At 41.2% G+C, this 72,089-nt stretch overlaps 1 protein-coding gene and 1 pseudogene across 1 annotated transcript; one reads left to right on the forward strand and one right to left on the reverse strand.

Annotated features, from left to right (window-relative positions):
* Positions 1–1,252: 1,252 nt before the first annotated feature.
* Positions 1,253–1,424, forward strand: LOC132228816 (U2 spliceosomal RNA; annotated as a pseudogene).
* Positions 1,425–35,354: 33,930 nt separating this feature from the next.
* On the reverse strand, positions 35,355–37,756 carry LOC132228250 (dymeclin-like). Its single transcript, XM_059684343.1, is given in 3 exon segments — positions 35,355–36,754; positions 36,757–37,439; positions 37,442–37,756. Coding segments are annotated over 3 exon segments (2,001 nt in total). The 5' UTR covers positions 37,584–37,756; the 3' UTR covers positions 35,355–35,578.
* Between the last annotated feature and the right edge of the window lie 34,333 nt (positions 37,757–72,089).

Raw genomic sequence — 72,089 nt, forward strand, 5'->3', positions numbered from 1 at the left:
CTTGGACTGTTTCTAAATCTTAGCTATTGAAAATTGAGCTGCTATGAACATAGGGGTGCATATATACTTTCTGATTAGTGTTTTGGGTTTCTTGGGATATATTCCTAGATGTGGGATTACTAAGTCAAGTGGGAGTTTCATTTTTAATTTTTTGAGGAAACTCCATACTGTTTTGCATAATGGCTGCACAAGTATGCACTCCCACCAGTAGTGTAATAGGGTTCCCATTTCTCGACAACCTCACCAACACTTGTTGTTTGTTGGTTTGTTGATGATAGCCATTCTGACAGGTGAGAGGTGATATCTCATTGTCATTTTGATTACCATCTCTCAGATGATTATTGACTTTGAGCATTTTTTTATATGTTTCTTGGCTTTCTGTATGTCCACTTAGGAGAAATGACTATTTAGGTCCTTTGTCCATTTTTTAATTGGATTATTAATCTTCCTTTTATTAAGTTGTATAAGTTCCCTATATATTTGGGAGATTAATCCCTTATTGGATATATCATTGGCAAATATGTTTGCCCATGTAGGGGGATCTCTTGTCATTTTCTTGCTGTTTTCTTTTGCAGTGCAGAAGCTTTTCATTTTTATGTAGTCCCATTTGTTTATTTCCCCCTTAGTTTCCATTGTCCTAGAAGATTTATTGGTAAAGATATTGCTATAAGATATGTCTGATACTTTGTCGCCTATGGATTCTTCAAAGATTTTTATGGTTACCCGTCTTAGGTTTAAGTCTTTTATCTATTTCTAGTTTATTTTTTGCATATGGTGTAAGTTGGTGATTTGTTTCATTTTTTTTGCATGTATTTGTCCAATTTTTCCAACACCATTTATTGAAAAGACTGTCTTGACTCCATTGTATGCTCTCACCTTCTTTGTTAAATATTAATTGAGCATAATGGCTTGGGTTGCCGAAACCGGTTTGGCTCAGTGGATAGAGCGTCAGCTTGCGAACTGAAAGGTCCCAGGTTCGATTCCGGTCAAGGGCATGTACCTGGGTTGCGGGCACATCCCCGTTAGGAGACGTGCAGGAGGCAGCTGATCGATGTTTCTCTCTCATCAATGTTTCTAACCCTCTATCTCTCTCCCTTCCTCTCTGTAAAAAATCAATAAAATATATATATAAAAAAAATAATGGCTTGGGTTGATTTCTGGATTCTGTTCTTTTCCATTAATCTACATGCCTGTTCTTGTGCCAGTACCAGGGTGTTTTGAATGTAGTGGCTTTGTAGTATCAACCTGATATATCGCTTCTCGGCCTTTTGGCTAAGATCAAGTGTAGTATCAACCTGATATCTGGTATTGTGATCTCTTCACCTTTGCTCTTTTTTCTCAAAATTGCTGCACCTATTGGGGTCTTTTTTGATTCAATATACATTTTTGGGGAATTTGTTCTAGGTCTATGAAATATGCCATTGGTATTTTAGTAGGTATTGCTTTGGGTAGTATGGACATTTTAATGATGTTGAATCTACTAATCCATGAACATGGTATGTTCTCCCACGTGTGCATATCTTCCTCTATCTCATTTTTCAACTTTTTGTATTTTTCAGAGTATAGGTCTTTTACCTCCTTGGTTAAATATATGCCTAAGTATCTTAATTTCGTTGTTGCAATGGTAAATGGGATTTTTATTTTAGTTTCTCCTTCTGAAAGTTCAATATTGGTGTATAAAGATGCCTTAGATTGCTGGGTGTTAATTTTATTTCCAGCTGTGTTGCTGAATTCATTTATTAAATCCAGTAGTTTTTGATGAAGACTTTTCTATGTATAATATTATGTCATCTACAAATAATAATAGTTTTACTTCCTCCATTCTGATTTGGATGCCTTTCATCTCTTCTTCTTGTCTGATTGCTGTGGCTAGGACTTCCAGAACTATGTTGAATAAGAGTAGTGAAAGCGGACATCCTTGTCTTGTTCCTGTTCTTAAAGGAAATGCTTTCAGTTTTTGCACATTGAGTATGATGTTGGATGTATGTTTATCATATAAATCTTTTATTATGTTGAAGTATGATCCTTTTATTCCCACTTTGCTGAGAGTTTTTATCAAAAAAGGGTGTTGTATTTTGCATCAATTGATAGGATCATGTGATTTTTGCCTTGCAATCTGTTAATGTGCAGTATCACACTTATTGATTTGCGGATGTTGTACCAGTCTTGCATCCCCTGAATAAATTACACTTGTTCATGGTGTATAATCTTTTTAATGTATTGCTGTATCTGATTTGCTAAAATTTTGTTGAGGATTTTACTATCTGTGTTCACTAGGGATATTGGCCTATAATTCTCTTTCTTTGAACTGTCTTTATTTGGTTTTGGCATTTGGGGTAATGCTGGCCTCATAGAAAGTGCTTGGAAGCGATCCTTCCTCTTGAAATTTTTGGAATAGTTTAAGGTATTAGTTCTTGTTTGAATATTTGGTAAAACTTCCATGTGAAGCTGTCGGGACCAGGCTTTTGTTTGCTGGAAGATATTTTATTACTGCTTCAATTTCATCAGTACGTATAGACCTGAATAGAGGTTTTTTTTATTGCTTCTGATTGAGTTTTGGAAGGTTGTATTTTTCTTGGAATATGTGCACTTCTTCAAGGTTTTCCAGATTGTTGGAATAGAGTTGTTCATGGTATTTTTTTTTTGATCCTTTGTATTTCTGTGGGTCAGTTTTTACTTCACCTCTTGTTTCTTATTTTGTTTATTTGGGTCCTCTGTCTTTGTTTCTTGGTGAGTCTCAATAGGGTTCATCAATCTTGTTGAACCTGTCGAAGAACCAGCTCTTGGTTTTATCAATTTTTGTATTGTTTTTAATCTCTATATCATTTATTTCTGCTTTGATCTTTATTATTTCCTTCCTTCTATTTACTCTAGGTACTTCTTGCTTCTCTCTTTCTAGTTCTTTAAGTTGTAGGGTTTTAGATAACTTAATACAAGTTGTTCTGGTTTTCCAAGGTAGGTCTTTGGTGCTATTAACTTCCCTCTTAGGATTGTTTTCACTGTGTCCCATAGGTTTTGGATTATTGTGTGTTCATTTTCATTGTTTCCAGGATGTTTTTCATTTCTTCTTTGATCTCCTTGCTAACCAATTCATTGTTTAATAGCATGCTATTTAGTCTCCATGTGTTTCATTGTTTTTTATTGTTTTTAGTATAATTGATTTCTAATATTATGCCATTGTGATCTGAGAAGATGCTTGATATGATTTCTACCTTCTTGAATTTGTAGAGACTTAGCCTGTGGTCTATCTTTGAAAATGTCCCATGTGAACTTGAGAAGAATGTGTATTCCATAGCTTTGGGGTGAAATGTTCTGAAGTTCCATCTAATCTAGTGAATTGTTTAGTATTTTTCTTTTCCTTGTTGATTTTTTGTCTAGCAAATGTGTCCAGTGATATCAGTGGGGTAATAAAGACCCCTAATATGATTGTATTGCTGTTGATCTTTCCCTTTTTATCTTCCAGAAGTTTTTTTTATTTTTATTTGGATGTTCCTTTATTGGTGCATATATGTTTATCAGAGTTACTTCCTCTTATTGTATCGATCCCTTTAGTATTGTGAAGTGACCTACATTATCTCTTGCTATAGTCTTCACTTTGAGGTATATTTTATCAGATATAAGTATTGCTACCCCAACTTTTTTTTTCATTTCCTTTTTCCTGAAGAATTTTTTCCCATCCCTTCACTTTCAGTCTGTGTGAGTCCTTTGTTCTGAAGTGGGTCTCTTATAGACAGCATATATATATGGTTCATATTTTCTTATCTATTCAGCTACACTATGTCTTTTTATTGGAGCACTTAATACATTTACATTTAAGGTTATTATCAATAAGTACTTGTTTGTTGCCATTTTCATTCATTGTGCCCATGTTTCTCCCTTTCTATTTGTTCTTTTTACAACAGTCCCTTTAGGATTTCTTGCATTGCTAGTTTAGTGGTAATAAATTCCTTTAGCCTTTTTTGTCTGTGAAGCTCCTGATTTCACCTTCAATTTTGAATGATAGCCTTGCTTGATAGAGTAGTCTTGGATTCAGTCCTTTGCTTTTTGTTATTTTGTATACTTCATACTACTTCCTTCTGGCCTGATGTGTTTCTGTTGAGAAATCAGCTGATGGTCTAATGGGAGCTCCCTTGTAGGTAACTTTGTGTCTTTCTCTTGCAGCCTTTAAGATTCTTTTTTGTCTTTAACATTTGCCATTTTAATTATGATGTGTCTTAGTGTGGATCTTTTTGGGTTCATCTTGTTTGGGACTCTCTGTGCTTCCTGGACTTGTGTGACTTTTTCTTCCCAAAGTCTGGGAGGTTTTCTGTCATTATTTCTTCAAACAGGTTTTCTATACTAGCTTAGCTTACTCTCCTTCTGGCACTGCTATTATGCAACTGTTGCTTCGTTTCATGTTGTCCCAAAGTTCCCTTAAACTCTCCTCCTCATTTTTAATTTTTTTTTGAATTGTTGCTCCAATTGGGTGTCTACTAACTCACGGATTCTATCTTCAGCTATTTCAAGTCTACTGTTGAAACCTTCCAGGGTATTCTTTATTGCAGCTATACCATTCTTCATTTCCTCTTGATTATTATCTATGTTGGTGTATTTCTCATTTAGCTCCTTATAATTCTCATTGAGTTGCTTGTAATTCTCAGTCAGATGTTTTAGCATCCTGATAACCATTGCTTTGAATTCTTTATTCTAAAAAATTATTGCCTCCATTTCATTTAGTGCCTTTTTGTTGAATTCTCCTTTTCTTTCCTTTGGGGTTTTTTCTTTGTCTTCCCATTTTTGCTGTCCCTTTTGTACTTGTTCCTATATCTTAGATCACCTACATTTTTTGCAGCGGGGGGGGGGGTCCTATATAGTAGATGTTTTGTGGGACCCAGTGGTGTAGTCTCTCACATCTCCTGAGCTGAGTGTTCTAGAAAGCCCCCTACTTGAGTTATTTAGGTTCTTCTAATGTAGTTGGGTCTTGAATGTCATTGACCCATTAGCGGATCAAGTCTCCTTACAGGTTGTGACATACCCCCAACCGCATCTTGCAAGCTGCTCTAGATGTCCTTGGGGTCCCAGCTCCCATGGAAAGGGTCACCTGTGAGGTCTTATTGGCATGTGACTCACTGCAGGTCCAGGAGCCCATGGCAGCCTAGTTATTTTTTTACCACACCCCAAATTGGGGACTCCTTTTGTGTTAGATTGCTGGCCACACATTTTTCTGACAGAACCAAATGTTACAAAACTAAAATTTGCTGTAAAAAACCTACGTGATAAATAGAGTTGTAAGATTTGGAGGGTGATGTGGTTGTAGGGATAAGCACCAATCTAAAATGATGCAAGTATGTATTTTCCTCTTTTAGCTACTCTAAAATGCAAGTTGTTCTTAATCTTGGAAAAGTTGCCTACTTGAAGGATACAGTGATAACAAAATAAATTTTGATCTGTTTTTCCCTTCTAAGCTCTAGGTTAGCCAAACTAAACCCACTCTGAGACTTCTTGAAAATTCATATTGTTTTATGATTTTATTATGGTCATAAACATACTAAAATTAAATTCAGAATGACAGCATTAGCTACTAAGCTGGTGACAGTCTAAATTTGCTGACACTTACTGTTTTCAAAAGCCAGACAAGGATTATTCCTGCATATCCTAAATGCATTCTTAAATGAAGTTTCTTAGGTTTTTTTCCTACTTTCTAGGTAGAATTGGCAAAACAGGCTTCTTACATTTCATTGTTTGTATGGGGCACCATGCATCTTACAGGTTTTGGTAAGTGCTTCTTGGCTATGTCATTTTAAGATACAAATTGTCTATAATACTGATCAGTAGAAGAATACACTGTCAAAGAACAATGAAAGCAATCCGTTTTTTATTCATGGGATTACTTAGATAATTAAGTTATTATGTCATCCTGGATGCTTTTACCTGTGTTCTGAGTTTTTGTGTATCATTTTCCCTCATTTATTTTCTATTTGCTTAATTTTTTAATTATTTTTTTTCAAGTATTACATATGTATCCTTTCTCCCCCATTGACTTCTCCCTAGCCACTCCCACCCCTGAGCATATGTCCTCACTCCCTTAGTATTCGTGACCATTGGTTATGCTTATATGCATGCATAAAAGTCCTTTGGTTGATCTCTTAGCCCCACCCTCCCTGCCTTCCCTCTGAGGTTTGATGGTCTGTTTGATACTTCTCTGTCTCTGGATCTATTTTTGTTCATCAGTTTATGTCGTTCATTATATTCCACATATGAGTGAGATCATGTGGTATTTTTCTTTCATTGACTGGCTTATTTCGTTTAGCATAATGCTCTCCTTGTCCATCCATGCCTTTGCAAATGGTAAGAGTTCTTTCTTTTTTGCATCAGCATAGTATTCCATTGTGTAGATGTACCACAGTTTTCTAATCCACTCATCTGTTGATGGGCCCTTAGGCTGTTTCCAAATCTTACCTATGGTAAATTGTGCTGCTATGAACATAGGGGTGCATACATCCTTTCTGATTTAGTGTTTCTGATTTCTTGAGATATAGTCCTAGAAGTGGGATTATTGGGTCACATTGCATTTCCATTTTTAATTTTTTGAGGAAACTACATGCTATTTTCCCCAGTGGCAGTACCAGTCTGCATACTCACCAGCAATGCATGAAGGTTCCTTTTTCTCCACAGCCTCACCAGTACTTGTTGTTTGCTGATTTGTTGATGATAGCCATTCTCACAGGCGTGAGATGATACCTCAGTGACATTTTGGTTTGCATTTCTTGGATGATTAGTGACTTTGAACATGTTTTCATATGTCTCTTCACCTTCTGTATGTCCAGTTTGCAAATATGTCTCTTTATGTCCTTTGCCCATTTTTTATTGGATTGTTTATCTTCCTTTTGTTAAGATGTATGAGTTCCTATAAATTTTGGATATTAGCTCCTTATTGGATATAACATTGGTAAATATGTTTTCCCATGCAGTGGGATTTCTTGTTGTTTTGTTCATGGTTTCTTTTGCTCTGAAGAATCTTTTTATTTTGATGTAGTCCCGTTTATTTTCTCCTTAGTTTCCACTGTCTTAGGAGCTGTATCAGTAAAGATATTGCTATGACAAATGTCTGATATTTTGCTGCCTATGAATTCTTTTAAGACTTCTATGGTTTTCCATCTTATGTTTAAGTCCTTTATCCATTTTGAGTTTATTTTGTGTATGGTGTAAGTTGTTGCTCTAGTTTCATATATTTGCATATATCTGTCCAATTTTCCCAGCACCATTTATTGACGAGATTGCCTTGACTCCACTGTATGCTCTTGCCTCCTTTGACAAATATTAATTGAGCAAAATGGCTTGAGTCTATTTCTGGGTTCTCTGTTCTGTTCCATTGGTCTATATTTCTGTTCTTGTGCCATGCCAGGATGTTTTGACAACAGTGGCTTTGTAGTATAGCTTGATATCAGGTATTGTGATCCCTCCAACTTTGTTCTTCTTTCCCAGGATTTCTACAGCTATTCAGGATCTTTTTTGATTTCATATGAATTTTTGGAGAGGTTTTTCTAGGTCTGTGAAATATGCCATTGGTATTTTAATGGAGATTGTATTGACTCTATAGATCGCTTTGGGTAGTATCAACATTTTAATGATGTTGATTCTACCAATCCATGAACATGGTATATTCTTCGATTTGTTTATGTCTTCCTCTATCTCTTTTTCCAATGTCCTGTAATCTTCTGAGTACAGGTCTTTTACCTCCTTAGTTAAGTTTATACCTAGGTATCTTAATTTTTTGTTGCAATAGCAAATGGGCTTATTTTTTTACTTTTCTTTCTGTGAGTTCATTATTGGTGTATTTAAAAAAAGCCATAGATTTCTGGGTGTTCATTTTATATCCTGCTACATTGCCAACTCATTTTATTAAATCTAGTAGTTTTTGATGGAGTCTTTGGGGTTTTCTAAGTACAATATAGTGTCCTCTGTGAATAATGACTGCTTTACTTCTGCTTTTCCCATTTGGATGCCTTTTTATTTCTTATTCTTGTCTAATCATTATGCTATCACTTCCAGTACTATGCTGAATAGGAGTGGTGAAAGTGGATATTACTGTCTTGTTCCTGTTCTTAGGGAAAATGGTTTTAGTTTTTGCCTATTGAGTATGATGTTGGCTCTATGTTTGTTATATAAGGCTTTTATTCTGTTGAGTTACGATCCCTCTATTCCCTCTTTGTTGAGAGTTTTTTATCAAGAAATGGTGTTGGGTTTTGTCAAATGCCTTTTCTGCATCAATTGCTGTGATTCTGTGTTTTTTATCTTTCAATTTGTTTATGTGATGTATCACATTTATTGATTTGCAGATATTGTACCATCCTTGCTCCCCAGAATAAATCCTACATGATCATGGTGTATGATCTTTCTAATGTAATGTTGAATTGTATTTGCTAGAATTTTGTTGAGGATTTTAACTTCTATGTTCATCAGTAATATTCACCTGTAATTCTCTTTCTTTGTAGTGTCTTTATCTGGTTTTGGGAATAGGGTAATGCTGGCTTCATAGATAGAGCTTGGAAGTGGTCCTTCCTCTTGAATTATTTGGAATAGTCTGAGGAGGATTGGTTTTAGTTCTACTTTGATTATTTGGTAAAACTCTCCTATGAAACTGTCTGGACCAGGGCTCTTGTGTGCTGGAAGTTTTTTGATGACTGCTTCAATTTCCTCCTTAGTTATTGGCCCATTCAGATTTTTTTTATTATTTTTCCTGAGTGAGTTTTGGAAGGTTGTGCTTTTCTAGGAATATGTCCATTTCTTCTAGGTTGACAAGTATAGTGGAATAGAGCTGTTCATAGTATTTTTTAACAATCCTTTGTGTGTCTGTGGGGTCAGTTGTTACTTCATGTCTTTCATTTCTGATTCTGCTTATTTGGGTTTTCTCTCTGCTTCTTGGTAAGCCTGGCTTGAGGTTCATCAATCTTGTTTATCATTTCAAAGAATTAGCTATTGGTTTCATTGATCTTTTATATATAGTTTTTGTTGTTGTTGTTGTTTTTGTTTTGGTTTTTTGTTTTGTTTGGTTTGGTTTGGTTTGGTTTGGTCTTTATGTCATTTATTTCCCCTCTGATCTTTATTATTTCCTTCCTTCTGCTCACTCTGGGATTTTCTTGTTGCTCTCTCTCTTTCTCTAATTCTTTAAGTTCTAGGATTAGATAATTTATCACAATTCTTTTCTTTTGCGGGGGAGTGGCCTCCTATGATATGAAATTTCCTCTCTGGACTGCTTTCACTGTGTCTCAAAGATTTTGGATCATTGTGTTTTCATTGTCATTTGTTTCCAGGATGTGTTTTATTTCTTCTTTGATCTCTTTGGTAACCCGCTCATTGTTTAATAGTGTGCTATTCAGCCTCCAAGTGTTTGAATTTTTGTGATTGTTTTTACTGTAGTTGATTTCTAATATTATGCCATTGTGATCTGAGAAGATGCTTGATATGATTTTAATCTTCTTGAATTTGAAGAGACTTTGCCTGTGTTCCAATATGTACTCTATTTTTGAAAGTGTTCCATGTCCACTTGAGAAGAATGTATATTCCGTAGTTTTGGGATGAAATGTTCTGAATATGTCAATAAGTCCATCTGATCTACTAAGTCGTTTAGGATTTCTGTTTCTTTGTTGATTTTTTTGTCTAGAGGATTTATTCAGTGATATTTATGGAGTATTAAAGTCCACTAATATGATTGTATTGATGTCAATCTCTTCCTTGATATCCTCCAGAAGTTTTATAAATATTTGGGTGCTTCTGTATTAGGTGCATATATGTTTACCAGAGTAATATCCTCTTGTTGTATCAATACCTTTATTATGATGAAGTGGTCCTCTTTGTCTCTTATTATGGCCTTCACTTTGAGGTCTATTTTGTCAGATATAAGTATTGCTACCCAGCTTTTTTAATTTCTATTTGCTTGAAAAATATTTTTCCATCTCTACATTTTCAGTCTCTGTGAGTCACTTGTTCTGAGGTGGGTCTCTTGTATACAGAATATATGTGGCTCATGTTTTCTTATCCATTCAGCCACTGGACATCTTTTGATTGGTGCATTTAATTCATTATGTGTAAGGTTATTATTGATAGGTACTTGTTTTTTGCCATTTTTATTCTTTGTGCCTATGTTCCTTCTTGCCTTTCTATTTCTTCTTTTTACAACATTCCCTATAGCATTTCTTTCATTGCTTGTTTGATGGTAATAAACTCCCTTAACCTTTTTTTGTCTGCAAAACTCCTGATTTCCCCATCAAGTATCCTATATAATAAAGAGGTAATATGCAAATTGACCGTCACTCCAAAACACAAGATGGTCGCCCCCATGTGTCAAAGATGGCTGCCTCCATGTGGTCAAAGATGGCCACCCTCATGTGGCCACAGATGGCCTGCAGGGGAGGGCAGTTGGGGGTGACCAGACTTGCTGGGGAGGGAGGGAAGTTGGGGGAAACCAGGCCTACAGGAGAGGGCAGTTAGGGGTGACTGGGCAGGCATGGAAGGGAAGTTAGGGGTGACCAGGTTGGCAGGGGAGGGCAGTTAGGGGTGACCAGGCTGGCACAGGAGGCAGTTGGGGATGACTGGGCCTACAGGGGAGGGAATTTGGGGTGGGGGGACCAGCCCTGCAGGGGAAGTCAGTTGTGGGGACCAGACTTGGATATGGGGGGCAATTGGGGGGACCAGGCCTGCAGGGGAGGGCAGTTGGGGGTGACCAGGTTGGCAGGGGAGGAAAGTTAGGGATGACCAGGCCTGCAGGGGAGGGCAGTTGGGGGGACCAGCCTGCAGGGGAGAACAGTTGGGCGCGACCAGGCCTGCAGGGGTGGGCAGTTGGGGGCAATCGGGCTGGCAGTGGAGCAGTTAGGCATTGATCAGGCTGGCAGGGGAGTGGTTAGGGGGTGATCAGGCTGTCAGGCAGAAGTGGTTAGGGGCAATCAGGCAGGGAGGTAGGCGAGCAGTTGGGAGCCAGCAGTCCTGGATTGAGAAGGATGTCCCAGATTGGAGAGGGTTCAGGCTGGGCTGAGGGACACACCCACCCCCACCCCCCCCCAACCCCCCCATGCATGAATTTTGTGCACCGGGCCTCTAGTAAATGATATCCTTCCTAACAGTATTTAGTCTTTGATTCAGTCCCTTGTTTTGCATCACTTTGTATACTTCATTTTATTCCCATCTGGCCTGATGTTTTTCTGTTGAGAAATCATTTGATAATCTAATGGGAGATCCCTTGTAGGTAACTCTCTGTCTCTCTCTTGCAGCCTTGAAGATTCTCTCTTTGTGGTTAACGTTTTCCATTGTAATTATGACACGTGTTGGTGTGGGTCTTTTTTGTTCATCTTTTTTGGGGCTCTCTGTGCCTGTGTGACTTTTTTCTTGCCCAAATATGGGACATTTTCTGTCATTATTTTTTTAAATAGGTTTTCTAATTCTTGCTCTCTTCTTATCCTTTTGGCACCCCTATTATATGAATGTTACTTTGTTTCATGTTGTCCCAAAGCTTTCTTAGGCTCTCTGTGTGTATTCTAATTTTTTTCTCCAATTGCTGTTCAAATTGGGTTTTGTTTCTCTGCCCTGTCTTCTAACTCGCTAATTACATCCTTTGCTTCTTCTAGTCTACTGTTTAAACCTTCCAATGTGTTTTTATTATAGCTATATAATTCTTCATTTCCTCTTGGTACTTACATAAGTTGTTGATTTGCTCATCCATCCAGTTTAGGAACACTATGACCCTTACTGTGAATTCTTTTTCTGACATATTGCATGCCTCCGTGACATCTAGGTCCTTTTCTGGCAATTCCTCCTTTTCTTTCCTTTTGGGGTTGTTTCTTTGTCTCCCAATTTTTGCTCTCACCAAAGGGTGTGGATGCCGAATCTCACCAAGACTGTGGATGAAGTGAGGGCTTGGTGGGAGGGTCACACACTCTAAGCCTCACCAAAGGGTCCAGTTGCTGAGTTGTGTGGGACCTGTGACTGAAGCAGAGGGTTTGCAGGAGGGAAGCATGCTCTGGGTCTCACAGGAGCCTGCAGCCTGAGTGGCTGGAGTCCTGGAGTCTGTGAGTCTGCAGATGAGGTAGCAGGTCTTTGGCCAGAATGGCTGTAGGGTCCAGGATGGTGTCTGAGGCCATTATGGGTGGTGGTGAGACTGGGATCCTAGTCACAGAAGTTCTCTTCTTCTAGATGGCATGCTTTCTGTGCCAGAGCCAGCCACCATGGTAGTGCTTGCTACAGTAGCAGGGCCTCCCCTTCTAGGAGAGCCCAGTCTTCCAGCTCCTGAGATTCCTGCAGGATCTGTCACACACACACACACACACACACACACACACACACACACACACATCACACACATCCACACACTCCCCTTTTGCTCCCTCCCTCCTTCACACTCTCTCCCTCACTGCTGTCCTGCCAGCCACCATCTTGATCCCCCCCACCCAGGGGTTTATATTTTTTCTAAGATCCTAGGTTAGAAGGCATAATGTGAAAGAAAATATACAAATGAAGGTCTGTTATAGGTTCACTCAGCGAGATAGACCACCGACAGGATTTAAATTTAAGAGCCTTTATTAAGCTGGCCAGCTGACTACAGTTACAGCACCCTGCCGAAGCAGAGGCTGAACTGCAGCACAGACTACAGGAGTTACATTTTATTATTAAATTTTGTGGAGGCCCAGAGACAAATGTGTCTTTCAAATTCTGGGCCCCCCAATTTGGAGGAAACTCTCTTTATTTATACTTTTTCCAGTCTTTTGTCTCCCAAATTTGGAATGAGACTTCAGGGCCTTCTGAGAAAGAAGGCCTGCATGCTGGGAAGGGGCCATGAGACCATATCTCAAGGCCTGGCCTGATGTCAGTACCTTCCTATCTGTGTGTTTTAGGAACAGACAGCACAGCATGACCCGTCTGGCCAAAGTGCCAGATATGCAGCCCAGCACAGGTCTTGGAGGGTTTTAGGGATGGAAACAACTTTTTAAAGATGGAGGTTACAGAAGACTTTATAAGAGAATTAAGGCAAGGAAGAAAAAGATGTGGGCTGATTGTGTACTCTGAAGTTATAAGTCAGTGCTTGATATAACTTGGAATTTAATAAACTGACAGAATAACCAGCATAATACCTTCTAGGAAGATATTTCAAGCCAAGTTTAAGCACACATAATACTACACACCTCATAAAACTGCTTTAGGTATTAGGCATTAGTTAATAGAACATGTTTCCTGATATCAACCAGCTTAAAAATAGCACTCTTTTTGGGTGCATAATCTGAAAATTATTGAAATTATAATAAAACCCCCACAAAAATCCTTCACATAACATGTGTACATCATCATTACATTGACTAAGAAAATCTGCAAAGCACCTGTGTTGGGTGCCACATCTTTCATTAAGATTAATATTTTTAGACATTTCAAAGGGTCATAAAATCCAATCTGTGTTTTAAATTATGATTGAACTCAGCTGAAATAGATGCCTTCCAAATGAGGTATGTGTAGAACTTTCTTTATATACTTAGAGACTCATTAGCTTACTAAATAGAACACAATGACCAATGAAAATAAAGGCTTTGTGCAAGTTTTTCTAAGGATTTACATTTTCATATTTAAAAGGTTTTCTAGTTACAATTTCATAGATATCTAAACCTCCCTCAAGGCTAGGGGATGCAGATCTGTTGAAGAAAAGTGACCACTATAATGCATAGTGACCTCAAGCACTGGTAGGAGTAGAGAGGATACAGGTTGAGGACAAACTGTTCAAAAGATTACTAAACCACCTATATAAATTACTAAATTAGAGTTACAGTGCTGCAGTCCAGAACAGAAGACTGAGCAAAAGGTTGAGAATCTAAAAGATCAGAAATAGAAGAGAAGGCACGGTCAATTTGAGTAATACAATGTTAAGTCTGTGAACTGGGCCAATGAGTCAGAAGTTAATTCTACTGGATATCTATCACTTCTTCTTGGATTTGTCTGATTTAAAGACATGAAATAGGGTCAGGGGAGGAGGGCAATGGGTGGGGGGGATAAAGACACATATGTAATACCTTAATCAATAAAGAAAAAATAAAATAAAAAATAAAGACATGCTATAAAGACCAGAGAAATCACTGGTGTTAAGAAAAGCTGGACAGTTGCCCAGCTTGTCTATGGTCAAACTAACACCAGACCAGAAAGTTTTAATTAATTTAAAATTTTCCATTATCTGACTCTGTAGTCCCCACACTTACCTTTTAATTACTTTAACTTAATTGTCTATGCATTTATCACTTTTGGGGGGAATCTAACTCTCTACCTGGCCTTTGTTTGTTAACCCATTCATTTTTCTTTTTTTCTTCTTTTTTTTTATTGCTTAAAGTATTACAAAGGGTATTACATATGTATCCATTTTATCCCCCCGCCCTAGACAGTCCCCTAGCCTCCCCTATCACCCAGTGTCTTATGTCCATTGGTTATGCTTATATGCATGCATACAAGTCCTTTAGTTGATCTCTTACCCCCCTACCTCCTGCCCCCCAACCCTCCCCGGCCTTCCTGCTGCAGTTTGACAATCTGTTTGAGGCAGCTCTGCCTCTGTATCTATTATTGTTCAAAAATTTATAATGGTCTCTATTGTCCATGAATGAGTGAGATCATGTGGTATTTTTCTTTTATTGACTGGCTTATTTCACTTAGCATAATGCTCTCCAGTTCCATCCATGACGTTGCAAATGGTAAGAGTTCCTTCCTTTTTAGAGCAGCATAGTATTCCATCGTGTAGATGTACCACAGTTTTCTAATCCATTCATCTACTGATGGGCACTTAGGCTGTTTCCAGATCTTAGCTATGGTGAATTGTGCTGCTATGAACATAGGGGTGCATATATCCTTTCTGATTGGTGTTTCTGGTTTCTTGGGATATATTCCTAGAAGTGGGATCACAGGGTCAAATGGGAGTTCCATTTTCAGTTTTTTAAGGAAACTCCATACTGTCTTCCATAGTGGCTGCACCAGTCTGCATTCCCACCAGCAGTGCACGAGTGTTCCTTTTTCTCCACATCCTCTCCAGCACTTGTCGTTTGTTGATTTGTTGATGATAGCCAGTCTGACAGGTGTGAGGTGGTACCTCATTGCTGTTTTGATTTGCATCTCTCGGATGATTAGTGACTTTGAGCATGTGTTCATATGTCTCTTGGCTTTCTGAATGTCCTCTTTTGAAAGGTGTCTATTTAGGTCCTTTGCCCATGTTTTGATTGGATTGTTTATCTTCCTTTTGTTAAGTTGTATGAGTTCCCGATAAATTTTGGAGATTAGGCCCTTATCAGATATGTCATTGGCAAATATGTTTTCCCACACAGTGGGTTTTCTCGTTGTTTTGTTGATGGTTTCTTTGGCTGTGCAGAAGCATTTTATTTTGATGTAGTCCCATTTGTTCATTTTCTCTTTAGTTTCAAGTGCCCTAGGAGCTGTATCAGTGAAGAAATTGCTTCGGCATATGTCTGAGATTTTGTTGCCTTTGGATTCTTCTAGAATTTTTATTCATTTTTCTTTAACCAGCTCAAACAGTAATTCTTTTTAACTGGCTTAGATAACTTGAGTAATCCTAGGTATTCCCATAAAATTTTATGTCAGTATGTCTCAAATTTCTGGTTCCATCAGAATCACTTTAAAAACATTAAATATGGAGTTCTCAGGCTCCCACCCATACTGAACAAAGCAGAATATCTGGATGCAGGACCACAAATTACATTTGTAGCAATTGCTCAGGTGATTCTTATGTACGTAAATGATTCTTATGTAATTATCTCTATGTATATCTGCCTCTATTTCAATTGAACATGCCTTTAGGGAAGAGTCAATGCTTTGGTCATCTTTGAATCCCTGGAATCTATTTCAAAGTCTGGAACATGGTACACACTATATAGATGTTTAGCACTCAGTGATGTTTAGCACTCAATGCTGGCCACCACTTCCTGCCTGGACACCCCTCCACACCGAATCAAGCTTTGACACCCTACTTTCTGTGTAGCCAGGAACTCCTTCCAATCAATGAAACTCTCCATCATTTGACATTTTTTTAATTAAATCTTTATTGTTCAGATTATTACATTTGTTCCACTTTTTTCCCCCCATAACTCCCCTCCATCCAGTTCCCATCCCATCCCCCTCCCTCACTCCCCACCCACTGTCCTCATCCATAGGTGCAAGATTTTTGTCCAGTCTCTTCCCGCATCCCCCACACCCCTTTCCCCCCAAGAATAGTCAGTCCACTCACTTTCTATGCCCTTGATTCTATTATATTCACCACTTCTTTCTGTTCATCAGATTATTCACTTGATTTTCAGATTCACTTGTTGATAGATGTGTATTTGTTGTTCAAAATTTGTATCTTTACCTTTTTCTTCTTCTTCCTCTTCTTAAAGGATATCTTTCAGCATTTCATATAATACTGGTTTGGTGCTGATGAACTCTTTTAGCTTTTTCTTATCTCTGAAGCTCTTTACCTGACCTTCAATTCTGAATGATAGCTTTGCTGGGTAAAGTAATATTTGGTTGTAGGTCCTTGCTATTCATCATTTTGAATATTTCTTGCCACTCTCTTCTGGCCTGCAAAGTTTCTGTTGAGAAATCAGCTGACAGTTGTATGGGTACTCCCTTGTAGGTAAATGACTGTTTTTCTCTTGCTGCTTTTAAGATTCTCTCTTTGTCTTTTGCTCTTGGCATTTTAATGATGATGTGTCTTGGTGTGGTCCTCTTTGGATTCCTTTTGTTTGGGGTTCTCTGCACTTTCTGGACTTGTAAGTCTATTTCTTTGACCAGGTAGGGGAAGTTTTCTGTCATTATTTCTTCAAATAGGTTTTCAATATCTTGCTCTCTCTCTTCTTCTGGCACCCCTATAATTCGGATTGCCGGGGTCCAACCCCAGCAGGTCCAGGGGTTCCCCATAGGTGTGGATGGAGTCGGCGAAGAAGGAATGACACAGAGACAGCGTTCAGTTGATCAGCAGCCTAGCCAGGATCTCTAGCCAGGATCTCCAGCCAAGTTCTGGTCTGGATCTCCAGCGAAGTTCTGCTTAGGATCTCCAGCCAGGTTCTGTGTCCATGTTGTCTTGCTAGGTTCTCCAGCCAGGTTCTCCAGGTTCTCCAGCCAGGTTCTGTAGCCATGTTCCCTCGTTCGGTTCTCCAGCCAGGTTCTGTCCAGGTTCTCCAGCCAGGTTCAGTCACCAGGTTCTAGTCAGGTTCTCTTGCCAATTTCTGTAGTCAGGTTCAGTCCAAGATCTTTTGCCGTGTTCTCTCGCTAGGTTCTGTTTCTAGGTTCTGTTGCCAGTTTCTGTCCAGGATCTTTTGCCATGTTCTGTCTCTAGGTTCTGTGTAGGTTCTGGTCTAGGTTCTGTGCCTCTTGGTTCTGTCTTCTAAGTTCTGTCTCTTTCTGTCTTGTTACATCTGTATTTATACCAGTTGATTCAATCCTATCAATCTCTATTCCAAAGGTTAGGGCGTTTCTTATCTCCATTCCAGGGAGTGAAGATTATGTAGCTTAAGCATGATTGTTCGTAGTTAAAGTGATTAATTACCCGCCTGGCACTTAGTTAAGAGGGTTTATTCCCTCCCTAACTTCAGTGGAAAATCCCTACCTGGGGAAACAACCTTTCTCAGAGACCTTGGTTAAAACACATAGTGCCAAGAAGGTGAGCAAACATTTTAAGAACAGTATGCCATATATGCCAGGTCCCTTGAAACAGCAAGCATGGACCGGCTCCCAGCATCGGATGTTGGTACACTTAAAACTGTCCCAGAGGCTCCTTACGCTATCTTCCTATTTTTGGATTCTTTTTTCATTTTGCTTTTCTGGTTGGGTGTTTTTTGCTTCTTCGCATTTCAAATCTTTGACTTGATTCTTGCGCTCCTCTGGTCTGCTGTTGGGAGTCTGTATAATATACTTTATTTCAGTCAGTGTATGCTTAATTTCCAGTTGGTTCTTTAACACAACATTGAGGGTCTCATTAGATTTCCTGTAGATCTCATTAAGTTTATTGGCAGTTTTTAGAAATTTATTGAAAGACCTTAAAAGTGTGGTTTTGAATTCTATAGCCAGTAGTTTGTTTTCCTCCATTTCTGTCATTTGTGTCCTTTTTCTTTGTCTCCACATTTTTTATGCTTCCCTGTGTAGATAAAGTGGTTTTCTTTGCTAAGTGTCCTCTAGGGCCCAGTGGTTCAGCCTCCCCAATTACCTGAGGAGGACACTCTTGGTGCACCCCCTTGTGGTCTTTGTGCACAGTCTTGTTGTAGTTAAGCCTTGATTGTTGCAGGTATCACTGGGAGGAATTGGCCTCCAGGCCAATTGGCTGTGAGAATCAGCTGTGTCTGCTGTGGGAGAACTTCTGTGCTGGAGAAACCCCTTTGGGGCTAGACTTGCTTCAATGGGGCTTTGGTGCTCACTGAGTCTTCCCCCTGAGTGTGTCCTTTATGTTTCCATGGAGCTGCAAACTGGATGGTCCCACTCTGACCACTGGGGACACTGGCTCCTGGATCTCTAGGTAGGTGCTAATCTAGCCTTTGCCTGAGGCTATCCAGCAAAAGCCTCCCTTCAGGGCTTGGGCGGGGTGGGTCCCACGGGATCAACAGGGCGGGGCTAGCAGTTATGGCTGCTCTCAGTCTTGCCCTCAGAGGCTTTGCTTCTCTAAGTCCCAGTAATCGCTGCAAGCCCCTTGGAGAGAAAGCTGCCCTCGAGTTCCGACCCCTGGCAGACAGTCCGGCTTTTCCCATATGAGTCTGGGTCCCTAGAGACTCGCCCGGAACTGGAGCTCAGAGCCTGAGACTCCCTCCCAATTGAAAATGACCACCGCACCCTCAGCCGCCAGCCCGCTCCGCACGCACCTCCGCACCTTAGTATTTTACTTCCACACTGGGCCTCCTCTGAGTCTCGGTATGCTTTTCTCTCTCCTTCTAGTTGTAGAATTTCCTCTCAGCCAGCCTTCCTGTGGTTCTGGGTGATGTCCGTTCCGTCTTTTAGTTGTATTTTTGAAGTGGTTGTGCGAGGCAGCAATCTCCGGTGTTTACCTATGCCGCCATCTTAGTTTACTCCCATCATTTGACATTTTATTATATTTCTTTATTCATTTTAAAATATTGCTGGTAACTATGTTTCTATTTTTACCCTGTTTATATAGAACACTTCTTATCAAATCATTAAGAATGTTTTATAAATATAAACTTAAATGACATTACTTTCATATAACATTATTTGTTCACAATTACATGTTACTACCTTAGACTCCTAAAAAGGGAGGCACTAGTCAAAAATAGTACCAACAATTTTAAGGTTCTTGATAAACATTTCAGAAAGGTTATTCATTCAAATATTCTAATATAATTTATAAATATAATGACATGATAATGAAAAATATTTTCAGATTTAAAAAGAATTAAACACATAGATTGTAAAGTTTGTTTACAAAAATAAACAAATAGCCCTGACTGGTTTGGCTCAGTTGATAGAGTGTCGGCCTGCAGACTGAAGGGTCCCCGGTTCGAATCTGGTCAAGGGCATGTACCTTGGTTGCAGGCACACTCCCAGTAGGAGGTGTGCAGGAGGCAGCTCATCGATGTTTCTCTCTCATCGATGTTTCTAACTCTCTATCCCTCTCCCTTCCTCTCTGTAAAAAAATCAATAAAATATATATTTTAAAAATTTGAAAAAATAAACAAATAGCCAGAAATTTTCTGAAAAAGAAAAGCAATGGATTGGTGTAGGGGAATTACTCTCTCTTTTTTTAAAAAAAAAAGTTATCTTTATTGTTGAAAGTATTACAGATGTCCCACTTTTTCCCCATTGACCCTCTATTTCCCACTCCTGTCCCCTCCCCAGGCCTTCACTGCATTATTGTCTGTCCATGGGTTATGCATATACTAGTGGCCTGGTGCACAAAATTCGTGCACATTAAAAGGGAATTAATTAAAGGAAATATTTTAATATTGCTATTTTGTTTCCATCTCTCCATCCAGTCTCTCCCAGTCTCTGTCTCTCCTTGTTTTTCTCAGCAGTCCTCCAGACCTCCTGCCTCCCTCTCTTCCTCTTCCTCTTTCCTGGCTGGGAGGGGGCGGGGCCAGTGGAGGCAGCTCCACCTTCTGCCTGCCCTGGGGCCTCATTCTGAGAGAGGCTCTGAGAGCTAGCTGGGAGGGAGGTAAAGTAAGGGAGAAATTGCTGTGAGCTGGTGGGCACTGTGTGTGTCTGTGCGTGTGCAGTTGTGAGTGAGTGTGAGTGCCAGGCACTGTCTCTCCTGGTGCCCCTGCAGAGAGGCCTGTGCCGCGGGAGTTGTGGCGACCCGGGACTCACTGCCACTGAGGGACTTGGGACATCTTGGGGAGGCAGTTTGAAGATATTGGGAGTCTCCAGAGGGAGGGCACCCTTCTCCATCCCTGCCTGTGGCTTTGGCTTCCCTGCTCATTTCTGAGCACCACACATGAGTTGGGGAGGGGTTGGTGAAACATTTCAGTTCCTGTCCTCCACAGGCCTCCCTTCCATCCAGGCCTCTTCAGGCCCAGTCTGTTTTGTTTCCATCTCTCCATCCCAGTCTCTCTAGTCTCTGTCTCTCTTTGTGTTTCTCAGCAGTTCTCCAGGCCTCCTTGCCTCCCTCTCTCCCTCCTAGATAAGGGATATCTGATGAATGCCTCTTTGTGTGCGACTACAAAAAAGGATCTGCCAGACCTAGTCACACTTACCAGCAAGATCTAGGGCAAGAAAACCTGTTAGTATGTGCCCACTAACAGAACTGACCTACTGGACTGTGCCCACTTACCACCGTGTTCTTACCAGGCACCCATCCTGCTCCAGGTGTGGGGAAGCCTGTACTAACCCGTGTCCCTGATTGAAAGTGTCTGAGATGATTCTAATGTTTTTGAAGTGGGAAAGCCTGTACTAAGCCATATACCTGATTGAAAGTGTCTGAGATGGTTCTAATGTGTTTGGAAGTTTAAAAGGAAGTGACTCTAGGCCGGGGGCTGGGAGAGTTCAGCCAGTACCCAAAACTCTGGGGTGGCCACCACCCAGAGCTCCAGGGAGAATACAAACAGCTCCAGCCTTAATCCTATGTACTCCCTCGCTATCAAAAGATCTATCTTCTTCATTCTGGTCTCCCTAGTCTTTCAGCAATGAGGGACTTATATTTCCATTCCCCCCTACTTTAGTTAAGGCTACAATTTTACATCCACTGGTAAGGTAACCTTCTAGATAATACAGGTGTCTAGTATATTATTTACCTGGGAACATGGAGGGGCACTGCAAGTAGTGCTGGAGGGCTTATTTTAGTCTCTTTTGTTCCCCCGCCCCACCCCCGCCTTTCCAGTTCTCTGCTCTACTTGCTTTTCTCATGAAAGAAAAAGCCCTCAACTCCAGGGCCTATATGCACTCCTGCATATGGGAAGGTGTAAGTATCAGAAGCATGCTATGCCTCTCGAGCAGGGGTACTTTATTCTAGGTTTTCCTATAATTCTGGTAATGACTAAGACTTGCGCCGATTCCTACAAATCTGTCTAGTTTCTTAAAATTCAAACCCTGGGAAGTTTGTTAAACTAATTTGACCAAAAGATTATATATAAAACACACAATTTTCCTTTTGACAGACTGGAAAAGGACTAAACAGATCCCACATTAAAGGGGGTGACATTTTTTTTCAGAGCCAAAAAATCCTTGTTCTCTGTTAGAGGGATGATGAGGCCTGGGCATGGAAGGAGATGGCAATGGTATTTAGAGGTGATATTCCCTGTGTGTGAGTAGGGTTTATAACCTGGTGGAGACAAACTGAACAACAAGAATTATGACAAGTGGTCCTGTGAAAGGAAAAGTGTTTTAGTGTTCAATGATTCCAAGGATAAGGATGGGAGAAAAGCAAGTATTAGTTTGGAGAGTTGTAGATCAACATCCAAGAAAACTAGACAAACTTAGGATTCAGTTCAATTCATAGGTGTAAGATAAAACTTCTAAACAATTAATTGGAATCAACTCACTATTGTGTACTATAGAGTCTGTTAAAACATGATTTTTCTCCCTAAAATTACCCTTATTTTTATTATTAAAGACCAAATTATTTATTGTATTAAGTCTAGTTTTAATTTGGCCTGAAGGTTTGCATGAATACAAGAACAGTAATTGACTGTATAGGCTCTTTTAAAATCTGTTTTAGTGGATTCTCATAATAGAGCTTTAATGATCCCCTCAGGGCAAAGAAGTCAGCTTCCTAGCTGCGATCAGGCTTTCCTTTAATACCTGAAGATTTGGGATGCATTCCTCAAGTTGAGGTCCTCACAGATGTCTTGAGGTTCTTTTTTGTGCCATCTCTCAGGAAAGTAACCTTCTTTTCTTACCTGGAAAGACTGCCATGAACTATGTGACCAAGCGAGGTATGAGGCTGTTCTCCAAAGTGCTCACATTGGCTTTAAGTCTTCTGGTGACACCCGGAGTTCAGGCATGTCTCTCTCAGATATGACACCCCAGCAAAATTCTTGGTTAATAAAGCTATTATTGGAAACTGGTCTTATTGAACTCATGCAAACAAATGCATTGCTATGACTTATTTATTGTGGATTGCCAAAATCCAGAGGGATTAAGTAGGGAGAAAAAATATATATTTTACTAAATTGCCTTGTTTCCCTGTACTTGAAAAACAAAGTTCAAAAATTAGGAATACTTTTACCAAAAGTCATTAAACTGAAGTTTGTCTTCTCACACAACTGAATTTATATGAGAGACTTTGACTGTATTGTGAAAAACCAATCAACTAAGGCAATCAAAGTATGTATCTCCATTGAAAAGTCAAAGCAAGTAAAACTATACATCTGGCTCATGAAGTATAGATGGGCCTCCAGCCAATCCGAAAAGCAGGCTGGGTCGGGGACTAAGGCATTATACAACCTCCTAAAATTGCTCTGTTGAATACTCTGGTACATATCAATTCTTAAGATTCCCTCTTATTTTGTTGTAGTCTTTTCAGAAATCATGAGACACCTGGCAACTTGACCTTGACAAGCCTTGAGACTACCAGCCTCTCTGCCTAGGGAGTAAAAGAGCTTTTTTCCCTTTTGCCTTCCCCCCTCCCGCTCTGTTGGGAGGTTTTTATTTTTAACCACTTGTTCTCTGTCCTTGGCTGAGGGAAATAATGGTTTGTTACTTACAAATTGGCTGCAAATTGCCCACATAGTTTGGCTTTATTTTAATTTCCTTTAACATTTTTCCTTATAAACCTTTTTACAATTTTTAGAAATAATTAGTTTTTAAAATGCATCTCTATGTACCATGTTTTCATTACCAAAATTACATAATTTCCAATTAATAATTTCTAGAAGTCTCATCAAACCTCAATAACCAAGAAAGCAAATAACCAGCATTTCTTAGATTGACCTTTATGAACCTATTTTAAACATACTTAGTTTCAAAGCACATTCTCAACAAAGCAAAAGACATTATAACAGCTCTAAATCCACTTTACAGACTTTTAGCAATAAAGATAAAAGCAGGCGATCTAGCAATCAAAACTGAAATGAGTTAATTTGATTTGCACACATGGCTAAGTATTTCCTAGAAACTTGTGCCTTTAAAGATGGCCAGACTAGAATTTTGAAACAAGTACTTGTATTTCAAAGGTCCTAAGAACCAAAGGGAGCACTGTAGAAAGTGCTGAAGGGCCTTAAGCATTGTTGTAAATTCAAACCCTGCAGTCCTCCTCCATTCTGTCTGGTGATCTAATGCCCTAATGTGTGGAAAATGCCCTGACCTACCTCTCCATCCTACTTTAAATGCTCACCAGCACATGGTGTTTTGTGAACACCAGGTCAAGCTGTGCCCCTCAGGCAAGGGCATTCCCTCCTTGGATCAAATAACATTCTATTGAAGGCCCAAATCCCTTCTTATCCCCACAAGGCCATTGCAAGGAGCTGGAAGAAATCAGGTCTGTGCGGGTCAGGTCCAAGGAGGCATTGAGGAGATGAAGGAATCCTCCATTCACACATGGCTGGATCTATCTGTAGTAGTGGACATCAAGAATGACAGATTGAGAAAGTAGGAGGAGAGAAACCAAGATGGCGACATAGGTTAACGGCGGAGTTTACTGCCTCAAACAACCACTTCAAAAATACAACTAAAAGACGGAATGGACATCACCCAGAACCACAGGAAGGCTTGCTGAGTGGAAGTTCTACAACTAGGAGGAAAGAGAACAGCATACCGAGACTCAGAGGAGGCACAGTGCTGAAGTCAAATACTAAGGTGCGGAGTGCATGCGGAGCGGCTGGGGGCTGAGGGTGTGGTTGTCTGTTTCAATGGGGAGGGAGTCTCAGACTCTGAGCTCCAGATCCAGGAGAGTCTCTAGGGACCCAGACTCAAACAGGAGAAGTGGGACTGTCTGGCTTCGGTCGGAACTTGAAGGCAGCTTTCTCTCCAAGGTTTGCAGCGGTTGCTGGGACTCTGAGAGGCAGAATCCCTGGGGACAGGACTGAGAGCAGCCATAACTGCTCACTCCGCCTGCCCTGTAGATCTCCTGGGACCCGCCCCGCCCAAGCCCTGCACACAGGCATTTGCCGGATAGCCTAAGGCAAAGGCTAGATTAGCACCTTCCTAGAGGACAGAAGTTCTCACACTGCAGACACAGCTGATTCTTACAGCCACTTGGCCTGAAGGCAAATCCTCCCTAGTATTACCTACAACAATCAAGGCTTAACTACAACAAGACTTTGCATAAAGACCACTAGGGTTGCACCAAAAAAAACCACAGAAAAATGCGGAGACAAAGAAACAGGACACAAATGTCAGAAATGGAAGATATAGAACTCATAACCACACTTTTAAGGTCTTTCAATAATTTTCTAGAAACTGCCGATAAATGTAGTGAGATCCTCAAGAAATCTAATGAGACCCTCAATGTTGTGATAAAGAACCAACTAGAAATTAAGCATACACTGACTGAAATAAAGTATATTATACAGACTCCCAACAGCAGACCAGAGGAGCACAAGAATCAAGTCAATGATTTGAAATGCGAGGAAGCAAAAAACACCCAACCAGAAAAGCAAAATGAAAAAAGAATCCAAAAATACGAAGATAGCGTAAGGAGCCTCTGGGACAACTTCAACCATACCAACATCAGAATTATAGGGGTGCCAGAGGATGAGAGAGAGCAAGATATTGAAAACCAATTTGAAGAAATAATGACAGAAAACTTCCCCCACCTGGTGAAAGAAATAGACTTACAGGTCCAAGAAGCGCAGAGAACCCCAAACAAAAGGAATCCAAATAGGACCACACCAAGACACATCACAATTAAAATGCCAAGAGCAAAAGACAAAGAGAGAATCTTAAAAGCAGCAAGAGAAAGAAACTCAGTTACCTACAAGGGAATACCCATACGACTGTCAGCTGATTTCTCAACAGAAACTTTGCAGGTCAGAAGGGAGTGGCAAGAAATATTCAAAGTGATGAATAGCAAGAACCTACAACCAAGATTACTTTATCCAGCAAAGCTATCATTCAGAATTGAAGGTCAGATAAAGAGCTTCACAGATTAAAAAAAAGCTAAAGGAGTCCATCACCACCAAACCAGTATTATATGAAATGCTGAAAGGTATCCTTTAAGAAAAGGAAGAAGAAGAAAATGGTAAAGATACAAATTATGACCAACAAATATGCATCTATCAACAAGTGAATCTAAGAATCAAGTGAATAAATAATCTGATGAACAGAATGAACTGGTGATTATAAGAGAATCAGGGACATAGAAAGGGAATGGGGGGGAAGGGGTGTGGGAGAGGCGGGAAGAGACTGGACAAAAATCTTGCACCTATGGATGAGGACAGTAGGTGGGGAGTGAGGGCGGAGGGTGGGGCGGGAACCGGGTGGAGGGGAGTTATGGGGGGGAAAAAAGAGGGACAAATGTAATAATCTGAACAATAAAGATTTAATTAAAAAAAAATAAGAATGACAGATCAACCAGCCTGGGCCAGGATCTGAAGAATTTAGCATTCCCTCACCCCCAACCTTGGGCAGGAGGAGGAAAAAGGCATGAAAGTTTGAGCAGATCTTTAGCAATAGAAATCCTAACAAGGGAACAGGCCAGGGTTGGGCTGTAAGTAGTGGGTCCAAGTATGCTATTTATGAAGGGAACTCACAGAGGCAGTGAAACCTCTGGTCATTTCCTCCTTTTATGTGTCTCAGTTTCTTTCTCCAGCTGTCTAAAACAACCATGAGGACTTGGAGCACTGAGTGACCAGCTCTTTTGTGCACTCCCTGGACAGGTCAGGATTTAATCACGGTTGTATTCTCTAGTCCCTATGAGGCCCCTGCACGTCTTAGGGTTTAACCCCAGACATCTCTGGGAGGTCATTACTCATAAGAACATTTGAGATTCTCAAACCAGAGGGTGGAATTTGCCTCTTTGATCTTCGGAGCCTGCATAAGGATCCAAGCACTCATTTAGTCATTGGTCAGACTTGGTCTTGCAACTGGCGGGAAGCCTACTGCTTTCTAATCCGGTCCAATAGCCAGTTCATCCTTCCATGGGAGCCTTTTTATGTGGCAGCCACCCTAATGGTTTTTAACTGGCTAACCCAAGCCTGATTTTAAATGGCCCAAAAGCCTTAGACTGCATTTGGAAATTGAAAAAGAAAAGTTCCCCTTGGAGACAGCAACCTGATTTTGTGGCTGACAGACATCCAACAAGGCTTCCAAAACAACAAAGGAAACATCAAAAGAAGTGATAGGGTCAATAGGCTCACCATTTGATGGGGAGAGATTGATTCTCAGACTGAGCCATCAAAGGTAATAACTGAACCATGAGCCCAGGTTTTTCCCCAGGGTCGTGTCCCATGACACCAAAGAATGAGTTCCTTGGACCAGAAGATTTAAGCAAAAGTGTGGAAAATTTATTACAAGCAGATTCAGACTCCCCACACAGGGAGTGGGGCCCAATAATGGGCTGCCTGTGAAGCCTTGTACTCTAGGGGTATATATTTGCTACAAGTCTGCTCTATGTCTATCCATGTTGTCACCTAATTGATTTCCCCAAGTGTTTTTACCCAGCAACAGACCTGAACTTTCCCTGTTTCTATGTATTCTTTCTTTGTTCCTATGCTGAAATTTATCTGTTTCTATGCTGAACTTTCTCTGTTTCTATGTGTTTATACACCTTGTTGCTGCAGGCCCTCCCTTGTTTTCTCATGCCTCCCATTTTGAGTCCAGAAACATTTTATTATTTCTGCATGGTTGGTTCCTGTGATTAGGATTGCTCAAACTGCCATGTCTGCCCCTGCCTATGTTCCGCCCATCTTTGTTTTACACTGGACCCCTGCCCTATATGCCTGCATTTCAAGTTAATCTTATCACCATTATTTAATAAACCAGTTTCTTAACTAAGGGCATTTAGGTAGTGTCTAATTCTTTATTATTAAAAACTAGAAGCCCAGTGCACGAATTCGTGCACGGGTGGAGTCTGGCCTGCCTGCCTCAATGGATGCCGATTGGGGCCAGGCCAGCAGTGGGGAGGAGCCGTGGGAGGTTGGCCAGCCAATCCGGCCCCTGATTGGGCAGGTTGGCTGACTGCAGTGGGTGTTATAGCAACTGGTTGTTCTGGTGGTTCTGGGGTTCCAGTCGCTGGTTTTTTATATATATAGACTAGTGGCCCGGTGCACGAAATTCGTGCATGGGTGGGGGGGAGGTTCCCTCAGCCCAGCCTGCACCCTCTCTAATCGGGGAACCCTTGGGGGATGTCCGACTGCTGGTTTGGGCCGGATCCCTGGGATCCCCCTAACTGGCAGCTGGACATCCCTCTTGAAATCTGGGACCACTGGCTCCTAACTGCTCACCTGCCTGCCGACCTGATCTACCTAACTGCTCTCCCCTGCCAGCCTGATTGTCCTAGCTGCTCTCCCCTGCCGGATTGATCCCCCTAACCACCTCTGCCTTGGCCCCACCACCATGGCTTTGTCCAAAAGGACATCCAGAAAGTTGTCTGGAAGTTTTTGTTCTAATTAGCACATTACCCTTTTATTAGTATAGATTGATTTCAGAGAGAGAGGGAGATAGAAACATCAATGATGAGAGAGAATCATTGACTGACTGCCTCCTTCACACCCCACATTGGGGATCAAACACATAACTCAGGCATGTGCCCTGACCAGGAATTGAACTCTGGGCCCTTCAGTCCTCAGGCAGAGGCTCTATCCATTGAGCAACACTGGCCATGGATATACTTTCCCTTTCCACTAGGTCGTGTTCTGTTTGCTGGAGCTGAAACACTGAAGCTGTCTCACTGGGGCAGAGTGGAGTGCAGTGGGTTGGAGTAGGTGAAGCCCCCTGAAAGCTGGAGAGGGGCCTTGTTTAACAGCTGGACTGTTTCATGGCTGTGCTGCCTCGCAGTTGAATGGTCACACTGTTGGGCTGTGCTACTGTCAGTGGGAGTTTACACAACTGAACTGTCTGCACAGATAGCTTCCTCCTCACCATACCCCCAAGCTGGGGGTTCCTCTTAGGGTTGAAGTGACACTGACCACCCTTGGTTGATAGCCCAATTGGCCACTTTGGAAAGAAGTGGGGAATCCTGATTTTACGTGAATGCTCCAATTTCTTAAGTTGGCAACTAATGCGAACTTCAGATGTTTGGGCCAAACCAGAAAGGTAGTCAGGTCTGGTGTCCAGGCCACTGGGCGGCACTGGGCTCAGCACAGCTATAAAGGGACCCTAGGCGTCTGGGCAGGTGAAGGGGTTGGGGGTACGCTTGGGTAATTCCGATGTCACCCCACTTGGTTTTTTGGGTTTTTTCCCCCACAGATCACAATTTATTATAATCTGTTGGCAGCACAGATAGATATTAGTTACCAGAACTATGTCTTCATAGAAGTGGACAGTATGTAGCCATTCTATGGGGAACTGTGTGCACTTAAGCATCAGCATCATCTTTCAGTTTCTTTTTGTTGTTGTTGTTAATGAAAATAAGCTTTATTACATCAAGTAATAAATACATACAAAGATGCAAACACTATTACTCACTGTCTTCCAGATGTTTGGATCCACTGATGGGAAAGGTGGAACTGAAATGTACATACATCCTTAGGGGAAATTTCAGGGGTCCTTGTCAGGCAAGGTTCAATAAATTGCTCTTTCTTCTGTATTTATAACTTGTGCATTTTAAAGATTGACTGCCGGGGTCCAACCCCAGCGGGTCCAGGGGTCCCCAAAGGTGTGGACGGAGTCGGCGAAGAAGGAATGACATGGAGACAGCGTTCAGTTGATCAGCAGCCTAGCCAGGATCTCCAGCCCGGATCTCCAGAGAGGTTCTGCTTCGGATCTCCAGCGAGGTTCTGTAGCCATGGTCCCTCGCTAGGTTCTCCAGCCAGGTTCTGTCCAGGCTCTCCAGTCAGGTTCAGTGTCCAGGTTCCAGTCAGGTTCTCCTGCCAATCTCTGTAGTCAAGTTCAGTCCAGGATCCCTTGCCATGTTCTCCCGCTAGGCTCTGTCTCTAGGCTCCGAGGCCAGTCCCGGTCCAGGATCCTCTGGCATGCTCTCGCCAGCGAAGTTCTTCTGTCTCTAGGCTCCGTGTAGGTTCTGTCTTCTGAATTCTGTCTCCTGAGTTCTGAGTGTTTCTGTCTTGTTACAACTGTATTTATACCAGTTGATTCAATCCTATCAATCTCTATTACAAAGGTTAGGGCGTTTCTTATCTCCATTCCAGGGAGAAAAGATTATGTAGTTTAAGCATGATTATTCGTAGTTAAAGGGATTAATTACCCGCCTGGCACTTAGTTGAGGGGTTTTATTCCCTCCCTAACTTCAGGGGAAAATCCCTACCTGGGGATTCAACCTTTCTCTGAGAGGTGACCTTGGTTAAAACACAGCGCCAAGAAGGTGAGTAAACATATTAAGAACTGTATGCCATATATGCCAGGTCCCTTGAAACAGCAAGGATGGACCGGCTCCCGGCAATTGACTTCAAAGTACTAATAGTCATGCAAATGCTTAAGCAAAAAAAAAAAGTTACATTGAAAAGAATTTATACTGTGTGGTGAATGGGCACTGGCTACTAAAGCGCTGCCTCAGGACTCACTGAAACAAACCCTCAGAGTTGGATCAGCTCAGAAGAGAAACATAAAGAACCATGTGAGTAACAGAAATGTATCCAGAAGAGAAACACATATCTGGGAGGACAACTACAGTTTGCTGTGATAGGTAACTGACATGCATTATGTAAATCAATGATTAAAAAAAACACACAAAATGCCCTGGGTAGTTCCTAACTAATATGTAAATCTAATAACTGCAAAAATCTCTTCTCCATCTCAGCGAGGGGAGGTTCAGAGCCTGATGAACCACGGGAGGGGCACGGGGAGGAGAAACCAAGCTGTTACCATTTTGAAACCAAGTTTCATCTGAAGGGGATGCAAGCATGAGCTTCTTAGAAAAAGAGGGAAAGCCTTTCACACTGACTTAGGGGCTAGTAGGACCTGGTGTTCTGCTCCATCTTGTCCAAGCACTCCCGAACCAGTCCTGTCGTGTGGATGATGCCTCCTTTCAGTCTCTCCATCGCGCTCTTGCTGCCCGCTTATGTGAGTCAGATCTCCTTCCCTAGTTCTTCGATGATGACCAGCGGCTCAGCATATTTGCTCTGGGGCACCTGGCTTTTCTCTGTTCCCTGCGTGTTAGAGATGGTGGTCCTAGTCACTCAGAGGCCTTGATGGAGGTGGCGGCCATGTACATGGTCAAGTTCGGTTTGTAAGACATCCCCCCCGTCCTCCCCCCCCTCACTGCGGGGCGCAGGCCCCATGAGACGGCATCGGCAGCGGTGGCGGCTGAGGCCAGGTGGTGGCAAGGTGGGCCTGGGGTCTGTGTGCCTGTCTGTGCGCCTGCCCAGCTCCCGCACACTTTTTGTTGTTGACAGCTCCGGCGCACTGACAAATATGGCTGTCCCCTCACCCTGACACTGCCGCAGTATCATGATCTTTCAGTTTCTTGATGTTCTGCTTGTGCTGCTCAATTTCTTTCTGCAGATGCTCAATCTCCTTTTTATGATGAATGATCTCTTCTTCATGTTGTTTCTTCAAGGCTTTCAGCTGTTCTTTAATCCGCTCTGGGAAGTATCCTTCCTCTTCAGCCTTCTCTTTTTTTGTGAAGGTCCCCATGGCTTCCCTGATTGAGCCTGCCTTGGAGCTGAAATTATCTGACCATTGCAGCCAAAGCCTCTGGCTTGCATGGCCCTCACCCCCCACACTTCAAGCCACAGATGTGCCACTGACACAGAGACTGCCCTGGTTGTCAGTGCCGCGCAGTTCTGGACCACCCCACTTAGTTTTAAATGCAAATCTTCCTTGGACAGGCCTTGAAGGTCTTTTTTCCACAGCAATCACGGGGTAGCAAGCCAGCCAGCACCCACGGGGTCAGGGGTGCTGGCTGGCCTACACCGCGGCTCTCTCTGCCTCCGATCACCATGGCGATCACAGGGAAGCAGGCCAGCCGGCACCAGGGCTCTCTCTGCCCCCGATCATCATGGCGATCACTGGGTAGCAGGCCAGCTGGCACCCACAGCCCCGGGGAGTCCAGGGGTGCCTGCTGGCCTGTGCCAGGACTCTCTCTGCCTCAGATCACCATGGTGATCATGGGGAAGCAGGCCAGCTGCCACCGGGGCTCTCTCTGCCTCCAATCCACAATGCAATCACTGATCACCGGCCGCCTTTGCCCGCCCCCCACCTCTTGCCTGCTGCCTGGGTTTCTGATCCCTTTCGCCTCCCAGCATTGCAGCTATGTATGCAAATTAACCGCCATCTTGGCTGGCAGTTAATTTGCATTTCGCCCTGATTAGCCAATGGGAAGTGTAGCGGAGGTACGGCTAATTACCATGTTTCTCTATTATTAGATAGGATGCTTCAGTACAATCTTATGTATATGTATATGTATGCATGTAAACATGATACATATATAATATTGCACATATGTGAATATGTTCTAGAAATGGACATTTTCAGCCCATTTGAAAATTTTCTCTCATTTAGCACTTCAATGTCAATAATGTTCCTCATTTAGATTCATATATAATGATGCATTAATTCTTTGAAAATTCTTCCAAGGTTCTAGTTTTTTAAAGATAGTACAAAGTTACAATAAAGACTAAAAGAAGTCTGTTTCGGTGTCTTTTTAACACCCTTTGTATTTCTGTGGTGTCATTTGTGACTTCACCTCTTTCATTTCTGATTTTGTTTATTTGGGTCCTCTCTCTTTGTTTCTTGATGAGCCTGATTAGAGATTCATCAATCTTGTTTATCCTTTTAAAGAGCCAGCTCTTGATTCTATTGATCTTTTGTATTGTTTTTCTGTGGGGATTCTTGGGGTGGGTTTTTTTTTGGTGTTTTGTTTTGTTTGTTTGTTTGTTTGGTTTGGTTTGTCTCTATGTCATTTATTTCTGCTCTGCTCATTATTATACCCTTCATTCTACTTACCCTGGGCTTTTCTTGTTGCTCTCTTTCTAGTTCTTTAAGTTGTAGGGCTAGATAACTTATTGCCAGTTTTTCTTGTTTTTTTTGAAGTAGGCCTGTAGTGCTAGTGTGAACTTCCCTCTCAGGGGTGCTTTCATTGTGTTCCACACATTTTGTTTTTTTTGTTTTTTTAATTAAATCTTTATTGTTCAGATTATTACATTTGTTCTTTTCCCCCCCACATAACTCCCCTCCTCCCAGCTCCCGCCCCACCCTCCCCCCTCACTCCCCACCCACTGTCCTCATCCATAGGTGCACGATTTTTGTCAAGTCTCTTTCCGCATCTCCCACACCCCTTTCCCCCCCAAGAATAGTCAGTCCAGTCCATTCCCTTTCTATGTCCCTGATTCTATTATGATCACCAGATTATTTGTTCACTTGATTCTTAGATTCACTTGTTGATAGATGCATATTTGTTGTTCATAATTTGTATCTTTACCTTTTTTTTCTTCTTCCTCTTCTTAAAGGATACCTTTCAGCATTTCATATAATACTGGTTTGGTGGTGATGAACTCCTTTAGCTTTTCCTTATCTGTGAAGCTTTTTATCTGACCTTCCGTTCTGAATGATAGCTTTGCTGGATAAAGTAATCTTGGTTGTAGGTTCTTGCTATTCATCACTTTGAATATTTCTTGCCATTCCCTTCTGGCCTGCAAAGTTTCTGTTGAGAAATCAGCTGACAGTCATATGGGTATTCCCTTGTAGGTAACTGGGTTTCTTTCTCTTGCTGCTTTTAAGATTCTCTCTTTGTCTTTTGCTCTTGGCATTTTAATGATGATGTGTCTTGGTGTGGTCCTCTTTGGATTCCTTTTGTTTGGGGTTCTCTGCGTTTCCTGGACCTGTAGGTCTATTTCTTTGACCAGGTAGGGGAAGTTTTCTGTCATTATTTCTTCAAATAGGTTTTCAATATCTTGCTCTCTCTCATCCTCTGGCACCCCTATAATTCTGATGTTGGTATGGTTGAAGTTGTCCCAGAGGCTCCTTACGCTATCTTGGTATTTTTGGATTCTTTTTTCATTTTGCTTTTCCAGTTGGGTGTTTTTTGTTTCTTCGCATTTCGAATCTTTGACTTGATTCTTGCGCTCCTCTGGTCTGCTGTTGGGTGTCTGTATAATATTCTTTATTTCAGTCAGTGTATGCTTAATTTCTAGTTGGTTCTTTATCACAACATCGAGGGTCTCATTAGATTTCTTGAGGATCTCACTACATTTATCGGCGGTCTCACCAGTCTTTTCGAGGGCCTTACTAAGTTTATCGCAGCTTCTAGACAGTTCTTAAGAGACCTTAAAAGTGTGGTTCTGAACTCAATATCCTCCATTGACAGTTTTGTCCTGTCTCTTTGTCTCCGCATTTTTTATGCTTTCTTGGTACACCCCCTAGTGGTCTTTGTGCGCAGTCTTGTTGCCTTTAAGCCTTGATTGATGTTGGCAATAGTGGGGGTGATTTGACCTCCAGGCTAACTGGCTATGAGAGTCCGCTGTGTCTGCAGTGGGAGGGCTTCTGTGCTGGATCTCTAGGGCAGTGCTAATCTAGCCTTTGCCTGAGGCTATCCGGCAAATAGCTCTGCGCAGGGCTTGGGCGGGGCGGGTCCCCGGGGATCTACAGGGCGGGCGGAGCGAGCAGTTATGGCTGCTCTCAGTTCCTTCCCCAGGGGCTCTGCCTCTCAGAGTCCCAGCAATGGCTGCAAACCTCAGAGAGAAAGCTGCCTTTGAGTTCCGACCGAAACCACACAGTCCCGCTTCTCCCGTTTGAGTCTTGGTCCCCAGAGACTCACCTGGATCTGGAGCTCAGAGTCTGAAACTCCCTCCCGATTGAAAACAACAACCGCGCCCTCCGCCGCCAGCCCACTCCGTGCGCGCACTCTGCACCTGAGTATTTCACTTCAGCGCTGCGCCTCCTCTGAGTCTGGGTATGATATTCTCTTTCCTCCTAGTTGTAGAATTTCCACTCAGCCAGCCTTCCTGTGGTTCTGGATGATGTCCGTTCTGTCCTTTAGTTATATCTCTGAAGTGGTTGCTCCAGGGCAGCAATCTCCAGCGTTAACCTATGCCGCCATCTTGGTTTCTCCGTGTTCCACACATTTTGAATTGTTGTGTTTTCATTTTTATTTGTTTCCAGAATGTTCTTTATTTCTTCTTTGATCTATTTGATAACCCGTTCATTGTTTAATAGCATGCTATTTAGCCTCCATGTGTTTGATTGTTTTTATTGTAGTGGATTTCTAATTTTATGCCATTGTGATCTGAAAAGGTGATTTCTACCTTCTTGAATTTGTAGAGACTTAGTCTGTGTCCTACCATGTGGTCTGTCTTTGAAAATGTCCCATGTGAACTTGAGAAGAATGTGTATTCTGTAGCTTTGGGGTGAAATGTTCTGAAGATGTCAATTAATTCTATTGGCCCTGACTGGTTTGGCTCAGTGTTTAGAGCATTGGCCTGCAGACTGAAGGGTCCCAGGTTGGATTCCACTCAAGGGCATGTACCTTGGTTGTGGGCACATCTCCAGTAGGCAGTGTGCAGGAGGCAGTTTATTGATGTTTCTCTCTCATCGATGTTTCTAGCTCTTTATCCCTCTCCCTTCCTCTCTGTAAAAAACCAATAAAATACATTTTTTTAAAAATTAATTCTATCAGATCTAGTGGGTTGTTTAGGATTGCTGTTTCTTTGCTGATTTTTTGTCTAGAGGATTTATCCAGTGGTGTCAATGAGGTATTAAAGTCCACTGCTATGATTGTATTGCTGTTGATCTCTTCCTTGATACCTTCCAGAAGTTTTTTTATGTATTTGTGTGCTCCTGTATTTGGTGCATATATGTTTACCAGAGTTATATCTTCTTGTTTAATTGCTCCCTTTAGTATTATGAAGTGGCCTTCCTTATCTTTTTTTTTTTCATTGACAGCAGGTTGGATATTTATTATTGTTGTGCCCCTCCCCCTGCTTTTGTACTATAATCGAAGCCGAGTGATCTATTAACAACTGGCACCAATGCTCCACATCTGAGTGTGCAAGGGAAACACGCCTGTTTCCTGATCCTAACAGAAGACACCAGGCCATCTCCCTGGTCTGTTCGCCAGAAAGAAAAAACGAGAAGGTGCTTGGTGGCAGGGTGGGTGGGGCTGACCTCAGTCGGAGTCCATCGTGAACAGCTGGATGTCCTGAGGGCTCCAGTACAGGCTGGGGGCAGAGTTGTACACCAGGGACCAGACATAGGGGATGAAGAACTCTTCGGGCTGCTCCTCTTCCACATACTTGAATTTCAATTCCTGAAACTTCTTCAGCCTGTCTTTCAAAAGAGCAACAATTCCCTGCTTGATGATTTCCAGGACCCATTCCACCGAGAGCTCAGCTCCAGCCTGTAGCAACCTGGAGCTGAAGAAGGTGATCACCAGATCAATATTTTGCATTATATCCTGAAATGAAGGATGAATTCGGAATTGCTCAAAGAGATCTCGTTTGTAAAGCAGTGCATACACCAGGTTTGGGTTGTGATGAAGAGAAGTTGCCAGGCAGGAATTGATGACCTCTAACATCATTTGAATCACTTCCTCGATGACATTTAGGTCTTGTGCATAATCTGGTAGAGGAACATCATTGGAACTTAGCGAACCACTCAAGGACTGTGTAGCTTGTTCCAGAACTTTGTTGTGTTTTTTAGACAGCAGGGAAAACAAACTGATGATCCTCTGGGCAGCATACTGATGGAGAGAACAGAACTGGGCTGACATATTTGCTAAAGCTGCCAAACAATTTGTGTGAAGGTATTTGTCTCCTGTCCTTGTCATGTTGTACTGAATGGTTCTTATTACGACCAGTATTAGGAGACTCCCCAGTGAAATTTCTGTTAAAACCTGTACTGAATACCAAGTAATATTTTTTAATATCACTTCGTGAATGGACCTATTGAAGCCATCATCTTCTGTAAGGATCAACAATATTATAAGTGCCATATACACGTGGTGTGAGTTTCTTTCTTCAACATGATACAGAATCTCAAGAAATGGTAAAACAAGAGTTTCCATATCTGTGTGAGCCAACATGTACATTCTAATATTACTACTCTGATGAAGCAATGTATACAATAGGAGAGTTGCCTGATCAGACATCTGCTGCTCGCAGAGAGTCGTGTACAAACTGTTAAAATTAATCTGGAAAGCATGTGGAATTGACGAGGGGAAAGGACTGTTATCTTGTGTGTTCTTGAAGGATATGATGGCCTGTCTGTAGGGGTTTGGGGCTTCTGCAGCATCTGTCAGGTTGGCCAGCACCAGCAGGAGCAGGAGACTCTGGTTGGCCAGAGGGAAGAAAGTGCCGCCGTGTTGGCCGCTTTGCTTCCCATGCCACCCAGGGTGAAGACAGTCCAGAGTCCAGTTGCTACACCTGATGCAAGTCCATACAGCAGTCCTCCCCCATCTGACTGCTGAGGGAAAACATGGGTGCCTGGAGGAGGTGGCTTTTCTTGTCTGATGAAGTTATACAATAAAGTTTTCACAAGTTTGCTGGTGTATGGAAGACATCGACCTCGCATCAAATACTTGTGACTAATGCTGTGTCGCAAAACTTCCTTGTGATATAGTTGGCAGGAAAGGAAAACAACCACTGTTTATAAAGCTTCCACTGATATTTCATATGTAAGGTCTATGAGTGGAATAACAGTGATTAACTGCATCAAACAGCAGACTAATTCTTCCAAAAGATCTTCTGAGTCAGAACTGTAACTGCCAGATTTTTCTTCATAACTAAAATGAAGTTGTCATTCCTCTTCTGACATCTCACAGATGAACACTTTCAGCAAATAACAAATAATAAACAAAGCATTGTCTGTCTGCCAAATGAAGATGTGATTCCGACATTCTGCTGAAAGTTTTAGTTCTTTGGTTCTAGAAAGGAAGACCTTAATCAATGCACCAAGGTTTCCTGTTCGAGGATTGTTTTCAACTAAAGACCTGCAGACTGAAATAGTTGCCTCCTCCAAGAGCTTCAATCAGTACTGCTGGTTGGTGCAGGGAAAGAAAATGAGAGAAGCTGATTCCAGAACGGGTCATTCTCAGAGACAGATTCTGTGCCTGATAACTTTTTTAAGTACTCATTTTTAAGAAGATCACCAATTCTGCTGCTGTTTGATCCCATCTTCTAATCTGGTAGACAACTTGTCCTTAAACCTTCATTTCCACAAGACAACCTGTCTCAGCCGGCAGGGAGATCTGCTTCCAGGTCAGGGACAAGAGAGTGGCAGAGGCTCAGGCCTCCATATTTCCACATCTCTGAAACTCCGGCTCCAGCTCAGCTACCGCCCCGGCCGCGTCAGTCCCTTATCTCTTTTTATGGCCTTCACATTGAGGTCTATTTTGTCAGATATAAGTATTGCAACCACATCTTTTATTTTATTTTATTTTATTTTTGCCTGAAAATATTTTTCCAACCCTTCACTTTCAGTCTGTGTGAGTCCTTTTTTCTGAGGTTGGTCTCTTGTAGACATCATATATATGGGTCATGTTTTCTTATCCATTCAGCTACCCTGTCTTTTTATTGGAGCACTTAATCCATTTAGGTTTAAGGTTATTATTGATAGGTACTTGTTTTTCGCCATTTTTATTCTTTATGACTGTGCTCCTTCTTCCCATTTTATTTCATCTTTTTACAGCAGTTCCTTTAGCATGACTTGCATTACTGGCTTGGTGGAAATAAACTCCCTTAGCTTTTTTTTACTGTGAATTTTCTGGTTTCACCTTCAATTTTGAATGATAACCTTGCTGGATAGAGTATTCTTGGATTCAATCCCTTGCTTTACATCACTTTGTATACTTCATTCCATCCCCTTTTGGCCTGATGTGTTTCTGTAGAAAAATAGGTTGATAGTCTCAGGGGTCCTCAAACTTTTTAAACAGGGGGCCAGTTCACTGTCCCTCAGACTGTTGGAGGGCCGGACTATAGTTTAAAAAATAACTATGAACAAATTCCTATGCACACTGCACATACCTTATTTTGAAGTAAAACAACAAAATGGGAACAAATACAATATTAGTATTTCCATGTGGCCCAATGGCCGTAGTTTGAGGACCCCTGGTCTAATGGGAGATCCCTTCTAGGTAACATTCTGTCCCTCTCTGGCAGCCTTTTTTTTAAAAAAATTAAATCTTTATTGTTCAGATTATTACAGTTGTTCCTCTTTTTTCCCCCCATAGCTCCCCTCCACCCCACACTGTCCTCATCCATAGGTGTACGATTTTTGTCCAGTCTCTTCCCACACCCTCCACACCTCTTCCCCCCCCCCCCGAGAATAGTCAGTCCACTCCCTTTCTATGCCCCTGATTCTATTATATTAACCAGTTTATTCTGTTCATCAGATTATTTATTCACTTGATTTTTAGATTCACTTGTTGATAGATGTGTATTTGTTGTTCATAATTGGTATCTTTACATTTTGCTTCTTCTTCCTCTTCTTAAAGGATACCGTTCAGCATTCTATCAAATAAAAGAGAAACATGGTAATTAGCTGTACCTCCGCTACCCTTCCCATTGGCTAATCAGGGCGATATGCAAATTAACTGCCAGCCAAGATGGCGGCCGGCAGCCAGGCAGCTTGATGAGAACATGAGGCTTGCTTGCTTCAGTGACGGAGGACTCCAACGTTCCCCGCCTGCCACTGCCGGCCTCTGAGCTTGCAGTTTGAAACATTGTTACAAATATAGAAGCTAAACAAAACCCCAGAAACCTGCTTCTCAGCCAGCCGGGATCTCAGAGTTGGAGTTGAAACAGTGTTTCAATTATAGAACCCAAACAAACCAGATACCTGCTTTCAGCAGCCAAGCCTCAAAGCTAAAGCTAGCCCAGAATTTAAAAAAAAAAGGAGCGGTTGGGAGCTTCAGTCACCCATCAGCCTGAAAACAGCCCTCAGCCCCTCACCCAGACTGGCCAGGCACCCCAGTGGAAACCCCTACCCTGATCCAGGACACCCTTCATGGCAAACCAGCCAGCCCCCACCTGTGTACCAGGCCTCTATCCTATATAGTAAAAGGGTAATATGCCTCCCAGCACCAGGATCAGCGGAGCTGCGAGGCCTCCTGGCACCGGATCAGCATGACAGGGGGCAGCGTCCAAACCCCCTGATCGCCCTGCGGCTCTGTGTGTGACAGGGGGCAGGGCCACAACTTCCCTATCCGCCCTGCTCTGTTCATGACAGGGGAAGGCGCCCCAACCCCCTGATCAGCCCTGCTCTGTGCCTGATAGAGGGGAGCTCCCCAACGCCCTGATCACCCTGTGGCTCTGTGTGTGACAGGGTGCGGCGCCCCAACCCCCCCCCCACCACCACAGGCCCCACTCTGTGTGTGATGGGGTAGAGCCATAACCTCCCCATTTGCCCTGCCCTGAGTGTGACAGTGGCGGCGCCCCAACCCCCTGATCGGCCCTGCTCTGTGGTGATAGAGGGCGGTGTCCTAACCCCTCCCCCCACGGGCCATGCTCTGTGTGTGACAGGGTAGAGCCATAACCTCCCCATTGGCCCTGCCCTGAGTGTGACAGGGGGCGGTGCCCCAACTCCCCTATTGGCCCTACTCTGTGAGTGACCGGGGGGAGCTCCCCAACCCCCTGATGGGCCCTGCTCTGTGCGTGACAGGGAACGGAGCCCCAACCCCCCAATTGTCCCTACCCTGAGCATGACTGAAGGTGGCATCCCAACCTCCCGATCGACCCTGATCTGTGCATGACAGGGGGCGGTGCCCCAAATCCTCAATGAGCCCTGCTCTGAGCCCGACCAGGGGCTGCACCTAGGAATTGGGCCTGCCCTCTGCCACCCGGGAGCAGGCCTAAGCCAGCAGGTCGTTATCTCCCACGGGGTCAGACAATGAGAGGGCACAGGCCAGGCTGAGGAACCCCCCTCACCCAACCAAGTGCACAAATTTTTGTGCACCGGGCCTCTAGTTTCATATAATACTGGTTTGGTGGTGATGAACTCCTTTAGCTTTTCCTTATCTGTGAAGCTCTTTATCTGACCTTCAATTCTGACTGATAGCTTTGCTGGGTAATCTTGGTTGTAGGTCCTTGCTATTCATCACTTTGAATATTTCTTGCCACTCCCTTTTTGGCCTACATAGTTTCAGTTTAGAAATCAGCTGACAGTCGTATGGGTATTCCCTTGTAGGTAACTGACTGTTTTTCTCTTGCTGCGTTTATGATTCTCTCTTTGTCTTTTGCTCTTGGCATTTTAATTATGATGTATCTTGGTGTGGTCCTCTTTGGATTCCTTTTGTTCAGGGTTCTCTGTGCTTCCTGAACTTGTAAGTCTATTTCTTTCACCAGGTGGGGGAAGTTTTCTGTCATTATTTCTTCAAATAGGTTTTCAATATCTTGCACTCTCTCTTCTTCTGGCACCCCTATAATTCAGATGTTGGTACACATGAAGTTGTCCCAGAGGCTCCTTACGCTATCTTCATATTTTTGGATTCTTTCTTCTTTTTGTTTTTCTGGTTGGGTGTTTTTTGCTTCATCGTATTTCAAATCTTTGACTTGATTCTTGCAATCCTCTAGTCTGCTGTGGGAACTCTGTATAATATTCTTTATTTCAGTCAGTTTATGTTTAATTTCTAGTTGGTCCTTTTGATATCCTTGAGGTCTCACTAGATTTATGAAGGGTCTCACTAAACATATCGGCGGTTTCTAGAAAATTCTTGAAAATCCTTATAACCGTGGTTTTGAACTCTATATCCAGTAAATTGCTTTCCACCATTTCTGTCATTTGTGACCTGTTTCTTTATCTCCACATTTTTTTTATGCTTCCCTGTGTTGATAGAGTGGCTTTGTGTGCTAGGTGTCCTCTAAGGCCCAGTGGCTCAGCCTCCCCAATTACCTGAGGTGGACACTCTTGGTGCACCTCTTTGTGGGCTTTGTGCACAGTCTTGTTGTAGTTAAGCCTTGGTTGTTGTAGGTATCACTGGGAGGAATTGACCTCCAGGCCAATTGGCTGTGAGAATCAACTGTGTCTATAATGGGAGAACTTCTGTGCTGGAGACACCCTTCTTGGGCAAGACTTGTTTTAGTGGGGCTTTGGTGCTCACTGAGTCTGCCCCCTGAGTGTGTCCCTTATGGATCTGAGGAGTTGTAATCTGGGCGGTCCCACTCTGACCACTGGGTACACTGGCTCTTGGATCTCTAAGGAAGTGCTAATTTCGCTTCTTCCTGAGGCTACCCAGCAGGAGCTATGGAGAGATCTGAAGATTCCTCTTCTTTGTTTGGGGTTTGGAGGTGCCCAGATGAGGCCCAGCTGTGAAGCAATGCAAGCTGCTGTGGGGCCTTGGGCTTTCTTTTGGAAGTCCTGGGTCTCTCTGATCCAGCTGCAGTTTGTTAGGTAATTTTCAGATTGCAAAGGGCCAGGCCTTTCATATGCAAAAGCCTCTACGCACAGCTTTGGTGGGGTGGAGTCTCAGGGGATCAACAGGGTAGATCAAGCAGCTATGGCTGCTCCTCAGTCCTACCCTAAGAGGCCCCGAGTCTCAGTGTCCCGGTAATTGCTGCAAGCACTTCTAAGAGAAAGCCACCCTTGAGTTCCGACCGATGCCAGACAGTCCAGTTTCTCCCCATATGAGTCTGGGTCCCCAGAGACTTGCCTGGTACTGGAGTTCAGAGCAGTCTGGAGCTTGAGACTCCCTCCGGATTGGAAAAGACACCCGTGTCCTCAGTTGCCAGCCCTTTCCTCTTGCGCCTCCATACCTCTGCACTTTATTTCCACACATCCTCTAAGTCTCAGTGTGCTTTTCTCTTTCCTTCTAGCTGTAGAATTTCCACTCAGCCAGCCTTCCTGTGGTTCTGGATGATGTCCATTTTGTTTTTTAGTTGTATTTTTGAAGTTGTTGTGCGAGGCAGCAATTTCCAGTGTTTACCTATGCCGCCATCTAGGTTTCTCCTCTCTGGCAGCCTTTAAGATTCTTACTTTGATGTTTTCCAATTGAGTTACTGCCGGGAGCCGGTCCATCCTTGCTGTTTCAAGGGACCTGGCATATATGGCATACTGTTCTTAATATGTTTGCTCCCCTTCTTGGCACTATGTGTTTTAACCAAGGTCACCTCTCGGAGAAAGGTTGTTTCCCCAGGTAGGGATTTTCCACTGAAGTTAGGGAGGGAATAAAACCTCTTAACTAAGTGCCAGGCGGGTAATTAATCACTTTAACTACGAACAATCATGCTTAAGCTACATAATCTTTACTCCCTGGAATGGAGATAAGAAACGCCCTAACCTTTGGAATAGAGATTGATAGGATTGAATCAACTGGTATAAATACAGATGTAACAAGACAACAGGACACAGAACTTAGTTGAAGATCCAGAAGACAGAACCTACACAGAACGTTCTCTAGAGACAGAAGAACTTCGCTGGAGAGAACATGGCAAAAGATCCTGGACAGAAACTGGCCTCAGAACCTAGAGACAGATCCTGGACTGAACCTGACTACAGAAATTGGCAAGAGAACCTGACTAGAACCTGGTGACTGAACCTGGCTGGAGAACCTGGACAGAACCTGGCTGGAGAACCTAGCGAGGGAACATGGCTACAGAACCTGGCTGGAGAACCTGGAGAACCTAGCAAGAGAACATGGACACAGAACCTGGCTGGAGATCCTAAGCAGAACTTGGCTGGAGATCCTGGCTAGGCTGCTGATCAACTGAACACTGTCTCGGTGTCATTCCTTCTTCGCCGACTCCGTCCACACCTTTGGGGACCCCTGGACCCGCTGGGGCTGGACCCCGGCAAGTTACAATGTGTCTTGGTGTTGGTCTCTTTGGGTTCATCTTGCTTGGGACTGTGTGTGCTTCTTGAACTTGTGTGAGTTTTTTCTTCCCCTGTCAGGGAAATTTTCTCTCATTATTTCTTCAAACAGGTTTTCTATTCCTTGTTCAGCTTCCTCTCCTTCTGGCACCCCTATTTTGCAGATGTTGTTTCGTTTCATTTTGTCCCATAGCTCCCTTAGACTCTCCTCTTGCTTTTTACTTTTTTCCCCCAGTTGCTGCTCTGCTTGGATGTATTTTCTACTTTGTCTTCTAACTCACTTATTTGGTCCTCAGCCTCTTCTAATCTACTGTTGAAACCTTCCATTGTGTTCTTCATTGCAGCTATGTCATTCTTCATTTCCTCTTGATTTTTGCATATGTTGGTGAATTTCTCATCCAGCCTTTTAAGCATCTGTATAACCATTACTCTGAATTGTTTCTCTGACAAATTGCTTGCCTCCGTTTCATTTATTTTATTTTCTGTCTATTTCTCCTTTTCTTTCCTTTGGAATTTGTTTCTTTGTTTCCCCATTTTTTCTGTCACTTTGTATTTATTTCTATGTACCGTGAGTTGCATAGGAAGGATCCTGGCCCTGGACAACCTGTTTGAGATCCAAGAAGTTGAAGCCCCTAGCAGTCCAATGGTTCAGGACTCCTTACCCCAGAGGTTGGGTCTTCCTTGAGTCTCATGCCTGTGTCTCTGCTCTGAGTTGTATTCCTTTCCCCCTCAGATCTGGTTCCTCAATTGTCCGCTACAGGTCCTCAGGGTTGGTGGGGCATGTGCACACTTCTTCTGATATGTGACTCCAGCATGGGTCCGGCTGCACAGGGGCTGGGTGTGCAGAGGTCCCTGAAGGTCTGATTTCAGGTGCGCAGGGACCTGGTATGCTAGGCCCGGTCACATGGGTTCCAGGTGTGGTCCTGGTGAGCTGGGTTCTGGCATGTGGATTGTTTTTGCACAGGGTGCTGGCTTGACAACTGGGCATGCCTCATCCCAGCACGTGGCATCCCTGATTCTCCAAGTCCCAATGCATGGAGTCCTGAAGTTCAGGGACCAGTTGCAAGGGCGGGAAGGTACAACATGGGAGGTCTCTCTAGCCTGCAGTCACTACTGGGAGCTGGCAGTGAGGGAGGGCGCCACTTACTGCAGGGGTGGCAGGCAAACGGCTCTCTCCGCCAGTTCAGTGTGGTGTCTGAGGACAGTGTGGTTGTTGGTGTGGCTGTGCTCCTGGCCTCCATTGCTCCCCCTTCAAGATGACAAGGTCTCCGTGCCAAAGTTGCACTGGTATGGGAGTGCCCACCACAGTAGCAGGGGCTCCCCTTCCAGGAGAGCCCTATCCACCAGTCTCCAAGACTCCTGAAAGATCTAATTGTCCCTCACTCACCCACACACACACACCACACACCTCTACACACTCCCCTCTCACTCTTTTACTCACTCTCACTCTCTTCCTCACTGCCATCCTGCTGGCCATCAGATTGTGATCCTCTGTTTGTTTGCTTTTTGTTTATTGTTTTTAATAAACAAAATGCAAGTTCATTGAAAAGAGGCCACATGCTAACTTGACTAACTCCGGGAAGGCCTATGTGGCAGTTTTGCAAACTCAGAGACCTAAAGTAACCACAAAGGTTGGTCTAAAATTAAAACATTTTAATTAAAAAGCAGTTTATGGTGGGTAGTCACACCCTACACCTGACAAAGTTCAATATTTACCTTAACTGAGCCTATTGTCTTTTTGCATCTACAATAACATATCATTGGATTGTCAAAGCAATTTTCCTTTTTTCCAAACCCCTCAAAGCACAGGCACCACTCTACAGAGACCACAAATTCCTTCATTATTATTGAGTTAATTCTTGACTGTTAATTATTTTGCACCCATCTAAGTAAAAGAAGTATGTGTCTATCATTTTACTTTGTATCCAATCCCTGAGGTTGCCCCTGCTTTTCTCTTTCCTGCCTCTTTAATCCATCACCAATGGAATTAATGTAACCCACTTACATTTCTCCTTATGATTGTAATGTATAAAACATGGGGGGTGGGGGACAAAAACGCCATTCGCTAGAGATTCTTTTTCCTGGCAATTTTTGACAGTTTGGCTCAAATAAACTCACAAAAATTCTTTACAGGTTTGAATGTGTTTGTTTTTGTTTTTTTTTACATTAACAGTTTCAAAATGAGAGAACAGATGCAGAACAATGGCAGAAAATGTTCTTTCGTGAAGAAAGAAAAACTCAGCACATTGCAATGAGGTACTACTCTGCTGCCACTTTTTACTACTACCCTAAAAAGCCTAATTTCAGTGGTTTCTTTCAATGTCTTTGCCCACATGTCAGAGCATAAATGTACAGGGCACTGCAAAATAAGAAAACCAGCAGCCTTTTTGTCAGAAGAGGCTCATTTAGTTTGGAGCAGAGTGTGGAAAAACCTTACATTCAGTGGTGTTGTCAATAAAATTACTGGTTTACTTCAACCAAGCATTAAGGAAGAGGACTTAAATCCTTCAACAAAATTTAATCATGGCCAAGATTTTTTTTCAATTGAAGTAATTGATTCTGGGTAATGTTACATAAACTGCAGTTAAATCCCTTAATGACAGCATTATTTATTTAAAACAGATTTTCATTGTTTATTTTGCATGCTATTTAAATATTTCCAAAAGAAGATTGTGTTCACGCCAAATAGCCACTATGATGACAATAGTCCATCCAATGCTATGGCCAAAAAATATTTTTTGTTTTAATTAGAAAGATCTTGTGCCTCAAAAGGCCACTTTTAATAAAATATCTCCATTTCTTGGGAAAAGGTAATAAGAAGTCCAGAAAATTAATTCCAAAAAAAAACATATGAGACAAAAACCCATACCATTTGATGATTATTTTTGAATTGCCAGGACCAGAGATGGACTTACTGAGAGGTGAATAAAGCCTCACATGCAGGACCTCTATGAATGCTGGGAGTGGCCAGGGGTTAGCTCTTTCTCTCACCTCAGGTTGTTTCAATCCAAAAATTTGGGAACAGAACTTGTTATGTGAGAGAATAAGGAAGAATAGGAATACCAACCCTAAGTTGTACTCCTCTCTCCTACCCCTCTGCCATTGCTCCCCAAATTCAATGCTATTGTCTCATTAGCAGTACAGTGCTCAGTTCCTATCCCATCTCCTTATCATGATGCAAATTCCCATGATAATATTGAAGAAGGGAAAGATATTTAAAATGATATAGATTTTTATGCTAGAGCTTGTCTCACTTCTTCTGAGTAAATGCTCAGAACCAATTCAGTCTAGTTTTCCTCGGTATTTTAGTTAAATCTTACTTCAATATTTTGGTTAAATATTACTTCAATTTTTTGTTTATCCAGAGTTTTATCAGGACTAGCATGTGGAATCCTACTTATACTTAAAAGATTGCATGAAAAAGAAAATAGCTTTAAAAAAAAAAAAGACATTTCGAGACACAGCTGATTCTAACAGCCAGTTGGCCTGGAGGTCAAATCCCCCTAGTATTAACTACAACAATCAAGGCTTAACTACAACAAGACTGCACACAAAGACCACTAGGAGGTGCACCAAGAAAGCATAAAAAATGCGGAGACAAAGAAAAAGGACAAAACTGTAAATGGAGGATGTTGAGTTCAGAACCACACTTTTGGGGTCTCTCAGGAACTGTCTAGAAGCCGCCGATAAAGTTATTGAGATCCTCAAGAAATCTAATGAGACCCTCGATGTTGTGATAAAGAACCAACTAGAAATTAAGCACACACTGACTGAAATAAAGAATATTATACAGACTCCCAACAGCAGACCAGAGGAGCGCAAGAATCAAGGCAAAGATTTGAAATGCGAAGAAGCAAAAAACACCCAACCAGAAAAGCAAAATGAAAAAAGAATCCAAAAATACGAAGATAGTGTAAGGAGCCTCTAGGACAGCTTCAAGCGTACCAACATCAGAATTATAGGGGTGCCAGAAGATGAGAGAGAGCAAGATATTGAAAACCTATTTGAAGAAATAATGACAGAAAACTTCTCCCACCTGGTGAAAGAAATAGACTTACAGGTCCAGGAAGCGCAGAGAACCCCAAACAAAATGAATCCAAAGAGGACCACACCAAGACACATCATAATTAAAATGCCAAGAGCAAAAGACAAAGAGAGAATCTTAAAAGCAGCAAGAGAAAGAAACTCAGTTACCTACAAGGGAATACCCATACGACTGTCAGCTGATTTCTCAGCAGAAACTTTGCAGGCCAGAAGGGAGTGGCAAGAAATATTCAAAGTGATGAATGCCAGGAACCTACAACCAAGATTACTTTATCCAGCAAAGCTGTCATTCAGAATTGAAGGTCAGATGGAGAGCTTCACAGATAGGGAAAAGCTGAAGGAGTTCGTCACCACCAAACCAGTATTGTATGAAATGCTGAAAGGTATCCTTTAAGAATTGGAAGAAGAAGAAAAAGGTAAAGATACTAATTATGAACAACAAATATGCATCTATCAACGAGTGAATCTAGGAATCAAGTGAATAAATAATCTGATGAACAGAATGAACTGGTGATTATAATAGAATCAGGGACATAGAAAGGGAATGGACTGACTATTCTTGGGGGGCGGGGAAAGGGGTGTGGGAGATGCGGGAAGAGACTGGACAAGGGTTGTGCACCTGGGGATGAGGACAGTGGGGGGGGGGGTTAAGGGCAGAGGGTGGGGTGGGAACTGGGTGGAGGGGAACTATGGGGGGCGGAAGAGGAACAAATGTAATAATCTGAACAATAAAGACTTAATAAAAAAAGACATTTCAACTTAACTATCAGGGTGGAAAATCTTTTACTAAACTCAATAAAGAAATAACCATAGAGGCAGACACAGCTGACTCTCATAACCAGTTGGCCTGGAGGTCAAATCACCCCCAGTATTGCCAACAACAATCAAGGCTTAACTACAACAAGACTGCGCACAAAGACCACAAGGGGGTGCACCAAGAAAGCATAAAAAATGGGGAGACAAAGAAACATGACAGAAATGGAGGATATAGAGCTAAAAACCACAATTTTAAGGTCTTTCAATAATTTTCTAGAAACTGCCGATAAATGTAGCGAGATCCTCAAGAAATCTAATGAGACCCTCGATGTTGTGATAAAGAACCAACTAGAAATTAAGCATACACTGACTGAAATAAAGAATATTATACAGACACCCAACAGCAGACCAGAGGAGCGCAAGAATCAAGTCAAAGATTTGAAATGCGAAGAAGCAAAAAACACCCAACTGGAAAAGCAAAATGAAAAAAGAATACGAAGATAGTGTAAGGAGCCTCTGGGACAGCTTCAAGCGTAACAACATCAGAATTATTGGGGTACCAGAAGAAGAGAGAGAGCAAGATATTGAAAACCTATTTGAAGAAATAATGACAGAAAACTTCCCCCACCTGGTGAGAGAAATAGACTTACAGGTCCAGGAAGCGCAGAGAACCCCAAACAAAAGGAATCCAAAGAGGACCACACCAAGACACATCATAATTAAAATGCCAAGAGCAAAAGACAAAGAGAGAATCTTAAAAGCAACAAGAGAAAGAAACTCAGTTACCTACAAGGGAATACCCATACGACTGTCAGCTGATTTCTCAACAGAAACTTTGCAGGCCAGAAGAGAATGGCAAGAAATATTCAAAGTGATGAATACCAAGAACCTACAACCAAGATTACTTTATTCAGCAAAGCTATCATTCAGAATTGAAGGTCAGATAAAGAGCTTCACAGATAAGGAAAAGCTAAAAGAGTTCATCACCACCAAACCAGTATTATATGAAATGCTGAAAGGTATCCTTTAAGAAGAGGAAGAAGAAGAAAAAGGTAAAGATACAAAGTATGAACAACAAACATGCATCTATCAACAAGTGAATCTAAGAATCAAGTGAATAAATAATCTGGTGATCATAATAGAATCAGGGACATAGATAGGGAATGGACTGACTATTGGGGGGGGGGGGAAAGGGGTGTGGGAGATTCGGGAAGAGACTAGACAAAAATCGTGCACCTATGGATGAGGACAGTGGGTGGGGAGTGATGGGGGAGGGTGGGGCAGGAACTGGGAGGAGGGAAGTTATGGGGGGAAAAAAGAGGAACAAATGTAATAATCTGAACAATAAAGATTTAATTTTAAAAAAAAAGAAATAACCATAGAGATGATAGGAAAAAGCCCAAGAGATGGCACCATGATTCTCTATAAACCAGGTAGAGATAATGGCTAGGAAAGCAGGTGAGTCAAAGACTGGGCCAGAAAACAAGCTCCTGGTCTCCCATTTCTGCCCCAGAGGATTTACAGTATTCTAGCTTCAAAGTTCTACAAGCCAAGGCATCTTTGAACCACAGCTCAGCCACAATTTCTGCACAGCCTTAGGCCAGTTTCCCAATTTGAAACTTAAATTCCTTAGTAAATTAGGGGAAATAACAACTACCTCAAAGAATTGCAGTAAGTATTAAATAAATTAAAGTAAGTGGAGCATCTAATATAGTATTTACACAATAACAACTTCTCAAAATATTCCCATTCTTGGCTCTTTGCCATTAACTCTTCCCCCAATTTCATGTGCAAGTGCTTTAGTTACCAGGTTGTGAACCTCTCACAGAGTAACAATAATCTGCCACATAAAGACAGAAGACAATAAAACATTTTGTTTTAAAGCTAACAGATTTTTTAATTGTGCACACATTTATATGTAGATTGTTTTCTTAATATATTTATAGCTTTACCTTGGTCACAAAAAATAGCACATATCTGAAATATGTAAAATTAAATCACAACTTTTCTAAATAAAGTCACTTCTTCAGTTTTGTTTGTTTTGTTTTTTTATCTGACTTTCAACTTTAAAATCCTCAGGAATTACAAAAGAGGAGGTAGAGCTGCTCAACTATCCAGAATTCGTATTGATTGCCCAACTGGCATGGCTCTGTGGTTGAGCAGTGACCTATGAACCAGAAGGCCACAGTTTGATTCCTGGTCAGGGCACATGCCCAGGTTGTGGGCTAAATCCCCAGTGGGAGGCATGCAGGAGGCAGTCGATCAATGATTCCCTCTCATTATTGATGTTTTTCTCTCTCTCTCTCTCCTTCTTCTTTCCTTTCTGAAATCAATAAAAATATATTCAAGAACGAATTCATATTGAGTGATTCCAAGGAACAGTAGAAATCCTGTACAGAATTCAAGTTTTGACTGCCATATTTTTAACTCGTGGGCACAGTTCTCATGTATAACTTAGCTTAGGCACAGCAGAATCATAGGATTTAAAACACTTTGTCCCTTACTATGTAAAATATTAATGGAAAATCCAGACAAGTCATAAGTTGTTATAAAGAAACTAGAGATTGAAAAATGGCGGAGGTTTAGACGGACATGTCGGTGCCTTGTCCCGGAGCAGATAAGGGCGAGCAGCTGAAAGGGGTAACATACAGCCAGAATAAGCAGAGGAGATTCAGCTGAGAGACAGTCTGCAGCCAGGAAAGACAGAGTACCCCTAGAAAAAGGGGAAGGTTAGATATTGAGGCTGAAACCTCTCCCAGAGCGCCGGCTCAGCCGCAGACACCACGCCATCTTGAGTGGCTGTTATCGGCATCCAGAGATTGGCTACTAACCTGGAAGCAACTGCTCTCAAGAAGTGGGACTACGTGAACTCAGACAAGCCCTGCTTCTCCCCACAGAAAGGTTAGACTTACCCCAAAGATCCAAGCAATAGCGGCCTCCTGATCACCACACGCTCTGTCTGAGGAACAGTTGCTGTGTGTGAAGCCTCCCACAACCAGCGAGAAGAGCCACCACAGCTGTGAACAGCACCCAACAGAGGACCTGCTACCAATGGAGGAGCAGCTGCTACCATAACTTCCCAGGAGCAACCACAGCCCGAGGAGCCACTGTCACCCAGGGAGCAGACACTGATCGACTCAACAACTAGATCAAACATGGGTAGACAAAGAAACCCCCAAAGGCAAGAAAAGGAGGGCTGGCCAGAAAAGCAGCTAAGCGATACAGAGGCACGCAACATGACAGAAAAAGAATTCAGAATAAGGGTCCTAGAGGGCATAAACCAGATGGAGAAAAAATTCAACAACTTATGCAAGAAGCAAGAAGAAACAGATGAAAAGATGAATAACGTATGTAAGAACAAAGAAGAAATGAAGAGTGATATAGCTTCAATAAAACACCATTGAAAGTATCAAGAGTAGACTAGGAAAAGCGGAGGACCGAATTAGTGAATTAGAAGACAAGGAAACAAAACACACCCAAACTGTACTGCAATTGGAGAAAAAAAACTAAAAGACAGGAGGAGAGTCTAAGGGAGCTTTGAGAAAACATGAAACGAAACAACATAACAGGGGTGACAGAACAACAGAAAGAGGAACAAGGATTAGAAAACCTATTCAAAGAAATAATATCAGAAAACTTCCCTGAGGTGGGCAGAAAAAGTCACACAAGCCCAGAGAGTCCCAAACAAGGTGAACCTGAAAAGACCCACACCAAGACACATCATAATTGCCATGGCAAATGTTCAGGACAAAGAGAATCTTACAGGCTGCAAGAGAGAGACGGAAAGTTACATACAAGGGATCTCCCATTAGATTATCAAATGATTTCTCAACAGAAACACATCAGGCCAGAAAAGAATGGACGGAAATTTACAAAGTGATGCAAAGCAAAGGACTGAATCCAAGAATACTCTATCCAGCAAGGCTATCATTCAAAATTGAAGGGGAAATAAAAAGCTTTACAGACAAAAAAAGGCTACAGGAGTTTATCACCACCAAGCCAACAATGCAAGAAATGCTAAAGGGACTGGTGTAAAAATAAGAAATAAAAACTCAGAAAGAAAACAGCCACACAAAAAAAGAAATGGCTGCAAACAATTACCTTTCAATAATAACTTTAAATGTAAATGGACTAAATGCTCCAACCAAAAGACATCGAGTGGTTAATGGATAAAAATCATGACCCATACATTTGCTGTCTACAAGAGACCCACCTCAGAATAAGGGACTCACACAGACTGAAAGTGAAGGAATGGAAAAATATCATTCAGGCAAATGGAAATGAAAAGAAAGCTGGGGTAGCAATACTTATATCTAACAAAATAGACCTCAAAGTGAAAGCCATAACAAGAGATAAGGAAGGCCACTTCATAATACTAAAGGGATCAATACAACAAGAAGATGTAACCGTGGTAAACACATATGCACCCAATGCAGGAACACCCAAATACATAAAAACACTCCTGGAAGATATCAAAAGAGAGATAGACAACAATACAGTCATAGTAGGGGACTTTAATACACCACTGACATCACTGTATAAATCCTCTACACAAACAATCAACAAAGAAACAGCAATCCTAAATGACTAACTAGATCAGATGGACTTAATTGACATCTTCAGAACACTTCACGCCAAAGCCACAAAATATACCTTCACCTCAGGTGCTCATGGGACAGATTCAAAAATAGACCACATATTGGGTCACAAACAAAATCTCCCCAAATTCAAGAAGATTGAAATCATACCAAGCATCTTCTCAGACCACAAGGGCATAATATTAGAAATAAAATACAATAAAAACAACCCAAAATACTAAAACACTTGGAAGCTGAATAGCATCTTATTAAATATTGATTGGGTGAACAATGAGATCAAAGAAGAAATTAAAAACATCCTGGAAACTAATTACAATGAAAACACAACAATCCAAAACCTATGGGACACAATGAAAGCAGTCCTGAGAGGGAAGTTTACAGCTCTACAGGCCTATCTCAAAAAACAAGGAAAAATGGTAGTAACTCATCTAACTCTACAACTCAAAGAATTAGAAAGAGAGCAACAAGTAAAGCCCAGAGTGAGCAGAAGGAAGGAGATAATAAAGATTAGAGCAGAAATAAATAACAAAGAGACCAAAAAAAAAAAACAATACAGAAAATCAATGAAACCAAGAACTGGTTCTTTGAAAGGATAAACAAAATTGACAAACCTCTAGTCAGGCTCACCAAGATGCAAAGAGAGAGGACCCAAATAAACAAAATCAGAAATGATAGAGGCGAAATAACAACAGACCCCACAGAAATACAAATGATTGTTAAAAAAATACTATGGACAACTCTACTCCAACAAACGAGAAAACTTGGAGGAAATGGACAAATTCCTAGAAAAACACAACCTTCCAAAACTCAATCAGGAAGAATCTAAAAATCTCAATAGGCCAATAACTATGGAAGAAATTGAAGCAGTCATCAAAAAGCTTCCAGCAAACAAAAGCCCAGGACCAGATGGCTTCACAGGGGAGTTTTACCAAACATTCAAGGAAGAACTAAAACCTATCCTCCTCAGACTACTACAAAGAATTCAAGAGGAAGGAACACTTCCAAGCTCATTCTATGAAGCCAGCATCACCCTAATACCAAAACCAGGTAAAGACAACACAATGAAAGAGAATTACAGGCCAATATCTCTCATGAACATAGATGAAAAAATCCTCAACAAAATCTTAGCAAATCGGATCCAGCAGTACATCAGAAAGATCATACACCATGACCAAGTAGGATTTATCCCAGGGATGCAAGGGTGGTACAATATCCGCAAATCAATAAACGTGATACATCACATAAACAAATTGAAAGAAAAAAAACACATGGTCATATCAATTGATGCAGAAAAAGCATTTGACAAAATCCAACACCCATTTCTTATAAAAACTCTCAGCCTGGTGGGAATTTAAGAATCATACCTCAACATAATAAAAGCCATATATGACAGGCCCACAGCCAACATCATACTCAATGGACAAAAACTAAAACCATTTCCCCTAACAACAGGAACAAGACAGGGATGCCCACTCTCACCACTTCTGTTAAACATAGTCCTGGAAGTATTAGCCATTGCAATTAGACAAGAAGAAGAAATAAAAGGCATCCAAATTGGAAAAGAGGAAGTAAAACTGTCCTTATTTGCAGACGACATGATATTATAAATACAAAACCCTAGAGACTCCATCAAAAAACTACTAGACTTAATACATGAATTTGGAAATGTAGCAGGATACAAAATTAACCCCAAGAAATCTGAGGCATTTCTATACACCAATACTGAACTTTCAGAAAGAAAGACTTAAAAAACAATCCAATTTACCACCGCACCAAAAAAATTAAGACACCTAGGAATAAACTTAACTAAAGAGGTAAAAGACCTCTACTCAGAAAACTACAGGACATTGAAAAAAGACATAGAGGAAGACATAAACAGATGGAAGAACATACCGTGTTCATGGATTGGTAGAATCAACATCATTAAAATGTCCATACTACCCAAAGCAATCTATAAATTCAACGCACTTCCCATTAAAATACCAACGGCATACTTCAGAGATCTAGAACGAACTTTCCAAAAATTCATCTGGAATAAAAGAAGACCCCGAATAGCTGCAGCAATCCTGAAAAAGAACAAAGTAGGTGGGATCTCAATACCAGATATCAAGTTGTATTACAAAGCCACTGTTCTCAAAACTGCCTGGTACTGGCACAAGAATAGGCATATAGATCAATGGAATAGAATAGAGAGCCCAGAAATCGGCCCGAACCAATATGCTCAATTAATATTTGACAAAGGAGGCAAGAACATACAATGGAGCCAAGATAGTCTCTTCAATAAATGGTGTTGGGAAAATTGGACAGATATATGCAAGAAAATGAAACTAGACCACCAACTTACACCATATACAAAAATAAACTCAAAATGGATAAAGGACTTAAATGTACGACAGGATACCATAAAAGTTCTAGAAGAATCCAAAGGCAAGAAAATCTCAGACATATGCCGAAGCAATTTCTTCACTGATACAGCTCCTAGGGCACTTGAAACTAAAGAAAAAATGAACAAATGGGACTACATCAAAATAAAGAGCTTCTGCACAGCAAAGGAAACCATCAACAAAACAACGAGAAAACCCACTGTGTGGGAAAACATATTTGCCAATGACATATCTGATAAGGGCCTAATCTCCAAAATTTATAGGGAACTCATACAACTTAACAAAAGGAAGATAAACAATCCAATCAAAAAATGGGCAAAGGACCTAAATAGACACCTTTCAAAAGAGGACATTCAGAAAGCCAAGAGACATATGAAAACATGCTCAAAGTCACTAATCATCCGAGAGATGCAAATCAAAACAGCAATGAGGTACCATCTCACACCTGTCAGACTGGCTATCATCAACAAATCAACAAACGACAAGTGCTGGAGAGGTTGTGGAGAAAAAGGAACACTTGTGCACTGCTGGTGGGAATGCAGACTGGTGCAGCCACTATGGAAGACAGTATGGAGTTTCCTTAAAAAACTGAAAATGGAACTCCCATTTGACCCTGTGATCCCACTTCTAGGAATATATCCCAAGAAACCAGAAACACCAATCAGAAAGGATATATGCACCCCTATGTTCATAGCAGCACAATTCACCATAGCTAAGATCTGGAAACAGCCTAAGTGCCCATCAGTAGATGAATGGATTAGAAAACTGTGGTACATCTACACGATGGAATACTATGCTGCTGTAAAAAGGAAGGAACTCTTACCATTTGCAACTTCATGGATGGAACTGGAGAGCATTATGCTAAGTGAAATAAGCCAGTCAATAAAGGAAAAATACCACATGATCTCACTCATTCATGGACAATAGAGACCATTATAAACTTTTGAACAATAATAGATACAGAGGCAGAGCTGCCTCAAACAGATTGTCAAACTGCAGCGGGAAGGCCGGGGAGGGTTGGGGGGCAGGAGGTAGTGGGGTAAGAGATCAACTAAAGGACTTGTATGCATGCATATAAGCATAACCAATGGACATAAGACACTGGGTGATAGGGGAGGCTAGGGGACTGTCTAGGGCGGGGGGATAAAATGGATACATATGTAATACCCTTTGTAATACTTTAAGCAATAAAAAAAAAATGTTAAAAAAAAAAAGAGGTAAAAGACCTCTACTCACAAAACTACAGGACATTGAAAAAAGAGATAGAGGAAGACATAAACAGATAGAGGAAGAACATACCGTGTTCATGGATTGGTAGAATCAACATCATTAAAATGTCCATACTACCCAAAGCAAACTATAAATTCAAAGCACTTCCCATTAAAATACCAATGGCATACTTCACAGATCTAGAATGAACTCTCCAAAAAATTCATCTGGAATAAAAAAAATACCCCGAATAGCTGCAGCAATCCTGAGAAAGAGTAAAGTAGGTGGGATCTCAATACCAGATATCAAGCTATATTACAAAGCCACTGTTCTCAAAACTGCCTGGTACTGGCACAAGAATAGGCATATAAATCGACGGAATAGAATAGAGAGCCCAGAAATCGGCCCGAACCAATATGCTCAATTAATATTTGACAAAGGAGGTAAGAACAAACATGGAGTAAAGATAGTCTCTTCAATAAATGGTGTTGGGAAAATTGGACAGTTATATGCAAGAAAATGAAACTAGACCACCAACTTACACCATATACAAAAATTAACTCAAAATGGATAAAAGACTTAAATGTACGATGGGAAACCATAAAAATTCTAGAAGAATCCAAAGGCAACAAAATCTCAGACATATGCCAAAGCAATTTCTTCACTGATACAGCTCCTAGGGCACTTGAAACTAAAGAGAAAATGAACAAATGGGACAACATCAAAATAAAAAGCTTCTGCACAGCAAAAGAAACCATCAATCAAACAACAAGAAAGCTCACTGCATGGGAAAACATATTTGCCAACGTCATATCTGATAAGGGCCTAATCTCCAAAATTTATAGGGAACTCATTCAACTTAACAAAAAGAAGATAAACAATCCAATCGAAAAATGGGCAAAGGACCTAAATAGACACCTTTCAAAAGAGGACATTCAGAAAGCCAACAGACATATGAAAACATGCTCAAAGTCACTAATCATCTGAGAGATGCAAATCAAAACAACAATGAGGTACCATCTCACACCTGTCAGACTGACTATCATCAACAAATCCACAAACGACAAGTGCTGGAGAGGATGTGTAGAAAAAGGAACACTCGTGCACTGCTGGTGGGAATGCAGACTGGTGCAGCCACTTTGGAGAACAGTATGGAGTTTCCTCAAAAAACTAAAAATGGAACTCCCATTTGACCCTGTGATCCCACTTCTAGGAATATATCCCAGGAAACCAGAAACACCAATCAGAAAGGATATGTGCACCCATATGTTCATAGCAGCACAATTCACCATAGCTAAGATCTGGAAACAGCCTAAGTGCCCATCTGTAGATGAATGGATTAGAAAACTGTGGTACATTTACACGATGGAATACTATGCTGCTGTAAAAAAGAAGGAACTCTTACCATTTGCAACGTCATGGATGGAACTTGAGAGCATTATGCTAAGTGAAAGAAGCCAGTCAATGAAGGGAAAATACCACATGATCTCACCCATTCATGGATAATAAAGACCATTATAAACTTATGAACAATAATAGATACAGAGGGAGAGCTGCCTCAAACAGATTGTCAAACTGCAGCGGGAAGGCTTGGGGGGTTGTGGGGGCCGGAGGGAGGGGGATAAGAGATCAACCGAAGGACTTGTATGCATGCATATAAGCATAACCAATGGACATAAGACACTGGTGGGTAGGGGAGTCCAGGGGATTGTCAAGGGCGGGGGCGGGGGAGGAAGGACACATATGTAATACCCTTTGTAATACTTTAAGCAATAAAACAATAAAAAAAGAACCTCGAAAACAAAAATAAATTTGCAAAATGGCAAGGAGACATTTTTAAACCAAGAGTGGAAAAGAAGGAATGATGGCTATTTTATTAATATTGGTGAATGGAACTTTCCTAGGTCCTTCACACTCATTCCCTTATTCCAATATCTTCTGTACCAACATTCCCTAAGAACTAATGAGAACAAGCTGACAGCTGTCAGAAGGGAGCAAGGTTGAGGGACTGGGTGAAAAAGGTGAAGGGATTTAAAAAAAAAAAAAAAAAAGACACAGACAACCGCATGGTCATCGCCAGAGGGAAAGGGTGGTTGATGTGTGAAATGATTTCTTTTTTTGTTTTTATGATTTCTTATAATTTCACAAAGTTTAATGAATACTTAAAAATATCTTCCCTGGCTTGTGTGTTCCATGGTTAGAGCATTGGTACACACACTGAAGGGTCGAGGGTTCGATTCCCTGACAAGGTCAAGGGCTCCCACCTGGGTTGAGGTTTGCTGTGCAGGGGGCAGCCATTAAGTGTGTCCCCCGCTCTCTTCTCCTTCCCTCCCTCTCCCTCTCTTTTCCACTCTCTCTGAAAAGCTATGGGGAAAAAATATCCTCAGGTGGGGATCAAAAAATAAAACAAAAATATCTAATGACAAAACAAAAACCTCCTACTGCTATAGAATCTATACCTTAGAGCAGGGGTGGGGAACATCTGGCCCAATGGCCATATGAGGCCCGTTAAATAATTTGGTCTGACCCTGCCAGGGCATTAGGGATGAATTAATTAAATGTTTGACCAAATATAGCAGGCTAATTTTTAAGGTAATAATTTTGTATGGCCCGCAAATAATGTTATAAATATCCAAATGACCCTTGGCAGAAAAACTCTACCTTACAGGGGGGAAATAAATAAGAGAAACAAGTAAATTCAATTATTTAGAAGATGATAATTACTAGCATTATGATGAATAATAATACAGTGGAAAGAATAAGAAGGATTGTATGCAGTTACAAATATAAACAGAGTACTCAAAGAATCCCTCACTTAGAAAATGCCATTCGAGCAAAAACATGGAGTTGAAGGAGCATTTCAACTAGTACAAAAGCTCAAAAGCAAAGACACACCAAGAGTATTTAAGATTTGGCATGAGAGCCAGCAAAGCTGGAAGATGGAGCAATGGGAGATGAGGTCAGAGAACTGGAGGTGGAACAGAGGAGAGTTTCTTGTAAATGAGTTGAAGAACTATTACATAGTTTTTGGCAGAGGAGTGGCAATATCTGACTCAGATTTAATGGAATCACTCTGAGTTTTCTGTGGAAAGGAGATTGAATGACAATGAGAAAGATTGAAACAGAAAGCCCAGTTAGTCTCTACCACAATAATCTAGGTACTCAAGTGATCATGGTTAGGATCAGGCTAAGAGAATAAGAAGTTATTGGATTGTGGAAATACTGAGTGGCCATATTATTATGACCACCTGATGTTTGAAGTTTCTAGAGGTTCAGACCACTATAAATATGGAAGCAGGTTGTTTACCACAACAGTAGAAGTGATTTTTTTTCTGAAGATATGGGTAAACAATGTGATTTAACAGCCTTTGAATATGAGATATATTTGAACATGAGTGGCCAGATTATTATGACCACCCCATCAGTTATTATGACCACCCAATCAGTATTTCGTTGGGCCACCTTTTGCCTTCAATACTGCAGCGATTCTTCTTGGCATTGATTCCACGAGATGTTAAAAGGTGATTCGAGGAATCTGACACAATGCCTGATGAATAGCACTGTCCAGTTCTGTGAGATTTGATGGTTGTGGAACCAACTGCCTGATGGCTCTTTTAACTTCATCCAACAAATGCTCAATTGGACTGAGATCTGGTGATTGTGGGGGTCACCTAAGCAAGGTAAAGTCTCCCTCATGTTCTTGAAACTACTCCTTCACAATATGAGCACCATGGTATGGTGCATTGTCTTGTTGGAAGAAGCCATCTCCACTGGGATACGCCATCAACCTGATAGGATGAAGTAACGATACTTAGGTATGTTGTGCTATTCAGACATTGTTCCACATGAATTAAAGGGCCCAAATAATGCCAGGAAAACATGCCCCAAACCATAACACTGCCCCCACCAGCTTGAAGGGTTGTACTCATGCATGTGGGGTGCATGCTTTCATGCTGTTTCTGCCAAATTCTCACTCTGCCATCTGCATGATGCAACTGGAAACGTGATTCATCAGACCACATGACTTTTTTCCAATGCTCAACTGTCCAATCTTTGTGTTCCTATGCAAATTGGAGACATTTTATCTTGGTAACTGCAGACAGCAAACATGTTCAAACAGGCCTTTGGCTCCCATATCCCATATGATGTAGTGTACGGCTAATTTTCCTACAAACGTCAGGTGGTCATAATAATCTGGCCATTCACGTTCAAATATATCTCACGTTCAAAGGCTGTTAAATCGCGTTGTTTACTCATATATTCAGAAAAAAATCACTTCTACTGTCGTGGTAAACAACCTGCTTCCCTATTTATAATGGTCTGGCCCTCTAGCAACTTCAGCGCGAAATTATGGCTAATTTGCCTACAAACGTCAGGTGGTCATAATAATCTGGCCACTCAGTGTGTGTATGTGTGTGTGTGTGTGTGTGTGTGTGTATATATATATATATATATATATATATATATATATATATATATCAATTCAACTGATTCTTTTTCTATAGCTATGTGGCTTTAATCTACCACCAAGGGGTCCTCTGATGGTCTCCTTTGCCCTTCAGCCCATCCTAAATAATTCTTCCTTTCCTCACTGGTTTGAGACAGAACAGATACTTCCACTGCTGATTCCATCTGTGATTTAAGATTTCCTCTATGCTTTATTTAGATAACTATTCAGTAATACTGTGAAAGCTAAAGCCTGGTAAGGGACAAGCAAAAAAATCTTAAAGAGACTGAATTATCCTGGAAATAATTTAGAATGTTAAAATCACATGCAAAAAATCTCTTGAAGTACATAGGGAAACCAGCTGTGGCTGAAACATTGCCACTATTAAGTCTACTATTTGGTGTGAGGTATTTGCATAATTGCTACTTTAAATGATCAAATTGTTCCCTGCATTTATTATTGAACTAATGCATTTCAGCTGCTGTATCTTGTGCTTTACAAATCACTGAGAGCTTAGGACATCCATGGTCATATAAAGAGCCAAAAAAAGATGTCAATTTCATTCCTCAAATTAAAAACTGATATTGTTAGGAACAAACATAAATATGATGAGCAAAGAAGCAAGCCACTAAGCTAGCCTTGCCTGCAGATCTATAGTTCCGCCTAGGGACAAGCTCTAACAAGGAGCAATAGAAGAACACTGTTCTAAAGTCTGAAAAGGCAAATCTTGAAGTCTGAACAATTTGTTGCAGATTCCCAGATGATTATTTCCAGACAACCTTACTATTAGATGACAATTCTAGCATTTGTGTGGGTAAAGACTTATTCTAATGCTCAGTAATTAAAGACACACACTGTGTATCCTGCCTGCTAGTGCACATTCTAAATATGAGGAGTAATATATATATATATATATATATATATATATATATATATATATATATATATATATGTTAATGGAATTATTGAGCAGTCATTCCATCTCAAGAATAACAAAAGACCAGCTTCCCCATATCTATTAACTCTCCTTGATAAATGATAGGGAGCTACTTCCTTTAGATTTCAAGTCAATTCCTTTAATTCCTTTGCTCCTTTATTGAGGAAACACATCTGAGCAAGATCATCCACCCTTTCCATTGTGCAGTTAAACTACTTAAGTCAAAACTATTACAAGATAATGTAAGCAGTTTTTATAATTTCAAGTCTAAAAAGGCAAATCTTGAAGTCTGAACAATTTGTTGGGGATTCCCAGATGATTATTATTTCCAGACAACCTTATTATTTGTGGTTAATGAGTCTAATTTTATTTCATTCTAAATGAATGAGAATCATGACTGCCATTTTGAGCTCTGTCTCTGAGGCCAGAGCTCCATCTCAGCCTCCGCTCTGACTCTTGAGCTGGGAGAATCTTTGACAGAGTTACTTAACCCCTCTATGCCCCAGTTTCATTGTTTGTAAACTGAGGTTAGCAATAGGACCTACCAATTGGCTATTGGGTGGATCAAATGATAAATAGAACTTGGTGTTGTGACTGGAAAATAATAAATGCTTAATTAAAAGGCCCACCCATAATATTTATGGAACCTGGAGAGTTATATAAATAAGTCTCTTATATTGGCAAAGAGATCCAAAATAAAAACAAGTGGTAAAATGCATTTTATTCAGAAACTATTGCAATTGGGGAAAACAGATTTCATTATGGAATTGAATTCAATTCTCAATGTAAGTAGGATAAGTAAGAATTTATAACCAAAGACCAGGGTGAAGAGATCAGTGGATGGAACATTACTAAAATGAGAAAGATATCAAGGGTACGGGTATTCTTGCTAAACCAACTCAACGTAATTCTTGCTGATGGCAGATCAGGATGGAATATTCTCCATAAACTGACTTACCAAGATTTTTGCTAAAACTGGCAGGCCCAGCAAGGACTGGGGCCAAAGGTTAAGGCTTAGTCAAGAAAAAGGCTGTTTGGTCAGGGAGACTCTGTCAACACTACACGTCTAAATGTTTAAAAGGTATAACATCAAGTCAATAAATTATTAAATAAAATGTGTAATATTTATTATTTATCTATAATATTTATAACTATTTATATAATCTCATAATGATCTAGGAGTCCTCTCAGTTCTTCACTAGAATATGGCAGTTAGGGGAAAGCCTTCTTTTTTACAGCTGCACAGTGTTCCACTGTGTAAATGTACCACAGCTTTTTTATCCACTCACCTATGGATGAACACTTGGGCTGTTTCCAGATCTTAGCTATTGTAAGTAAAAAATCAATAAAAATATATTTTAAAAAAAAAAAGACTAGTAAGGGGGCGGAGGTGAAAAAGGGCTGGCAGGCTCCCACAGACAGCAACTGAAGTAAAGGAGAGCTATCTCAACTGTGGGGGTTGCCACTGTGAACTCTGGGGTCTAATCCCCAAGCCATGCCCCCCACCAGAGAGCACCAGAGCTGAAAAAGAGTACCCATACAACATGATTGTGAAAAGCAGCAGGGTTGCTGTGTGCCAGGGAGAGATGGCTGGAAATTCAGGCACCCATTAAGAGGGCCAATGCACAAAATTTCCTATGGAGCCACTCACCTTGTGCTCTGACAAAGGGAGGGCAGAATGGACTGGAGCTGTGTGAGCAGAAGCAAGGATCGGGTCTCTGAGCTTAGAAGGCAGACACCAGGGTTTCCTGTGCTGAGTCATTCCTTCACACCACAGAGGTCATCTTTCTCATGCAGACATTTGCTATACAGGCAGCTTTGCATGGGGGGAAGATAGTTGACCCTTCCTATTGGAAAATACCTTGCCCCAAGGTGAGGAGTTTCTGAGGCCCAATAAGAGACTGAGAATAACCATCAGCCTCCAGGCAGAATCAATTGCCCCACCTGTGGACAATTGCCTGAGGACAATTCAAGACAGAATCCTATCAGTCTGTAGGCAGAGGAATCTTTGGAGGCTTTGAGTCTTTGCCTGATCTAATTAGACGGAAGCTGTATTTGATACTGTCCTGCACTAGAGATTGAGAGATGTAGGAGATCTACCTAATACATAGTCACAAACCCAAACAGCCAAAATGAGGAGACAAAGAAACAGCCCCCAAATAAAAGAACAAGAAAATTCTCCAGAAGAAGAGATAAATGAAATGGAGATAAGAAATTTACCTGATATAGAGTTCAGAATAATGATGGTAAAGATGCACAACAGCATGAGAAAAGATGTACTATGAAAACATAAATAGAGAATGACAGAGCACAAATAAAGAACACATTGGAAGGCATACACAGCAGATTAAGGGAAGCTGTGGATCAAATCAGTGAATTAGAAGACAGGGTTAAAAAAATCACTCAATCAGAGAACCAAAAAAGAAAAAAAAACAATTTAAAAATTGACAGCTTAAGGGAGCTGTGGGACAATATGAAACATAACAATATTTGAATAACAGGTGTGCCAGAAGAGGTAGAGAGAAATAAATAGAGATCATGATTGAAGCAATAATGGCAGAAAACTTCTATAACATTGTAAGAAAAAAGGTCACACAAGTACAGAAGGCACAGACAGTCCCATGCTTGAAGAACGCAAACAGGCTCACACCCAGACACATCATAATTAAAATGCCAAAAATTAAAGACAAAGAGAGAATCTTAAGGGCAGCAAGAGAAAAGCAAACTGTTACCTACAAAGGAGCTCCCATAAGGCTGATACCTGTTTCTCACCAGAAACTCTACAGGCCAGAAGGGAATGGCATGAAGTACTCAAGAGAAAGAAAAGCAAGGAGCTGAAACCAAGATTACCATATCCAGCAAGGCAATCATTCAAAATAAACAGTCAAATAAAGAGCTTCCTGAAAGAAAGAAAGAAAGAAAGAAAGAAAGAAAGAAAGAAAGAAAGAAAGAAAGAAAGAGAAAAAAAGGCTAAAAGAGTACATCACCACCAAACCAGCATTACAAAAAATGCTAAAAGGACTGTTGTAATGTGAAGAAGAAATAGAGAGCGAAACCTAAACATAATTAATTAAAATGGCAATAAGTAAGTACCTAGCAATACAAAGCTTAAATGTAAGAGGATTCCATGCTCCAATCAAAAGACACAGGGTAGCTGAATGAATTCAAAAACATGACCCAACTATATGATGGCTACAAAGACCCTCCTCAGAACAAAAGACACACAGGATTAGAGTGAATGGATGGAAAACATTTTTACATGCAAATGGTAAAGAAAAAATAGCTGGAGTAACAATACTCATATTTGGCAAAATAGACTTTAAAATGAAGGCCAGCACAAGCGACAACAAAGGTCACTATGAAATACTAATGGGATAAATCCAACAAGAGGATATAACCCTGGTAAACATATATGCACTCAACATAGGAGCACCTAAATATATTTTTAAGAAAACTTCTAGAGGACTTTAGGGCAGAGATTGACAACAATACAGTCATAGTAGGGGACTTTAACACCCTGCTGACTTCACTGGATAGTTCTTCCAGACAAAAAATTAACAAGGAAACAGTGACTCTACAGGACACAATGAATCAGATGGACCTAATTGACATTTATAGAACATTTCACTCCAAAGCTTCAGAATTTACATTCTTCTTAAGTGCACATGTATCTTTCACAAAGATAGACCACATGTTATGACACAAAAAAGTCTCTACAAGTTCAAGAAGACTGAAATCATATCAAGCATCTTCTCAGATCACAGTGGAATGAAATTAGAAATCAACTACAGTAAAAACACCCAAAAACTTTCAAACACATGGAGGCTAAATAGAATGTTATTAAACAATAAATGGGTTACCAACGAGATCAAGAAAGAAATCAAAAACTTTCTGAAAACAAATGAAAATGAACACACAACAGCCCCAAATCTCTGGGACATAGCAAAAACAGTCCTAAGAGGGAAGTTCATAACACTACAGGCCTACCTCAAAAAAACAAGAAAAATTAACAATGGCATTGGGAAAATTGGACTGATACATGGAAAAAAATGAAACTAGACCACCTTCTGACACCACACACAAGAATAAACTCAAAAAGGATAAAAGACTTAAATGCTAGACTCAAAACCATAAAAAATCTTACAAGAAAATATAGGCAGTAAAATCTCTGACACTTGGGAGACAAAATGGTGGCCAGATAGGTGGACATGTCCTGTGACTTCTCATGGAGCAAATAGAAGAAACAGCTGAATCAAATAACATCCACCTGGAATTGGTGAATTAAACACAGCTGGTGAGACAATCCAGGGCTGGAAAGGAAAGGCGACACCCAGAGAATGGTAGGATTGGGGTTCTAGGCTGGAGAGAGAGACATGCACAAGCAGGACTAGAGGGTCAGAAGGAAACTGCTCTGCATCAAGTCCACATCCCTTGGGGACACGTGTAATACTCGACTGTCCCAGGGCTGCTGGCAACCAGGGACTGTAGATCCACAGCCTTAGGAGGCTGTGCCCAGAAAGGCAGCCTGAAGTTCTGCACCAGCTGTGCAGTGCCAGGGAAGGGTGGGAGGAAGGGAGAGACTTGCAGCATCATGGTTGCTCTATCTTTATATTTTCCCTGCTTTGACTCACTAAGCCCAGTACATAGGATCTTTCCATTACAAACACTCATTGAGGCTGCAATGCAGGGGAAGGTGGTTTCGTGGAAGCTGGGGAGCAAAATAAAGAAAGACAACCAGGAAGCCAGCTCTGGGACAGTCTGGTCTCTCCAACACTGAACAGCCATTTTTCTCCTGAAGATCAGGCTCCTCCTAGCAGCACAGCTGCACCCAGCCTTGAGCTTGGGAGGGAAACAAGGATTCTGACTATTCCCAGGGAGCACTCAGGGAATGGGTTGTGGAGCCATTTGGTCCTGGAAACTAATACAGCAACACTGCCACCTAGAGCCCATGTCAGAAATAGATGCTTGTGTAAATATGACTGAAAGCAGAAGGAAAAACAAAGCAGGCAGGTTGATCCCAACTTCTTAAAATCAAGGCTGTGGAGTCTGACACAGAGCAGTGGATCGCTGGGAACTTCAACATGGTGCCTGACAACCTAACAGGAAACTGAGACATGGCAGACAGAACAGTAGAGAGAGGTCTTAAACCAGCCTCCATGGGACATTAAAACTCAACTGAAGCGAACGATACTTCACTACTTCACTTTTTTATTTTTTACTAAAGAAATTAAATTTTATCTATTTTTTGTTTTTCTTTATTTTATTTTTTATTATTTTTATTCATTATTATTAATATTGTTATTTTAATCTTTTCTTTTTGGGGATTAGTGTTCTACATTATATATTTTTTATCATTATTTTACTTTATCTCATATTTCCTTTTTGCCAACCATTTCTTTTACACTTCTCCCTTTAACATCCTGCTTCTCTTCTCATATTCCTGCTTTAGTTTTTCTCTATCCTTTCTTTTTACTCTTTGTTAAAAATTGTTTTTCTTTATTTGCTTTATAGTAGTCTCTGTTGGCTTACTCATATATCTAATTTCCTCTACCCTGCTCCAAGTTCATGCAGTCTTCTTTTTTCTTCGCTAGCCAATTTTTTCTTGTTGTTATTGTTTGTTTGATTGCTAATTTGCTTGTTTGTTTTTGTTTTTATTTTAAGTTTTTATTTTTCCTCTCTTCACTTGCTCTCTTATTCTACTAATAGCTTAAGTTTCACTCACCAAACTCAGGCCTATCTGCTCTCTACTCTAGTCTCCTTTTCCAAAAATAGATGAATATCTAGATAGATAGATTAAATAAAGGCGAAACATTTATATATTTTTAATATTTCTTAATTTAATTATTTTTTAATTAATTTTCTACTTATGTTATTTTTTACTTTTTTATTTTATTGATTCTTTTGTTTTTTACTTTTCTTATTATACACTCATTCTCTTTCTATCTTCTCTATACTGAATCATGGTCATTCCCCCATTCATTAAATTCCTTTACTTTACCTTCTGGAAATAAGCTCTGGTTCTTCAGTCCCACCCCCCATCCCACCTCCACTTTTTTACTAGGTGTTTGTTGTTTGCATTTTTTGGTTTATTTGTTTGTTTTGTGGAGTTTTCTCCCCATATACATATATTTTCTCTTCTTTTTTATTCTTTTCCTTTTCTCTTTTACCTATTTTACTTTTCTCAATATCATTTTTGTACTCTTTTCTCTCTCCTAATTCTCTTTTCTCTGGTGGTCTTTATTTTGGGTTATCAGTGTTGTGAATACATTCGTGTTTTGTTCCCTCTGTGTCATGTCTTGTCAAGTTGTATTTTGTACCTTTTGATCAACATGTTCAAGAATGAGTCACATAAACAGACATCCTAAGAGGAGCAAAATTGGGGAGACAAAGACACAGCTCACATTCAAAAGAAAAGGAAGAATCACCAGAAAAGGAAGTAAATGAAATGGAGGCAAGCAATTCGTCAGAGAAAGAATTCAGAGCAATGGTAATAAGGTTGCTGCAAAGGATGAAGGACAACTTCAACAACATGTGTAAGAATCAAGAGGAAATGAAGAAGAACCAAGAAGAAATGAAAAATGACATCGCTGCATTAAAGAACACAATAGAAAACATCAACAGTAGACTAGAAGAAGCTGAGGACTACATCAGTGAGCTAGAAGACAAGGTAGGAAAAAACAACCTAGCAGAGCAGTAACTGGGAAAAAAAAAAAACACACGTACACACACACACTTAAAAACCAGGAGAAGAGCCTAAAGAAGCTGTGAGACAATATGAAACAAAACAACATCCACATAATAGAGGTACCAGAATGAGAAGAACCTGAGCAAGAAATAGAAAACCTGTTTGAAAAATAATGACAGAAAACTTCCCTGAGAGAAACCAAGATGGCAGCATAGGTAAACACCGGAGTTTGCTGCCTCGAACAACCACTTCAAAAATACAACTAAAAGATGGAACGGACATCATCCAGAACCACAGGAAGGCTGGCTGAGTGGAAGTTCTACAACTAGGAGAAAAGAGTAAAACATACCGAGACTCAGAGGAGGCGCAGTGCTGAAGTAAAATACTAAGGTGCAGAGTGCATGCGGAACGGGCTGGCAGCTGAGGGCGTGGTTGTTGTTTTCAATTGGGAGGGAGTCTCAGACTCTGAGCTCCAGCTCCGGACGAGTCTCTAGGGACCCAGACTCATACGGGAGAAGCGGGACTGTCTGGCATCACGCAGAACCCTAGGGCAGCTTTCTCTCCGTGGGGCTTGCAGCAATTACTGGGACACTGAGAAGCAGAGCCTCTGAGGGCAAGACTGAGAGCAGCCATAATTGCTAACCCCACCCTGTTGATCCCATGGGACCTGCCCCACCCAAGCCCTGCAGGGAGACTTTTGCTGAATAGCCTCAGGCAAAGGCTAGGTTAGCACCTCCCTAGAGATCTAGGAGCCAGGAAGCCCAGTGGTCAAAGTGGGACCATCCAGTTTGCAGCTCTGTGGAACCATAAAAGACACTCAGGGGGAAGACTCAGTGAGCACCAAAGCCCCACTGAAGCAAGTCTAGCCCTAGAGAGGTATCTCCAGCACAGAAGTTCTCCCACTGCAGACACAGCTGATTCTCACAGCCAATTGGCCTGGAGGTCAATTCCTCACAGTGATAACTACAACAATCAAGGCTTAATTACAACAAGACTATGCACAAAGCCCACAAGGGGGTGCACCAAGAGTGTCTACCTCAGGTAATTGGGACACTTAGCACAGAAAGGAACTCTATCGACACAGCGAAGCATAAAAAATGCTGAGACAAAGAAACAGGACACAAACGACAGAATTGGAGGAAAGCAAACGACTGGATATAGAGTTCAAAACCACACTTTTAAGGTCTTTAAAGAACTGTCTAGAAGCCGCTGATAAACTTAATAAGGCCCTCAAAAAGACTGGTGAGACCGCCAATAAATGTAGTGAGATTCTCAAGAAATCTAATGAGACCCTCGATGTTGTGATAAAGGACCAACTAGAAATTAAGCATACACTGACTGAAATAAAGAACATTATACAGACTCCCAGCAATAAACCAGAGGATTGCAAGAATCAAGTCAAAGATTTGAAATACGAAGAAACAAAAAACACCCAACTGGAAAAGCAAAATGAAAAAACAATCCAAAAATACGAAGATAGTGTAAGGAGCCTCTGGGACAGCTTCAAGCGTACCAACATCAGAATTATAGGAGTGCCAGAAGATGAGAGAGAGCAAGATATTGAAAACCTATTTGAAGAAATAATGACAGAAAACTTCCCCTACCTGGTCAAAGAAATAGACTTACAAGTCCAGGAAGCCCAGAGAACCCCAAACAAAAGGAATCCAAAGAGGACCACACCAAGACACATCATAATTAAAATGCAAAGAGCAAAAGACAAAGAGAAAATCTTAAAAGCAGCAAGAGAAAGAAACTCAGTTACCTACAAGGGAATACCCATATGACTGTCAGCTGATTTCTCAACAGAAACTTTGCAGGCCAGAAGAGAATGGCAAGAAATATTCAAAGTGATGAATACCAAGAACCTACAACCAAGACTACTTTATCCAGAAAAACTATCATTCAGAAGTGAAGGCCAGATAAAGAGCTTCACAGATAAGAAAAAGCTAAAGGAGTTCATCACCACCAAACCAGTATTATATGAAATGCTGAAAGGTATCCTTTAAGAAGAGGAAGAAGAAGAAAAAGGTAAAGATACAAATTATGAACAACAAATACACATCTATTAACAAGTGAATCTAAAAATCAAGGGAATAAATAATCTGATGAACAGTAAAAAAACAAAAAAAAAAAATTCCCTGATATTGGGAAGAAAAAACTCACAAAATTCCAAGAAGTTACACAGTCCCAAACAAGATGAACCCAAAAAGACCAAAACCAAGACACATCATATTTAAGTTGGCAAACATCAACAACAAAGTAAGAATGTTAAAGACTGCTAGAGAGAGAGAGAAAGTTACCTATGAGGGATCTCCCATTAGACTATAGACTAATTTCTCAACAGAAACACATCAGGCCAGAAGGGAATGGAATGAAATATATGTAGTGATGCAAAGCAAATTACTGAATCCAAGAATATTATTCCCAGCAAGGCTATCATTCAAAATTGAAGGTGAAATCAGGAGCTTCACAGACAAAAAAGGGCTAAGGGAGTTTATTACTACCAAGCCAGTAATGCAAGAAATACTAAAGGGACTTCTGTGAAAAGAAGAAATAGGATGGGATGAAGAAACACAAGAATAAAGAATAAAAATGGCAACAAACATGTGACTATCCTATATAAAAAAGCGGTAATATGCAAATTGACCATCACGCCATTGCACAAGATGGCCACCCCCATGTGGTCAAAGATGGCCATCCCCATGTGGTTGCAAGATGGCTGCCACAAGATGGCCAGCAGGGGAGGACAGTTGGGAGTGATCAGGCCAGCAGGGGAGGGCAATTAGAGCTTACTGGGACAGAGGGAGGACACTTGGGGGTGACCAGGCCTGCAGGGGAGGTCAGTTGGGGGTGATCAGGCTGGCAGGGGGGCAGTTAGAAAATCAATCAGGCTGGCAGGGGAGTGGTTAGGGGGTGATCAGGCTGCCAGGCAGAAGTGATTAGGCACAATCAGGCAGGCAGGCATGCGAGTGGTTGGGAACCAGCAGTCTCAGACTGTGAGAGGGATGTCCTACTTCCAGTTTAGGCACGATCCCATAGAGATAGAACCTAACCAGCAGTTGGACATCCCCCGAGGGGTCTCAGATTGGAGAGGGTACAGGCTGGGCTGAGGGACACCCACCCCCAGTGCAAGAATTTCGTGCACCGGGCCTCTAGTAAATAATAACCTTGAACATAAATGGATGAAATGCTCTAATCAAAAGACATAGTGTACCTAAATGGATAGGAAAACATGACCCATATATCTGCTGTCTACAAGAGATGCACCTCAGAAAAAAAAGGGCTCACACAGACTGATAGTGAAGAGAGGGAAAAATATTTTTCAGGCCAATGGTAATAAAAAATAAACTGGGGTAGGAGTAGGAATACTTATATCTGACAAAATAGACCTCAAAGTGAAGGCCATAACAAGATATAAGGAGGGCAACTTCATAATACTAAAGGAAGCAATTCAACAAGAGGATATAACCCTGGTAAACATATATGCACCCAATACAGGAGCATCCAAATATGTAAAAAAAATAAATAAATAAATAAATAAATAAATAAATAAATAAAAACTTCTAGAAGATATCAAGGGAGAGATAAACAGCAATGAAGTCATAGTAGGGGACTTTAATACCCCCCTGAGAACACTGGATAGATCTTGTAAACAAACAATCAGCAAAGAAACATCAATCCTAAATGACTCACTAGATCAGATGGAATTAATTGACATATTCAGAACATTTCACCCCAAAGATACAGAATATATATTCTTATCAAGTGCACATGAAACATTTTCAAAGATAGACCACATATTGGGACACAGGCAAAG

The sequence above is a fragment of the Myotis daubentonii genome, chromosome 2 (genome assembly GCF_963259705.1).
Source record: "Myotis daubentonii chromosome 2, mMyoDau2.1, whole genome shotgun sequence".
Classification (NCBI taxonomy): Eukaryota; Metazoa; Chordata; class Mammalia; order Chiroptera; family Vespertilionidae; genus Myotis; species Myotis daubentonii.